General features: G+C 33.8%; 2 protein-coding genes across 2 annotated transcripts; one reads left to right on the top strand and one right to left on the bottom strand.

Moving 5' to 3' along the window:
• Positions 1–23,760: 23,760 nt before the first annotated feature.
• LOC142610502 (TMV resistance protein N-like) lies at positions 23,761–50,374 on the bottom strand. The gene is made up of 16 exons (XM_075782315.1): positions 49,852–50,374; positions 47,896–49,000; positions 47,420–47,692; positions 46,952–47,325; positions 45,769–46,330; positions 44,732–45,635; positions 44,399–44,579; positions 44,240–44,263; positions 42,334–42,406; positions 40,625–40,715; positions 31,363–31,439; positions 29,254–29,358; positions 28,306–28,408; positions 25,029–25,105; positions 24,250–24,493; positions 23,761–24,168 (listed from the first exon to the last, which is right to left on the bottom strand). Exons 1-7 carry the CDS (start codon positions 50,340–50,342, stop codon positions 44,449–44,451), a joined length of 3,840 nt encoding a protein of 1,279 aa, XP_075638430.1. The 5' UTR covers positions 50,343–50,374; the 3' UTR covers positions 23,761–24,168; positions 24,250–24,493; positions 25,029–25,105; positions 28,306–28,408; positions 29,254–29,358; positions 31,363–31,439; positions 40,625–40,715; positions 42,334–42,406; positions 44,240–44,263; positions 44,399–44,448.
• Positions 50,375–53,508: 3,134 nt separating this feature from the next.
• Positions 53,509–54,219, top strand: LOC142610514 (uncharacterized protein At4g02000-like). The gene has a single exon (XM_075782325.1). It carries the CDS (start codon positions 53,509–53,511, stop codon positions 54,217–54,219), a length of 711 nt encoding a protein of 236 aa, XP_075638440.1.
• The last annotated feature ends 17,870 nt before the right edge of the window (positions 54,220–72,089 follow it).

Here is a 72,089-nt window from a genome sequence, read left to right as displayed (position 1 = left end):
ATTTTTCAACTCAGCCCAAGCTCGTTTGATGTGTAGGGTTTTATGTTTTATGTCTCATATAAATAGAAAAACCCTAGCCACATTTTAGAGGTTATTGATATGCTGTGTGTTTGAATCTGTTGTAAGATCTAGAGGTGTTTACCTTCATACACACTTAAGGTTATCAAGATCGTGATGCCAAGAGCTTGGTAATTGATTCAGTTGCTGCACAAAGAATATTCAAGAAGATCAAGATTCACAAGTAGTAGAATTTGTGGTTGCAGTGGATCTAAGAAAGAAGTAGTCCGTGGACTCAGGGCTGTCACGTGGTTGTAGTAGTAAGTTTTCTACTCAGAGCTGTCATGTGGTTGTAAAACTTCAATTATTTCATAGTGGATCTTGTTTTACCTTGAGGATAGCTAGGTTAAATCCTCCCCAGGTTTTTTACTAGTTTGGTTTTCTTAGGTTATCATATCGTGTGTTATTTACTTTTCCGCACAGCTTTACATGATATGATTTATTTGTGTTAACCTAGATCTGATAATTTATCTAAGTAATCACTTGGCTAAATAACTAGGTTAAACAACTTGTATTTTAAGGGGTCTAAAAATGTACACCTTAATAAGGACATGATAAGGACACATGTTACTTTATTAGAGCATGTTTAGAGCCAAACTTTGTCCTAATCTTTTTCTCTCAATCTCTTGACTTTCACAATTTCAAACACTAGATTTTAGCTGTAAACTCTAAGTTTTTAGCAATGAATATTGTTAAAAATAAATAAGATATCAATAGATGAATGATTGCTTAGTCTGTTGAAAACTATTGATAATAAAGAAATCATAAATTGGTTTTAAAGGAATATATAAAATTACTAGGAATAAAAAAGAAAACTCAGCAAGGGTAACTTAGTAATTATCCTAGGCGTGAAAAGTAAATTACAATTTACATTTATACTACATTTTGTATGGCAAGCACACTATTATATATTTTTTATTTCTTTAACAAAGATTTTTTAAGTTTTATTTTGCTTCCTATCTTGTCTTTTAAGATTTCCCCGAATTTGAACTGAAATCTTTGGTCCACACTCGGTGTAGTATGAGACATAGAAACTAAGAATTTTCAGTATTATGGGGTGAAAGAGGGGCAAGTGTCATTAGTTTGGATTACCGTAAATAAATGTTAAAAACTATTATTTAAAAAAAATAATTAGTTGGTGGGTTCAACACCGTTGGGTGCATGTCTAACTTATCATTTTTATAAATTAAAAATTAAAACCTTATATTTGTCTACTACTGCATATGCACAATTATTGTCAAATCTCTTTATATAATAAATTATACTTACTCAAATAAGATATGATCATATGAGCAAAACTTTTGAATAAATGTCCTAACTTCTTTGCTTGTAGAATCGATCAAAATTGCTTTTTTTTTTTTTATGATGGGTAGATCAAAATTATTTGATGATAAAGATATAATTTTCACAACTATAAAAGTGAATTCAAAGTTACGATATAGATTTGTCTACGTTCATTGTAACCCAATTTTTTTTTTACTGCTGTCCTCCTCACTTTTCTTCCATATTTTCCACATGTAAAAAACTTTTTTAAAGCTTTTAATTATATATATAATCTCTAAGTTTCGAATCTTTTGATATCTTTTGGATACCGCATCCTTCTGTCATTTGACGCGTTGTCATTTGCTTTTATAAAAGGCTAGCTTAACAAACTTTACTCTCAAGTCTCAACCCACTCTCACAGTCTCAGTATCACTACAAACAAACAATTAAACCTCCAAATAAAGGTTCTCAAACTATCTAATCCTTTCCCTAAATCTAGCTTCTCCAGCAAAGAAAGAACTATCATCGTGTTCATCTTCATTACCAGGGTCTCTTAAATTTTTGGGACTTTTGGTCTTTGGCTTATTAGCAGGACAAAGCAATTCTCTTACTACAATGGCAAAAGAGATTAGAAATTTGAGTTCTTGGATTGAGGTTGCACCAGCCCTTCTCATCTCTCCAACTAAAGTTCCCATTTTTCCTGTATTGGAGACAATTACTGAAGATGAGGCTGAGGAATGCAACGAAGACTCATAAAAATTTTGAGTGTGCTTTTTATTTTTTTTATTTTTTTATTCCCTGTATTTATGAAATTCAGTGGATTTGTGTAGTGCAGATCTATGTGTTATAAGTTATAATGGTAACAAATGGTCCTATACGATCAGAATTGTATTTGTACCAATGTATTCTCTCATCCTCTGCAGTTAAAATCATTGTCAATTCTTTCTTCTGGGCCAGTTTCCCTAATAAAAGAACTTAGAATATCTCAAGTGGAATAGTTTTATGTAATCATGGAAAATAGGGATCATTTACTAATTAAATTTCTATTGAATCTATTCACCAAAAAAAAAAATAAAAGTTCCTCGCTTAAGAGACCAATATAACTTCTAGTTTGAATTATGGTAGATTGGGAGAGAAAAATGAAATCAAAGGTTTACACATCACCATGTTTGATAAAAGGAACGAGATGGGGAAGAGAAGAGGAAAAGGATGAGGTTATTTTTTTCAACACATTACATGACAATTTATAAATTATTCATGTGTTTTATTTAGAAAAATCAATTAATTGAGTATTATTTACACATGACTAGTATCTTCAATTGCCACATTATAGGTTAAATCAAAATACTTAAAACAAGCTTGTAGCCAAGTTTTTTCCATTATTTTTGGACATTGAAACCAATCAAAATCTATATGGTTGTTTACTTGTTTAAACCAACACCCACAATGTGGGACGTCCTCCAATCCCCATTTATGGCATTAATATCACGTGCGTACGTGTGCGCATGCGCAAGAAAGACAAAGAGAGAACTTGGATTTGAGTTTGACAATGATAAATAAGCTTTATGACAAACTCACAAACAAGGTTGTCAAAATTACAATTTAAATCGTACGATCCCACTATTCAAAATGATCAAAATTGTTTGTAGTTTAAGATGGTTGATAGGATCATGTTGGATTGTACACTCCAACAATCTTACACGATTCCACTTCAAAACCCAAATTTTCTTTGGAACATAAAAAATCTAGTTAGCTCTCACCAAAAGCGATGACCCAATAGACCCTTCTAAGATTAAGAGTGTCAAAACTACCCCTTTGTGAAATGAAAATATAAAAAAATACCTTAATTAAAAATAAAAACCATAATGAAAATATCAATATTTGTAATCCCTCTCTTTTCCTCCTCTCCTCATCGCCAAATCAAAGCCTATGTCATTGGAGTTCATAGTCATCATGGCTAAGAAGGTTACCTTCACAGCTCGTCGTTGTTCAATAAATTGTAAGCAAATATCAAATTCTAGATTCTGACTTATTTGCTTTTTTTTTTGTTTTTTTTTTTTTTTTCAGTTGACGTAAATTTGAAGCTTGGTGAATCACTGAATCGTACTAGTGAACAACGTGTTTTTGAGTTAATGTTGTTTATTAGGAGAAATGAAGAACATTTACGCTTAGTTTTTGCTTAAACTTAGGGCTATATGATTGGGAATTATTTTTCTTGTATTTTTGCTTTGGCTTGGGTCTTACTTGGGAGGAGGGAATAGAAAAGAATAGAAAGGAATGAAAAGAATAATTTTAGAATATTCTTCCCTTCTCTTATTTGGGAGTTTTAATGAAGGGAATGGAAAGGAATATGAGAGAATGAATTAGATTTAATGAATCTTTTACTAAAACTCCCAAAATACCCCTATATATTCAACTCTTTATTTTAAAATAGAGGTTTAATAGTAATATTATCATAAAATGATTTCATTCCGTTCTCTCTATGTTACTCCCAACCAAGATTATATTCCATTTATTTTCATTCATTTCTATTCTTTTATTTTAAAACATCCAATCAAGGTTATTTAATTCTATTCCATTCCTTTTCATTCCCTTATGATTATTCAATTTCATTCCATAAAATTAGTGTTTTGGTTTTATAATTTTATCATATTTGCTTCTTTTATGATTGCATAGGTTGCTTCTTTTGAGCATGCCTTTGGCTCTTTGTAATTTTATTCAATGTTTCTCACCATTGCTGATTGGGGTATGGTTGGTCTGATTGCAGCTTTGGTACTTTTTTTTTTTTTTTAACTAAATATTTATTGAACTTTTTCAATAAATCGTGTTAAAAATTAAGTGTGTGTATATATATATATATATATATATATATATATATATATATATATATATATATATTTAAGTATAAAACTAGTGTGTAGTTCTGTGCATATGCATAGATACAATTAAAAACAATCACAATTATATGATTCAAACAATACATTTTCTTGAGAAGATGTTTAAATTATATGTGGTATTAACTTACACTTTTTTTAAACCATACCTTTCTAAAATATCTAATGGTTATATATATATATATATATATAATTAGAATTTGTTTGGTTTTAGTTTCTTCATTTTTTGCATCCAATAATGCATTTGCCAGAAAAATTAAAAATTTAGATGGACACGTGGCGGAAAATTGGACTCCAACTAAAATCCAATTTAGAATCTAATTGGATTTGGACTCTTCAATTTTTACTCTCAATAATTCATTCAGCACAAAAATTGAAAATTAAGTAAGACACGTGACACAAAATTAAAAATTCAATAAAATCTAATTAGATTTTCTATGAGTTTTGGTTATTAATATATATATATATATATATATATATATATATTACATTATAATGATGCAATATTTTTATGAATAAATTTATAATTTATATGGTTATTCAACATATAAAGTCACTACTTTTTTTTTTTGCTAAAAAAAAAAGATCTTATGATCCTCAGCATGCTTTTACAATCTAATCCAACCCCCAACAATATTACGTAAGATCCTAACTTTAGAAACTTTACTCACCTACTTTGATGACCCACTCACATATTTGAGTTTGGTAATTTACAATCTCGACTCTATCATTCAACACCAACCATGAACCAACTCAATACCCATTGGCGCAGCTTGGTGACCATCCTTGCTCACTCGACTTTGCTTTTTCTATCTCCACAACCACCGCAATAAATTTGGTTCTATGTGGATTTTCCCCCTACCGAAATTGGTCAAGCTCAACCCCAGCATGATTTTAGCTCTACCATACCGTTGGTAGCAACAGCCAATGGGCAACAATAATCTCGAACAAACCATAAGGATTCAATAGGGCAGGCCAAAAATATTGCAAAATTGATCCTCTATACTGATTGCTTACTTGGCACGGATTAAAACAATCCAATAATAAAGATCCATCAAAAGAAATATGTAAGTAAGTAGCTTACCTAAGTCATGATTGATTTGGCACTTTGCATTCATATGGAACAAAAATATAAGAAAAGTACGTTATTTTATGACAGTTCCTTTTTATCTTTTGGTCAAAATATTAATTAATTTTTTGTATGAACGAGATTTAAAGTTTCAAACTCCTGTCCCTTATTCATCTACCATGAATTTTACCAATTAAGGTAACTTGAAATTACAAATTATTTTTTAAATTAATAAAGGAAATTTCAATCTAAAGTGTGTATAACATCACATCATTTCCTTCCGTTCGGTGCCATCAGACGAAAAAGTTCCTTAGCAAATCACGGTGAATTTTAAAGCGGATTAGAACTGGGTGCAATACCAACCTAGTGTCATTACCCCTCCATTTACACATTTTTTTTTTTTTTACCATCTTCATTTTTTAACTTTTTTCTTCAATAGTTAAAATTAAAAATTATTTTTTCCAACTAACAACCCCGACGGTTATAGCTATTGAATCAGCAATCTCAATCCTTTTAAAGCAATATGTTTTTTGTCAACAAATAATTACAGCCCATATTTTCCCTAGTGTCCTCCACTGCTCCACCACGCTTCAGAGTCTTTCCACATTTCCCAAGTGTACAACTTTTTAAGACTTTTTAGCTTTTTACTTATTTATTTCGATAGCCCTTTTCTTTTTGTACCGCGTCCTTCTGTTATTTTTCATGTTTTCCACTTTTTATTTATTTATTTAATTATTTTAATAGAACACGTTATCGTTTTAACGCTTATAAAATGACATCCGCCAACTTTACTTTTCAACCCACTCTCACAGTCTCACTGCAATTGCAAACAAGAATCTGAAGAAAGCCACCAAAAACAGGTTCTGATTTCTGAAACCATCTTCTTCTCTTCCACCTTCTATCTCACTTCTCAGTAAAGAAAGAACTACTCCCTTTTCCTCATCATCATTGTCATCTTCATAACCAGGGTCTCCACTCTTTGTTCCTTGGCGTGATTGAAATATTTTTTGGATTCTCTTACTAAAATGGCAAAGGGTGTCAAATTTTTGAGTTTTTGGATTGAGGTTGCACCTGCCCTTCTCATTTCTCCCAATAAGCTTCCTATTTTTCCTGTATTGGAGACAATTACTGAAGAGGAAGCTGAAGAATGCAACGAAGACTCCTAAAATATTGGAGTGTTTTTGTGTGTTTTTTTTTCTTATTAAATTTTGTGGATTTGTTCATACCCTTCAATTATAAATTTTAAAGGTAGCGAATGTGCATGTAAGTTTTGAAGTTCATCCTATCCAAAAAAAAAAAAAAAAATTGTATGTCTTGCAGCAATTCTTTCCTCTGCGATTTCCAATTTTTCTTCCTTACAGCTTTCCTTAATAAAAGAACTTAGAATATCTCTTAGCCCTTAAAAATAAAAATTATAATCACGGGAAATATGTGCTTCTACTTCAAAAAAGAAAAAGTCATGGGAAACATCAAATATGGGCCAATTGCGAATTAAATTACTCTTGAAAGTTGGGAAGAGAAATAGCCAAGAAGATGAGTTAATTGTATCTATTAATTCTATCCCCTAAACTTTCATGTGCAGTTTTTTATTTATATTTTAATTTTATGTGCGGAAGTGCTACCAACATTTTTCTAGCTAGGATTATAATTTAAAAAAAAATTTTAATTGCATGTTAAACACTATATTTTAAGGTTGTATGAAATTAAACCTTATAATTTTAAAGGCTTTAAATTGAACCATAAAGTATAGAACAATTACAGAATTTTAAAAATTTTAAAATTGTAACCATTTAAACCTTCTTTTTTTTTTTTTTTTGTTGGTATTCTGAGTCAATGATTCAATTTGATTCTAAAAAAAATTATATGGTTTCATTTGTAGTAATCTTAAACCTCACAAATTAATTTGAAACTCTTGAAAGTATAAAGTCCTATTTGAAACGAAAGATAACAAAAATGTCTTGCCCAACTTCGATAACCTACTCACTCACTATCGATGAACTTCGATAACCTACTCACAACTTTGCTTCAACAGGCCATGTTCGATCTACATTGAAAACCTATTCACAATTCTACTTGGCAAGTTTCAATCTTGAATTCGCTTTTTGACACCAATCAACCTAATTCACTTTGGGATGAATTGGAGACCGTTATTGCTTACTTTGTTTTATTATTGTCATCTCCACCACGATCAGTTTGATTTGATGGGGATTTCCTTCACACCTTGACCAAAATTGATCGAGTCTAGTTCAAGCAAAATTGACCAAATTTAAATTCAACACTATATTACAAACCATATAAAAATAACTTATGACCATTTAGCAACTCAACTTTGATTGAATGTGAGCATAAACTATAGACTTAATAGGACATGTCAAAGTAAGTCATGACAACTATACGTAATTCAATTGACAATTCCTAATATTTTAAATCGAGACATCCATGATTCAAATCCTCTCACTCTTAATTATATATATATATCATTTGAGAGAGAGAGAGAGCATTTTTTTTTCTTTAAAAACATTTGTAATCATGGTTGGCATCGATTAAGCTATCTATTTATAGAGATTCTACAAAAGAAGGGTATTTATGAAGGCCATAACTTTAGTTATACCTCTAAAATTTTAAGTTTCATTTATCATTAAATTTTATTAATTATTTATTTAGGCAAAATTGTACTTCTTTTAAAGATGTAAAATAAGGTAATGGAAATAAGTTCATTCTAGGAAAGCACATCAACTAACTCATTTCTTAAGACGTGTTTATCGCTTTATATATTGTGTTCACTTTATGATTATTGTTCTCTATTATTATGCTAATATATCAATTAACTTTTTGTATAGATGAAAAACCTCGAACATTTTATTTAAAGACAACAAATTTTACCATCTAAGCTAATTAGAACCTATTATTTATTTATTTATTAAATTGATAAAAAAAAGAAAAAGAAAAATATATGCTTACATCTAAAAATGCATATGACAACCCACCTTAAATTTGTTAAAATCAAATCTTTTTTTTTTTTTTTGGGTGCTAAATTGTTGAAATGAAATCTTACCTATAAGAATTGTTCATATACATGATAACGTCTGAAAATAACCCATTGGAGTTGGCCAAATGGTTGGGCACTTGGTCTCAAAGTGGCTGTTTTGGGTTTGACTAGGAGCTCCTTAGTTCAAATCCAGGCACCAGTCCTTTGAAAAAACTTCATGGGCCAACGATTTATCCCATTATGGACCCATCCGTCGCGAACAGTGATTAGTCGTTAGTCGAAAGTTGGAGAAAATACTGTAAAAAAAAAAAAAATAACGTCTGAAAATTTGTCAGAATAATATCTTAGCTTAGAAGGTCACGGGAAATGTTTAAAGCAACATGTTTTTTGGCTTCTTGTGCCACCAATAATTAAAACCCATATTTCCCCACGTGTAAAAACTTTTTGATGGGTTTTTGGCTTTTAGCTTTTTAATTATTGATTTATTTCGATGGCCCATATGGTGCCGCGTCAACTCACTGTTCACATCGTCGCTTTAAGACTTATAAAATGACACACCCACCACCTACTTTACAATCAACCCACTAGTCTCAGTTTCTCACTCTCTCACCATAGCCAACAAGAAAAACAACTCCAAGAAAGGTTCTGAAACTTTCATATTCTCCATCTTCAATCTCACTTCTCCAGCAAAGGAAGAGCTACTCTCTTTTCATAATCGTGCTCATTTTCACAACCAAGGTTTCTCTGTTTCCTTGACTCGATTGAAAACTTTTGTGTTTGCGGCTTATTAATCAACAAGACAAAGCTATTTTCTTAGTTACTACAATGGCAAAGGGTGTTAGATGTTTGAGTTCTTGGATTGAGGTTGCACCAACCCTTCTTATTATTTCTCCCAAAAAGGTTTCTATTTCTCCTGTTTTGGAGACTATTACTGAAGAGGAAGCTGAAGAATGCAACGACGACTCCTAATTAATGGAGTTTTATTTTTTATTTTTTTGTGTTCTTCTTTAAATTTTGTGGATTTGTTCGCAGACCCTTCAATTATAAATTGGGTAGCGAATGGGACTGTAAAAAGTTTTGTAGTTCATCCTAACAATCAGATTTGTCTTTGTACCAATATCTTCCTCTGCAATTCCAATTTTCCTCTGATTAGTGGGGCAGTTTAATAGTCTCTTTAGCAAAAACCAAAAAGGAATTTAATCACAAAAAATATGACCCATTGGCTAATTCAACTATGGTCCCACCAACTTGTAAATATCTTCTCTCATATTTTTCTTTTAATTTGGGAGGAAAGAAATATGAATATGGAGGAAAAATAATCCCTCCCCTTTCTCTTGGTCTTGGCTCACTTCGTCTCTCCAATCAAACGTCAACCTCTCTTTTCTCTTTCATTTTTCACTGTCTTACTCTTACCGCAAATAAAAAAAAAGAAAAAGAAAAAAAAAGTATGGTAACTGTTTTTTTCCAGTTATCTTCTATTTCTAAAAATAATTTTTTATTTTTAAAACTAAAAAACCTTAATTGGCATCTTAAAATAGACAGAAAATAAAAACGGTTCTCAAACCTCAATTTGTGAAGGAAAAACATGCAAAAGACTGTTTTCAGCTTTTAATGTTCAAAAGTCAATGAAAATACGCATTTAATTTAATAAATCTGCCTTATTTAATGAGTTAGCGTTAGAATTTAAATCCTAATAACAACATATTTTAATATTTTTTATTTTTTTCTTCATAAAACTATTTTTTTAATTTCAACTAACCAAGCGTATTTTTTATTTCAAAAATACAAAAAAAAAATTGTTTTTTCATTATATTCCCAGAAAAAAAAAATTTTGAAAATAAAAAACAAAAATTGTTACCAAACATAACCTAAGCGAAAATAAATGGTTGTGACAAATTAGTGGTGTCTCCTGTTTTAAGCAAGTAAAAATCCTCTTAAGTCCATAAAAAACAAAGAATTTCCAATGATGAATCGGTTATCATCTCAATACAGTATGGATGTAGATTTCATAAAATTGACAAGACAAATATCCTTGATGAGTGCTTCTAGAATTTTGTTTTTCCTAAATAGGCAAATATAAAAGTGATTACTTTAAACTTACAACAACTAAAAATTGTTCACGAGTTAAATTTTAGAGATCAATAATGTGCTTAAGCCTATACACCAAAAAGTCAATCCGTTTGAAATTTACGTTTAGTGCCCATTTACTATAGTCTTTGTTCCTAAGAATTCTCAAGTTTTGGGCAAGATTAACCTTGAGATTTACATTGCAACCAATAAAAAGTTAAATGGTTTTTTAGACCATCACCCACGACGTCTTCTACAACTCAAATATATATATATATATATATATATATATATATATATATAGAGAGAGAGATAGAGAGAGAGAGAGAGAGAGAGAGAGAGAGAGAGAGAGAGAGAGAGAGAGAGAGGACTCATATTTGGGCTTAGCAAGTCATGCGTAACATACGTATTGGCCATACCGACCATGTACCACCCATATCGGCTAATTTCAAGCAATACTGACAGGTACCAAAAAAAAAAAAAAAAAGCTTTTTTTTTTTTTTTTTAGTTTTGTAATTTTTGAATTTTTGTAAGGATAGAATAGTAACTTACTTGCATTAACTTATTAGTATTATTTGTTTTCTTAATATGCAATAAATAATTAAGTTTTCTATCTTTTATATAGTGTTTTTTTTCTTTAATTGATGCTAAAGTCTAAAATCAGGAATACTTTGTTCTGAATTGAGGTAACGTTTTATGGTAAACTTTTATATTTATTATAATATATATTTATTTATAAATATAAAAAATAACGGTAAACCCGAAACGGTACACCGGTATTGACTGGTACCGAAATATATCGTTCCACTGGTCTAATCGATACAGCCTCCAGTACGAGATTGACTCCCTTCGTCAAATACCCACTCATAGACATGCTTGGAAAGTTGCACTCCTAACTCTTCTATTCGACACCAACCAACCTAGTACACATTGGTACAATTAGGGGGTTGTTATCGTCTACTCTACTTTGTAAATGCCATCTCCACCATGACAAGTTTGGTTTGGTGGAGATTTTTTCGGGAAAATTTGCCTTTTAGCATTATTTTTAGCAACTATTTCGTTAGTTGGCATGTTTTGCAAACATTTTAGCAAACTAACATCTCGAGCATTAGAGGGTCGAGATTGGTGGCGAAAATCGAGTCCTTAAGACTCAAGTTCTAGTTTGGTGTGGAAGAAAAAAGCCACAAGGAAATTGAATCTGTAAGACTTGAGTTCCATAAAGAGAAGAAGAAGAACAAAGAAGGAGAAGAAACCTAGAACGTCACAAACCCACATGATTTTTTTTTTCAAAAACCAAAAAAAAAAAAAAAAACAACCTTAACGATGAAGTTGTGGATTGATTTAGTCTAGGATTGGCTAGTCGTTGCATGAACTGATTGAAAATCAAACAACAAGAGATTCTTTAATGAGAGAGAGAGAGAGAGAGAGAGAGAGAGAGAGAGGACTCATATTTGGGCTTAGCAAATCATGCGTGACATATGTCAAATGACTCAAATACCCACTCATAGACATGCTTGGAAAGTTGCATTCCTAACTCTTCTATTCGACACCAACCAACCTAGTACACATTGGTACAATTAAGGGGTTGCTATCGTCTACTCTACTTTGTAAATGCCATCTCCACCATGACAAGAAAAGCATCTCCAAAAAGAAAAAGAAAAAAAAAACCAACCTTAACGATGAAGTTGTGGATTGATTTGGTCTAGGATTGGCTAGCCCTTGCACGAACTAATTGAAAATCAAACAACAAGGGCCTTGAAGAAATGGGTCCCAAAACGAAGAAGAAGAAGAAGTAGAAGAAATCCAGTAGAAGTAAAGGAACTCGAACGTGAATTTTTTCTTTCACATCAAATTGCCAAAGCCTTGCAACCCTCGAGATACTAGTTTGCTAAATAGTTTTGCAAACTTGATAACTAACTAAAATGTTTCAAAATTAATGTTAAATGCAAAAAAAAAAATTCTGATTCCTCCCCGCACCTCGACCAATATTGATGAAATTTAGTTCTATCATTATTTTAACTTGACTAGAATCGTAGTAACATCAAGTAGTGGGCAACAATAATCTTACACAATCCAAGTATCCTCTAGTAATGGGCAACAATAATCTTGCACAGTCCAAATTCATGTCCCCAAAGGATTCAAATCTAAAATCTACCATATAGCAAACCATATAAAAGTAAGTCATGATCAAAGTTCAAGTGATAACCTAATTACAATAGTTTTGTAGTTTAAGTGACATCTCTAAAATTTTTATATATATATATATATATATATATATATATATATTTTTGCAGTGATGGAGTGAAAAAAAAAGTATTAACATTAAATCTTTTTTTTTTAGCTGAAAAAAATTAAATCTATTATGCATTTTTAAAAAAGTGTTAAAAATGAAATCTTAACTATAAGAATTGATCATATACATGACCATGCCTAATATTTGTCAGAACTATATCTTTAACATAAAAGGTCACGGGAAATTTCAAAGCAATATGTATGTTGTCTTCTTGCCACCAACAACAACAGCTATGAATTTTTTACTCCTTAACACTAGTACACTACATCACCACCCATATTTCCCACGCGAAAAACTTTCTGGTGAGTTTTACTTTAGCTTTTAAATTTTAATTATTTATTTCGATGGCCCTTTCGGCTTTTGGCTTTGACCCGCGTCCTCTCATTGTTCACGTTGTCGTATTAATGCTTATAAAAATGACTTGTCCACCCACTTTACCCTCAACCCATACAACTCTCAATTTTCCAGTATCAACTCTCAAGAACATCTCTCTTTATACTCCATCTTCGATCTCACTTCTCCAGCAAAGGAAGAATACTCCCTTCTCATTATCTTGTTCATCTTCATAACCAGGGTCTCTCTGTTTCCTTGGCTTGGTTGAAAATTTTTGTGTATTAGCCGGACAAAGCGATTCTCTTGATTACTACAATGGCAAAGGGTGTCAGATATTTGAGTTCTTGGATTGAGGTTGCACCAGCCCTCCTTATTTGTCCAAATAAGCTTCCTGTCTCTCCTGTATTGGAGACAATTATTGAAGAGGAAGCTGAAGAATGCAACGAAGATTCCTAATATTTATTATTATGTTTTTTAATGAAATTCTGTGGATTTGTTAATACCCTTCAATTATAAGTTTTAAGAATGGACCTGTAAGTTTTGTAGTTCATCTTAGCAATCAGAATTGTCTTTGTACCTATGTCTTCCTCCTCAATTCTAATTTTTGTCTTATAAATAATCTTTTTAACATAAACAAATAGAGGATTACAATCCCGGAAATCTGGACCATTTGCTAATTAAATTTATCTTCAATCATGGACAAGAAACGATCAAAGAAGAAATTAAATTTTTATTACATCAATTGAACTCCATTAATGTTGCAGGTGAGTAAAAATCCACTCAAGCCCATCAAAAAACCAAGAATTTATGAACTAGTAGTCTACCATCAATACCAATACCATATGGATCTTGCTGGGTTTCCCCAAGATTGACAACTGGGACAGATTTTATTGATGTTTGCTTATAGGATCTATTTAGCTGAACTTAAGCACAATCAATGAACCCAATATGAATCTTGTTGGTGAAAAAGAAAAATTGAGTTAATTTCACTTGAGAGCTTTGGGGGTTAAGGAAGATGGGGTGGTGGGGCTAGTGGGTAGGGTAGGTGGAACTGAGACGGAAGAGGATCTCTGAAGCAATTTGTTTCTATGAAACCATATCTGATTACATATAACAACTGCAAGTAGAGTAAAGGAAAGGGCCACTTGCAATTGGAGAGGTTTAATTATTTCTCAGGATTGAGAATAAATTTGACCCAATTAGTGGGCAGCTTAGAGGGATCTTATCTATATGGATTGGCCATGGGGAAGATCGCCACACTAATTGAGCTATGGGGCACATTGAGTGAAGATGTGTAGAGTTGTTTCCCATACTATTTTCCATGTCGAGTTTGTGGCAGGGGCTGATTTTGGCTTTTCATTTTGAATTACCAATCAGATTTTGATAAGGGACCATAGGATTCAAATATTTGTTTTTGGTCTGTAAGTTATGCCGATTTTACCAAGAGGAGGATGCCATTGCTCTGGTGAGCCCAACAAAATTTAGCTTGCTGCTATTATGAGCCCAAATGGATATTTAAAATTTCTCCAATAGTTTTGAGTCTTTGTGAATCAAAAAGTGTATAGAGCTTACACATATCCCATTTAAAAGTGTTTAGATTAATAGGATTAGATACTCCGTAGATGTTTGGTAGTTCTTGGATTGGAGTGAGAGGGATAGAGTTTTTCATATTGGGGATCTAGGGGGAATCCCAAATCTAGTTACTATCAATCTAAAATTTTATATGACATTGCATCTTAATTTTGTTAAACTCAAATCTTAACTATAAGAATTGATCACATACATGATCATGTCTGAAATTTGTCAAAATGATATCTAAACACAAAAAGTCACGGGAATCTAAAGCAATCTTGGCTTCTTGTCACCAATAATTACAGCCATGAATTATTTATTATTTTATTTATATTTATTTTTTTACTTTGAGTCCTCCACATTTCCCTCGTGTAAAAACTTTTGGATGGGTTTTTGGCTTTTAATTAATTATTTATTTTGATGGCTCTTTTGGTACCACCACGTCGTCTCATTTTTCACGTTGTGGTTTTAAGTTTTAAGAGCAATCACATCAGTTCGGTTAAAAATTCCGTCTATTTTACACAAAAAACCTCCTTCTAAAATTTTACACATTCATTTTTACAAATCACCCACATCAGTTCATTTATTCTACTCCATCTATTAATTAAATAATCAATTTTTTCACATTTTTTATTATTTATCTCAACGGCCTAATCTTATACCCGCGCACTACTGCTCCTTCTGTTCATTTCTGATTCATCTTTCTCTCTCTCTCTCTCTCTCTCTCTACCCATTTCAGATCAATCGTCCATCTCGATCAACTCTCCGATCCACGAGCGCCGTCCTCCATTTCTCGACCCAATCCAGCTCCGATCCAGCTCTGTCCTCTGTTTCTCGACCCAATCCAGCTCCGATCCAGCTCCGTCCTCTGTTTCGCGACCCGATCCAGCTCCGATCCATCCCCGTCCTCTGTTTCGCGACCCGATCCAGCTCCGATCCAGCTCCGTCCTCTATTTCTCGACCCGATCCAGCTCCGTCCTCTATTTCTCGACCCGATCCAGCTCCGATCCATCTCCGTCCTCTGTTTCTCGATCCGATCCAGCTCCGCTCCGATCCGATCCGAGCTCCGTCCTCTGTTTCTGGGTTGAGGCCAACCGGGTATTCCGGCTTTCTTTGAATTAGGTGACTGATTTTGGTTATTTTGGGTTGAATTTTTTGTTGATTTTAGTTTTTTTGTTGAGGCAAAGCTCCGTCCTCTGTTTCTGTTTTTTTGTTGTTTTTTTTATTATTTTGGGTTGAGGCAAAGCGGGTCCGTTCAGAGGAAGAGGGAGAGGGAGAGAGGCAGAGAGAGAGAGAATAGATGGAGAAAGAAGAGGGGTGAGAGAAAAAAATATAAAATAATATTTTACACCGCTACAGTAACCGTGTATATTTACACGGTACTGTAGCGATTTTGAACGAAATGTAAAATATAGACAGTTATGAAAGGACTGATGTGGGGTGTTTTTGATAAAAAAAATGTGTAAATTTAAGCATTTTTTTTATTATACACACTTATACACCAACTGATGCAATTGCTCTAATGCTTATAAGATGACATGTTCACCTAGTTTTAACTCTCAACCCACAACTCTGAATTTCTCATCAGACTCTCAATTTCTCATCAGTCTCTCGTGTCTCTCACCACTGTGATCAAGAAGTCAAGAACACGTCCAAAATTTCAGGTTTTGAAACTGTCTTATATTCACATCTTCAATCTCACTTCTCCAGCAAAGGAAGAACTACTTCGTTCTCATAATTAGCAGGATAAAGCGATTCTCCAATGGCAAAGATTGTCCAATATTTGAGTTCTTGGATTGAGGTTGCACCAGCCTTCTCATTTCTCCCAATAAGCTTCCTATTTTTCCTGTGTTGGAGACAATTACTGAAGAGGAGGCTGAAGAATGCAACGAAGACTCCTAAAATATTGGAGTGTGCTTTCTTTTTTTTTTTTTTTTTTTTTTTTTTTTCTAATTATTGAATTTTGTGGATTTGTTCATACCCTTCAATTATAAATTTTTAAGGGTAGCGAATGGGCATGTAAGTTTTGTAGTTCATCCTAACAAATCAGAATTGTCTGGTAGCAAATTCCTTCCTCTACAATTTCCAATTTTTCTTCCTTCCCGCTTGGATACAAAGTCTACGTTTTGAGTTTGCGTTTTCAGCCTTTTTTTTTTTGGCAGCTTTTCAACTTTTAAGGATACATTAGATATTGTTAATCCACTAAAACACTGTTCACGGTTTGCGTACTTTATTAAAAATGGGTCTCCGTAGCACTATTCATATATTTAAAAATTATTTTGCTACAGTGTTTTCAGTTTTCAATTTTCAGCAATAAGTTCTATCTAAAACGGACCCTTAAAATATCTCCTCTGGTGGTGGAAGAACTTTATATTCTCTTTAGCCCTTAAAAATAAAAATTATAATCATGGGAAATATGTGTTTCTACTTCAAAAAAGAAAAAGTCACGGGAATTAAAAATATCAAATATGGGTCATTTGCTAATTAAATTACTTTCAAATTTTTGAAGAGAATTAGCCAAGAAGAACAGGTTGATTGTATCTATTCTATTCCCTAAACATTCATGTGCAGTTTATTTGTTTTGTTTTGTTTTGTTTTGTTTTTTTTAAATGTCTGGGAGTGTTACCAACATTGTTCTTTCTAGGATTATAATTTTTTTAAAAGTTGATTACATATTAAACACTATATTTTAAGGTTGAATGAAATTATACCTTACAATTTTAAAAGCTTTAAATTGAATCCTAAAGTCTAGAACAATGACAAACTCAAAATTATAGTTTCATAGTTTCAAATCGAATTTTGAAATCGTAACAATGTAAACCCTATTTTTATTTATTTTATTTTATTTTTTTTAGTTTAAGGTTTTCACCAAATATTAGTTTAGGAAAGAACAATAATATTCTATATTGCATTGAAAATCTTCTTTAGTTTGTTATTTTAGGATGGTTGGGCTATGCACTTATGGTTAATAGTTTTTCCAGATTTAATATTGTGTTAGATGGGAACTAAAAAAGTGATTGGTATATGTGCTTGTTCCTAATTGGAAAAACTAGATGACTCATTTTAGTTGCTAAAATCAATTCTAAATTATTAGAGCATTTCTGAAGATCAGGCTCTTTATCAGACTGTCCAAAAACTATTTAGCTCTAGGGATTATTATTTTTTTGATAGCTAGTGGATTGAATTAAATTACTAGTTAAATATCTTTTGGTAGGAAAGCTTCAACATGTGTGCATAAGTTTCTTCTTTATCTGAACTTTTCTTTTTTATCCTACAATAATTATACATTAACACATTATACAGTTAAAGCTTAAAGGGCTAGATTTTTCTTTTAGTCAACTCAACTGGCACCTCATGCTCTTACAAGTTTTAGGTGGAGGGTTAGGTTTTGAGATCAAGACCCATCTGCTACGTTCTTACCAATCAAAAGAGAGGGGGGGGGGGAGATAGAGTTTTTGTAAGTCCTAAATCCATAATGATCCCTTCTTTGCTTTCTTCCTTTAAACTTTTCCTTTATTTTATACACTTTTCCCCTGTATCAAGCTTCTTGTCATTGATCACTGATCACATGTGCTTGTTGAGGCAAGCAGATCTGGCCACCCATTAGCAGCCTCTTTTCTTGTATAATGGAGAATGCACTCATGGTCTACCTTCTCCTAAATTTACAACAAAAAATATTAATGTCATAACTTTACCTTTTTTTATCTATACTTTTAGATTGGAGGAACTCTCCTTTTTAGTGTTACCTTTGAGCTAAAGATAAAGGTAATGGAGGCACTTCTGATAAATAATAATAAAATAAAGGAAATTGAGGCATCACCTTTAGATGGCATTAAACCCATATTTCTATAACTTTTCCTCACTCATCTTAACCCCAATGTTCTAATTTGATTGGCCATCCAAATGGAAGTAGTTAAACTGAATCCATTACACATTCAGTGGTTGTCTACTCATCAGTCATAGTTTAATTAGATAAATTCTCTAGCCATAATCCACCCTAGGAACCCCAATACTTGACTAACCCCAGTCTTTGCCATCTTAACAGAATTCTTTTCGCTTTGAATTTCTCTCTTAAGTTTAACACTCCTTAAGCAAGAAACTCAAAATGCTGCAACTCATTTATCATTAGAACTTCTAATGTTATTGAATATATGATCGCTTCCTGCCTTAATTATGTCTGATGCTTGATGTCCATTTGCAATGTCACTTATAAATTAATTACTTTGATATCTGTTGGTGTATATAAATACCATTAATTATACTTTCTGTTTAAGTTTTTACTTTACTGATTGTAATAAACTAATAATATTATCAAAATATGTACAAGACATTTGCTGCATATTGCCATGTTTCCAAGATGATAGTAATTTGTAATAGTAAGGAATGCAATTAAACTTGACTTTGACTTATAGTTCTATCCTGTGGTAAAATCTTGCCTTCTCATATGGCCAGGCATCTGTTGAAGTCACTTGTAGATGTAGTAACATTAGTTACTGAGCATGAGAATCCAAAGATGGATGCCTTCGCAACATTATATATATGTAGTGGGAACTAATCACTTTTGGAACTTCCATAGTTTTCTTATAAAAATTTCCTTATTGTTACGTTTAACTACTGAGTAGATTATCCGAGATCCAAGTAAATGGGAAAAACAGAAGTTGGAACTTCTAGAGGCTGCTTGCATTTTATTTGGTGAGTTATGTATCTTTTGTGCTGATTGTATACTAAGCACGATGTAATGGCCTCCTCTAGGAATATTTTTTAGGAGGTCATTCAAATTTGTATTGAAGAGGTTGACAATGACCTCTAATAATATTTCTTATTTTATCTTGATTATTAGGATGAAAGTGCCATATTTTCTCATAAACCATGATCCGCAAGAAGATTTTTCATTAAACATGAGTTCTCTTAGAATATGAATTTTAGGTAGGTGATGAATCTTGTGGTACATGTGATTTCTTTGTCATAAATTTATTCCTAATATTAGCAAGGGAATAAAGGATAATCTATAAGTTTATTGGGCATATTGTTTCTTTGAAAACATTAATTATTGTTGCTAAGATTAAAGGATTGAGATCAGGTGCAATACCTAATGCAATAACTCTCAATGGCAGAGATTGAGAGTTGAAAAAAAGTAACTTTTAATCTCAATTATTGAATAAATAAAATGAAAGTTAAAAAATAAAAATTGTAAAAAACAATTTGTGAATAAGAATGGGGTAATTGCATCAGGTGCAATACCCTAGCAATTGCACCTGATCCAATTCCAAGATTAAATATTAGAAATCATCTATTGTCTTACTATAATAAAGTTATTAATTAGTTGTTAAGATAAATTATTGTTGTTAAGTGAACTTTAATTAGCATTGCTTAGAATACTTTTATATATTATTTATTAGTTTATGTCTTTACTATTTTCAATTCTTTTATTTAACAATTCAACACAACTTTGACAACTTATTGGTTTTTGTAATTCATTAAGAAATATTTTTTTTGTACTTTTTGCGTTACTCACTTAAGAATTTAACACAACAATGCAATTATTAAAAAACAAAATGTATTTTCATTCCCTATTGTTTCATGCCTCATTTCCACAACCTCAAACTTAATTGTCTTTTAGTGTTTACACTTTACTACCCACTTAATTGTCTTTTTGTAAGATTTAAGATCATTAAATTACTAATTTTTGTTGTTTGGCTTGCTATTTTTTTTTGGATTTTAAATCAAATTGGTTTGTTGTTAGTTTTTTTTTTAATTCCAAAATAAATGTCGGTGTTTAATTGGTTTGTTGTTTGGTTTTATTTTAGGATGCTCAAAACAAAAACAAAAAAATTATAAAAATATATATATAAACAAAATAACAAAAAAAAAATTCCCCAAAACCTAGATTCATTCGAACCACCTAGAGATAATGTGGTGCCGCCCCTAGCATGATGATTATTTTACACTAGTAAGTTTTCCGTGCGATGCACGGATACTGTTGTAATGTTTTATATAAATTTGTTTTTGAAAAATATTAGACATATATTATAGCATATTTATTATAAAACTTTGTTAGTAATGAGTTCATCATAAAAAGTAACAATTATAAATTGCTCACATATATCTATTATAATTATTTTGTTCAAGTAATGAGTAATAATTAAAACAACTTGGAGTAATATTGTATAATAAAAGTTGATAAAAGCATATTAATTCATTATATATTATTGATTTTTATTATATGATGTAATAAAAAGCTTCATTACGAAATCTTTTTTTTTTTTTGTTTCTTCAATCTTTGTTATTAAGGTATGGTGATACTTGTTATTATCATCAATTTCTCTATCTTTAACATTTGAAGTTTAGTCCGTCCATATTTGTTCAATTTTTGAGATTTCATCATTTTTTTTCCTTTTGTTGCATCATTTGTGTTAATCACTAATGAATTGGCATCGAGAGATTCTTAATTGGATCTTTCAAAGTTTGGGCTTTGTTGCTAAAATTTTTCATAGTATTTGCATTTATATTAAATTTCAATGATGTTACAACTTTTTGTAAATATTTTTATTTTTTATTTTTCTTAATTTTGGAATAGTGCAACAAAAAGAATTAGTATAGCATATTAAATTGTGCATTTTTTCTTCCATACCTTTTTATCATTTAAAGGTGCATCAAAAATCTTAGCAACTATGTAATTTTCAAAACCATCCTTTAGATTAAATTCATTCAAATGAAGTAGAGAAATCCATTTTTTTCCTAATTTTTTTTTCAAATCACGTGGAATTCGTTTTCCAATATCAATATTTTTACTATAATTTAAATAAGTAGTACCTCAGTTTATTTTTCAGTAAAATATCTTGTAGATTCAATTAGGATTTTCTTGGCATCTTAATCAAATATCATAATTTTTTTTTGATAGTTGCTTCAAAAACTTCAATTTGACTCATGTATCTGAAGTAGTTTGTAATTATATATATATAGTAGTTATAGTGAGATAAATATATTATAAATATTTGGAGAGTATGTAGTTAATGTGAGTGCCTCTAACTTTGGGATAGAAAGATTTATTTTTGTTTCACATTTTGCATACCAAAATGATTTTGCTTGTGGTTTGACATTCATTTCACGAAGTACGCATAAAATGTAATACCAACCTATTTTTGTATCAATATTACTTATTATTGCAATACCCTAGCAGTTCACATCTTACAATGAACTTTAAAATTAATATGTATTATTTTTTTAATGTAAATAATTTGATGTATGATTATTTTTTTACATAAATGATGAGTATAAATTGAAATGATTAACAAACCTATTTCATAGGATCTCATTCAATGCATTTTATCTTTACTATTGTCTTCATAATATTTAAAGATAAATCCTCCTATAAAAATATTTTTGCATGTATTTTTGGTATTTCTTATATAGTATCATGTTTTTTACCATTCCTATCATTGAATTTTTTTTAAAGAAAATATTAAGTTAATGGCATTTTGTGAGATAGTATATGATATTTATTAGACTTTTTTTGTTATTATAAATTTTAGAAATATGCACTTGTCATTTATTTCAGCAACCTCAAGGATCTTAAGATTTATATATATTTTTGTTGCACTGGTCGATAACAGAGAATTAGTCTGCATAAATTGCATAGAACATTATTAATAGACAAAAGCATATTGAATTGAAATTGGGGAAAAATGAAGACATGATTTCATGAGTATGAGATTTTCTAGAAGTATCACCTATACGTGGAGGAGGAAGAAGAGAGTTTATAAGAGGGTAAGAGTTTTTGCTTTGATTTATACGTGGGAAGGGTCAAACTTGGGTCATAATATGTAAGGTAAGAACTGGCTTGAGTTTCTCATAAGGTTTGATCTACTATGAAAAAGTTTTTCATAGTGAATTAATTTTGGTCTAACAGGTCTAATTGTCAAGAATAACCCATATTTTTATATAATAGTAAAAAGAAGTTATTATAATCTATGGGTAACAGTAAAAAAAATTAATAAAAAGAGGTAAAAAATGCTAAATTAATATAATAGTAAAAATAAGTTACTATGATCTATTGAGTAATAGTTAAAAAAAACTTAATGAAAGAAGATAAAAAAAAGTTAAATGCAATGTTAGAGTGCCATGTGGCAGGACAGTAAAAAGAAGTTACTATGATCTATTAGGTAACAGTAAAAAAAGCTTAATAAAAAGAGATAAAAATTGCTAAATTTATATAATAGTAAAAATAAGTTATTATGATCTATTGGGTAACGGTTAAAAAAACTTAATGAAAAAGGGAAAAAATGTTAAATGCAATATTAGAGTGCCACGTGGCAAGACCTCATGCACTCTCACGTGAGGTCTCTGCTTTTATATATATATTGATTTGGATTGCATGTTTAACCTGCTTTCATTAATCTTTCACGGAATTGCTGATACATACATGCATTTACAATTGGCACAACAAATTCTCTTATGGTTAGCAAGTCTCCTCCCAAAAGGGCCTCTTAACTGCTTCTTCTAATCTAAAACAAACTCTCCATGTCAACAACTAACAGAAATTTTTATTGCTTCATGATTTTATAAATTAAGAGAGACTAATTCTTTAATTACTTCCTTGATTAGCTCGCTGAGCTCCATTTTAGGCATTTATGCTTTCAAAATCAAGATACTTGGTGTAGTCAATTAACCTGATTTCTATTGATGGGAAATGTGACAAACCCTTAGTAAGTAATGTCATACAGGCATGTGTGTGTGTGTGTGGGTGTGAGAGTAGGTGGGATATAACTTGTCTCTCGATTCCATTTTGTTTTCGGCCTAAATAAAAACATTACTGGTAGACGCATAGCCATCAAGGTCAGGTCAAGTTAAGGAGTAATTTTTAGGTACTATTGAAGTACAGTAAATGATGCTCATTCCTCTCAAATTTATAGGAAGGTTCACTTATTAAATTCATAGCAAGCCCACTGAGAGGAGGCAATACCATTTCACTATTCTCTAGAAGTACCTAAAAATATTCCTTTGGTGAGGGTGTATTATTTGTGGGCTCCCATGTGAAGTCCCAACAAATTTCTCACACATTTAACGTTGTCTTTTTTGTGGTGAATATTCAGGGGCTTATTCTATTATGATAGGAACTTTCCTCTGTTCCAAGCCATTTTCATTTTTTTCAACATTGTCCACATGGAACTGAGTACTACCATCAATTAACTATGACTCAGAACTTTCTTTGTTTCTTCCTTCTAAATTTATTTTTCCTATTTTTTTTTTCACTTCTTCTTCCTATATTAGTAAGTTCCCCCAAGTTTATATTCATCACAGTCAATTTCTTGTGCTTTGCGTTATTCAAAGCCTCCTAGAACAATTCTAAGGGAATCCCATCTCTCTCATCTTTCTTTAGATACAAGGAAGAGAACAAAAAATCATCTACAGAATTTGTTTCTCTTTATATCAACCTTCAATGGCTAAGGAGATCATAAACTTGAATTATTGGGTTGAGGTAGCCCCTGCTCCCATTATTTACCCTCAGAAGAAGCCTTCCATTTCACCAAGGCTTGAGTCTATTGCTGAAGAGGGTGCCGAGGAATACGATGTTGATTCATAATCTGGATTGTTTTCTTTTCATCTTCTTCAGTCTTGGATACTTGAAGAGCTGCTTGCATTTCAAAGGCTACCAGAATTCAGATTTATGTTGAGCTGAAGTTTATATTATTTATCCAAAAAGGAGAGGAACCATTTTAATGCTTCAGACTATAGGTGGCTCTGATCTGGAGCCCTTAGCTGTTGTAGTAGGATCAATTCAGGAACATATTATTGTAAACAACAATTTGCATCAGAAAAATGCTTCTATTCTACCCAATCAAGTGCAACCAAAATCAAGGTTGTTGCCATTGAGGCTCTCTTGCTTACCATTACCAGCAATCCCACTTGTGTTCAATTGTAAGTCTATTTTCCATCCATGTCTTCTTGCCTAAAAACTGAATCAAGGTATGATAAATCAATGTCATTTCACAAAGGCCTTGATGTTATAGCTAGATTCTGAAAGGAGAAGAAAAATAAATCAAATATAGATTTAAGAAACTCACAACACCCAAGCCAATCCGCTTTAACTCAAATGACACTTTTTCCTTCCCACAAGATGAGTGGAGAACCCACTAGGTGTGTGTATAACTTACCAATAAAAAAATTACATCAATAAAATATAATTCATGAAAGGTTTGAATGTCATATGGATTCATAATCGCTAAATAGTGTTTTACAAAGCAGTAATGCTCACACAACTCCAAATCACTTATGAATGAAAAGAGAAAAAGCACATCAATTAGAAAACTAAATCGGTATTATTGTCTTAGAAAAATTGAAGAGAGAAGCACACAAGACCATCCAATATTCCAGTTTGGCTATTTCCAAAAACTATACCAACCCACACTTCAGTTTCCATATATTTGTAAAATCAATCAATTGATCATATTCTCTAGTGACATGTTCATAAACATCCCAAAACTGACTTACCTCATATACGGGTGATCCAAACTTCTTTTGCCCCAAATACCCATTAAATCACTAGGTACCACCAATCATCACTTTAGCTGCAACAAGATAAATTCCCCATAATGCAGCTCCAAATTAAAGACTTTCAGCATTACGTTCACAAAATATTTCTAGAAATCCTGGCTGTTAATAGGGTTGTACATAAATTTATGTTTAAAGATTCAACAAGAGATAAATGATCCATATTTATATCATTTTAAAAGACAAGCTAGTAAAGATCATATGAAAGACGATGAAAAAATCGGTAATTTATAAGGTTTAGTTACATTGTCTGCAATCTGAAGAAACATTACAAAAAATTTGACTGCTAGCTAGATGCAATGAATAACACAATAACTTGAAATCCTTATTATAAAGCATGTGTTGCATACAACTTCTATTTCAGAATCAAATGCAAATTCCTAGGGAGTACTATTGGTTTTCTTTTAAAGCAATCACAAATGCATTTGTACTATGTAATACACGGGAAAAAAAAAAGGATTTAAAAGGAGGGGTATTTAAGTAAATATTTTTGTGGGTCCAATTTTATAATTTATAATTATAATGGAGTTTTTAGAAAATAAGGTTGAAACCCTAGTTATATATAAGTTATTTAAGTCAACGTATATGGAGAGATATTTTGAAAGAGGAGACTACTCAAATTACTCCAGTAGAGAAAGTTTGACTGCACAATTGAGGTAAGAGCTTAAGAATTTCTTTCTTGTCAAATCTAAGTTTTATTTAGAATTAGAGGTTTTTTTTGTTGTTGTTGTTGTTGTTGTTGTTGTTGTTATGTGCGTATTTTGGCTAGTAGTGAAACTATTTAATTATTCAAGAGTTTTAATGATGGAAACGAAGAAAAGTATGGATTTATTTTCGGTAAACTAGACATTGTTACTGCGTATTTTTCTTATGTTCAGTAACTTAATCTTATCTATGCCTTTTGTTGCGTTAAATGGAGATAGAATATGCAGAATTTTAGGCTTGGTGGGACAAGTTTCTACGCAACCGGAATAGTACCGATTTGATGAGTTGAGGTCTGACAAGTTAAAAAAAAAAAAAAAAAAACACACACACACACACACACACACGTATACAACCTATATGGCTATAAGTATAGGTTTTATTCCTAGGGAACTATTTGTGGCAGAAAGTAAAGAAACAAAAATATTATGACTATGTGAGTTTGGTGTAAGAAACAGGGGATTATTGTTAGGCTTAGTAAGGAGACAGAATTTAATTATATAGATGAATTAATGATAGTTAAGAAATATATAAGATTGATATTTTTAGCAGTTTCTCTTCTGGCCGGATACCGCTATAAGTCATTCTTAAATTATTTAATTATTGAGTAAATGGTACCTGCAAATTGTTTTAGGTGATATCTAAGGATTTTAGAAGAAGTGTTAGGGGGAAGTTCCTTTTGGTATGGCTTTTGGAGGTAAGTAATCTTATCCTAATTGGTTTTATTTTGCGTATTTTAACTACTGAAAATTGTTTACAGTTGTTACAATTTTATTTCTATTGTATTACTGATTTCAAGTAAAGAATTATCACAAATATATCTAATTACTAAATATATGATATATTTTATGTAATTGTTTTTAGCTATACTAATTCAAAGTAAAGAATAAAGAATTTTCACAAATATATATATGAGCATTGAATATAAGATTTATTTTATTTAATTGTTTTTTTAGCTATATTAATTTAAAGTAAAGAATATAGGAATATCACAAATATATTTGAATATTGAATATATGATTATATATATATATATATATGTATTTGAATAAGATATTTTTTTGTTAGAACTATGATTATGGACAATTTGACTATGAATTGATTCTGATACCCAGGCCAATGGGGGTTATTCATTGGCACTTTGATACCCAGCCAATGGGGGTTATTCATTGGTATTCTGATACCCAAACCAATGAGGGTTATTCATTGGTACTCTGATACCCAGCCAATGGGGGTCATTCATTGGTATTTTGATACCCAAACCAATGGAGGTTTATTCATTGGTACTCCGATACTCAGCCAATGTGGGTTATTCATTGGTATTCTGATGCCCAGTCACGGGGATATAGTGTGACCATAGTCATAAGATTGTTAAGAATATGAGTTACGTTTGAATATTTGAACTATTTCGAGTCCTTAAAACTACATATGTGGTTTTGGAAATGTTTGAGTATTTGAACTATGTTGAGTCATTTAAACTGCTTATGTATTTTTGGAACCTATGGTAAGTTAAAACTTTTGATGTATGTAATCTATTCGTAACTTATTATTTTAAGACTATGAAATTTCTTTAGTTATTTTTTTTTAAAACCCATAGTATATTATAACTTTTGGAAACTTATATTACATCTTATTACTTTACAAATCTATTGCTTGATAGAACTTATTAGGACTTTAGTTACTTATTGAGTTGTCACTCACAACCCCTTTTTCCCCTCCAGTTTCAGATTGGGAAGAATAGCAAGTTTTGGGAGTTTTGATGTTGTGTTGTGAGCAGGAAAAGAAGCTTAGAGATTTTGGAATTGGATGGTTTTCTAATAGTTTTATATTCATTGGTCAATTGGCATTATGTAGATGAGGTCTGAATTTTGTTCCTATTAAATTATTGGAGATCTATTTATAAAAAAAATTGTTGAGGATAAATTTTAGTTGCTAAGAAGGCCTTGCACACTTGTACGGCGCTTACTTTATAAGCGTGCAGCGGTTGTCACGTGCCTATCTTTATAGTTGGGTTCGGGGCATGACATACTAGGTAGCCTTAAGCACCATATCTCAACCGTAAGAACATCTAAGCTAGCCATATTGATTTAAACAATGCCTAGGAATTTACCTAGCAACCCCTCATCTGGGGATTCATTGAGCACTCTATATAGCTAAAAGAGTACTAGGGTGTAGAAAGCTTTTATTTGCAAGCCTACCCCCCCCCCCCCCCCCCATCCCCCATAAATTGTAATTAGAACAGGATTATTCAAGTCTGTATATATATATATATATATATATATATATATATATTTTTTTTTTTTTCAAAACCAGACAAATAGTTTGTAATATATCTTCAAATGAATTGGTTTATAAGCATACTTATTAAAATAATTTTTAAAGAAGATACTTAAGGATCGATTAAGCAAGATATGTAATAGATGTTTCAGTTTCACTCATCCAATAATATCACTCAATAGATGAAAGATTTCAGGATTATTTTTTCACATAAAATTCTACAAAAGACCAGGTATACCTTTGTTAATCTTTGGACTAATTTTCACATCCATCTCAAAACTATTGTTGTTCCTTGGCAGCTGGACTTGTTCAAGCTTTTCCAGAACCTCGTAATAATTAATCTAAATACCAAAGTTAAATTAAAATAGTGAAATGTTGAGAGCTGATATGATGCTCATAATAAAAAGAAGATACTGTTAATGTGTATCAAACATATATTTATTTATTTATACCCGAATCCAGCGAGTCTTGAAACTACTATCTCAATCTTCACCTTACTTTTTTAAATGTATTTACTTTTTTTTTTTGGTTGATAAGTCATTGAAATTTTATTGCAAATGAAAGGAATTACAATGTGTTCACAATGATGAGCATAAAGCACCTTGAAGAAGTACAAGTAAATAAAAAAGAAGACCAGGGAGAAAATTTAAAATAAAAATAGAAGTACAATTAGTAAAATGCTTGAGATCGTCATTCAAACAAAGTGAGAAGTAGCACGGACTTCAATTTCTCAATAGACCTCATACCCTCCTAAAAAATACAGATGTTACACTCTTCCAACACTAATCGCATCATGCATGCCAACACCAAGTTTCATACATTTGAAGATTACTTTGACATAATATAAACTTATTGTAATTACAAAAAATTAAAACAATTACACGGTTCATGACATCACATTGAATGATGGGGGGCAAATACCAACCCATTCAACCAATTCATTTTAGATAATCTCAAGAAACTGCCTTCTTTTCCCCAAAATACAAACTCAAGAAATTGCCCCCAACATATGAGTTTCCAATTATGAAATATCTAATGGAGCTAAACTGTTATCTTTTCATCTTCATACACGCCACATATAATACATGGAACCGTACGAAGTATCCAACAATAATTTTATTTACCAAATTCTTTTTAGGTTTTACACCATCATATAGACATATCATGATAAGAGAGAGATCTATACCTCCAATATATGATCATGTCAAGTGCTATACTTCTAAGAAAACTGCTGAAAAGTACACCAGATGGTTTAAATGCAGTATCCACTTCCCATGTGTTTGCTGCATCCCTACAAATAGAAGAAAGGTAAGCACTATGATTTAAGACTTTAGAAGCTAGCATTAACAACTATTCCTTCATGCATTACTTTGTTTCTATGTATTAAAATAGCCCAAAGAGTGTTGGCAAAGATGACAGTGATGTGATTGCACTGGTCTTGTGACTGATACACTCTTTCCTTTGGCAGCCCATTCCAAAATTGTAGCTTTTAGAACCTCTAAAATTATTGTTTAGCTGTTTGGATAGTCTTATGACGACTTTATGCCAAACTCTTTTCAAGTGCAAATCACTTTGTATTAAACAAAACCAAAAACTCAACAAACACCTGTTTGTTTTTGTGAACACAACTAACCAAAGATCATAATTTTGATTAACAATCAACTCATTATCTTAATATGTGATCCAAAAACATTAATACATAGAACAGTATGAAGCATGCAACAATAAATCTGTTTACCAAATTCTCTATAGGTTTTACACCATCATATAGACATATCATGGAAAGAGAGAGAGAGATCCTCACCTCCAATATATGATCATGTGCTATACATCCAAGAAAATTGCAGAAAAGTACATCAGGTGGTTTAAATTCAGTGTCCACTTCCCATGTGAAAGCTACATCCCTACGAATAGAAGAAAGCTAAGCACTATGACTAGGGATAGTGATGCAATACTTTGTTTCTATGTATTAAAATATCCCAAAGAGTGTTGGCAAAGATGACAGTGAAGTGATAGCACTGGTCTTGTGACTGACACACTCTTTCCAGCCAAGAAGAAACTTAAGGTTGACTTGACTTTGGCTCTAGGACCTAAGTTCTAATGGTGAGTAGTGATGTGAACCACGTCATGGGCAATAAATAGGTGGTGTAGGCATTCCTCTTTAGTAGCACATAAACGGCTAGGAACATCAATGATGAGTTTGCTAAAGGCTAACTCCCTTCTCACTAGAAAACCATCATTTAATAGTTTCCATTGGAAAAATAATGGCTTTGAAAGGGAGATAAATCTTTCATAGGGAAGCCCACATTTGAGAACTATATCATCTTCCACAAGGCAGCCACATCTGAGAACTATATCTCTGAATTATGCTCCTTCCATCTAAGTATTCATTATGGAGAAGCCAATAGGTTTTCTTGATAGTAAAGAGACCTGACTTATCATGGAGTCAAATTAGTTTACCTGTACTTCCGAATTAGTTATAATGTTGTATTTCAATGGCAACATGACTCAAAACTACTTTGAGAATTTAGTTTGACCTTTAGAGAATGGTCTATCAGATTTGAACGTAGGAACCTAAAAGATAGAAAGATCATTTTTAAAAAAGAAATTAAACTTAAGGGATGAAGAAATTTTATCAACAAGTACAGTTGCAATCCCAACAATGATGAAAACACGTTTTTTTTTTTTTTCTAAAAATAACTCCTCAACCAATCATATATAAATAATATCCTTCCACAAATCCCAACCAAAGGTTTTTGGACAGCATATATCAAATGATCAATCACTAATCTAAGGGGTTGAAGGGATACTCTAGTGGTTCCAACACCTCCTAAATATTATGATCAGGAAACATGTTCTAATGCATATTAAAGCAAATAAAATAAACTAAATAAATGAATAAGCCAATCTTTGACTCCTTATCCTAATTAAAACTACTTATTTGTTTTGCTACCTGAGAAGTTCCAAATTCTTCTCAACTTCAAATACCCTCCTTTGGCAACCCATTTCAAATTTGCAGCTTTTAGAAAATCTAAAAATATTTTTAGCTGTTTGAATATTCTTATGACAACCTGCCAAACTCTTTTCAAGTACAAGTCATTTAGTATTAAACAAAGCCAAATCTCAACAAACACCTGCTCTTTTTTTGTCACAAAACTAATCAAAGATCGTCATTTTGACTAACAATCAACTCATTATCTTAATACGTCATCCAAAATTTTTATTTTATTTTTAGAACATTAAGAGCAAGGTGCACTTTCAAAGATGCTTTTCCAAAAGTATTCAAATGAATTACCTAGCTCTTTATTTGTAGATAGTACCTCTTGATAACCTTGACATAGGATCTAGTCCTTTAATGACTGCTCCACATTCCTTGACAAAAAGACCCAAATAAAGATTTGAAACAATTAATTTGTATTAAAACTATTTAAATCTCTAAATCATAAGTGATAGCAAATAAAAAATAAAAAAGAGTACATGCCATAGTAGAGGAGTCTACTCTTTACCTCCCATCTTAGCTATAGAAGCTGAATCTAGGCATCAAAAAAAAAAGAAAAAAAGATTATGTATTTTTTAAGCAATTGAATACGTTAATGTGTATAGTGTTATAGGCTGTAGGCCCAACTAGATTACTTGTATAGCACACATTCTTGTACTACACATTTACTTGTACTACACTCCTATGCCTCCTATATAAAGGCACACATGTATATTCTTTAATGGAGAAATACAATACTATTGAATTCAATATTTCTAACATGGTATCAGAGCCATCGCTTAAACTTTCTTGTGTCTTGCAGTCTTGTCTTTGATGGTATTTTCCGTTGCCTCGACTTCTTCGGTCAGTAAACCTTTAATTAGTTGAGAGCTATGTAGATGCAATGTATAACACAATAACCTCAAATCCCAATTATAAAGCATGTGTTGCTTACAACTTCCATTGCAAAATCAAATGCAAATCCTAGGGTGTACTTTTGGTTTGCTTTTAAAGTGATCACAAATGCATATGTACTAGGTAGCCTTAAGCACCATATCTTAACTATAAGAACATTTGAGCTAGCTATATTGATTTAAACAATGCCTAGGAATTTACCTGGCAACCCCTCATTTGGGGATTCATTGAGCATTCTATACACCCAAAAGAATACTAGAGTGTACGCAGCTTTTAACTTCAACCCCACCCCTCAATCTCCCCAAAACAGTAATTAGAACTGGATTATTCAAGAAAATCTTTTTTTTTTCAAAACCAGAACAATAGTTTTAAACATATTAACATATCTTCAAATGAATGGTTTAGAAGCATACTTATTAAAACAATTTTTAAAGAAGATACTTAAGGATCAATTAAGCAAGATATGTAATAGATGTTTCACTCATCCAATAATATAACTCAATAGATGAAAGACTTCAGATATATTTTATTACATAAAACTCTACAGAAGACCAGGTAAACAGTAGACTCCTTTGCTATGGCATGTACCTTTCTTAATAGATCTCATACCCTCCACAAAAATACCGTTATTATGCTCTTTCCACACTAACCACATCATGCATGCCGGCATCAAGTTCCAAACATTTGAAGATTACTTTAACATGATATAAACTTTTAAAATAAAAAATAATATATAAACAACTATGTTAGGACATATGTGATTCATTTTTAGGAACATATGTCACTATTTTATATAATTGGCTAATCCTTTGACAAAACACACTTTACTTGTATTTGGTTTGATCTAGGATGTGTTTAATATTTCAAGAAACCTTGTTTCAAGTCCAAGTATTGAAGCCATGAAAGTTTGTCCAAGATTCAAGTGTGAAAAGTGTTGTTCATTAAAGCTCGATAGCTAGCTCGACAGCTAGTATCTATCGAGGTTTAAAAGAGTTGTTTCAGCCCGAGGCTTGACAGCTAGGGTATCTGTCGAGGTTTATGAAACTCAGAATTTCTGGTCTGTTTTTCATCCAGTCTGTGATTGTATGTTTAGGCTTTATTTTCTTACAACCCTAGACATATAAAAGAATTATTTTAAGGGCCATCAAAGGTGGCACAACCAAGACACAAGTTGCACAAGTTTTGAGCAAAGTTTATTTATGCAAATTGTGACCGGAGACATAATTTGCCCTAGTTCATCTTTCTTGTGAAGAAGCTTTTGTGTTTATACACCGTAGGGTTTTGTGACCAAGGAGCTTCTCGATCTTCATCATATGATGAACTGAAAAACTTTACAACCAACAATCTTCTCTAGTTGGTGATTGAAGTCGCATACTAGGATCTGCGTAATTGGTTAGTCACGTACTAGGAACCGTGCATTGAAAAGAGAGATTGTCACTACAGAACAAGTCCAATTGTGTATTGGGGTAATGGTTCAAGTAAAGGTTGGTATAAGGTACTGTGATTCCTTTACTTGTAACCGCTTTTGTGATAATAGTGAATTCTCGGAGTTGTGACCTTAAAATCACCTAATGGGGTTTTTGCCGTATAGGTTTTCTCCATTCGTAAACAAATCACCATGTCAATTTATTTTCCGTTGCATACTTTAGTTAATTGGTGATTTTTTTGTGCTACCACGCGTATGCATGTTAATTTGATTAATTAATATACTTGGCTAATTAATCAATTAATTCATCACAAGGGGTCAATATATTCTTGGCCTATCAAGTGGTATCAGAGTGGGCACACTCTGATTAGGGTTAATCTTTGTGTGTGATCCATTGACCCCTGTTTGTCATGGATAGAGGACAATTTCTTATTATACCTCCATTGTTTGATGGTACTAACTATGCATACTGGAAAGTATGCATGAGAGCTTTCTTGCAGTCTCTAGATGAGAAGGTGTGGCAAGCTATAGAGATTGGCTGGACAAAGCCAAAAGAAGCGCCGGTCGATTGGGATGATGCTAAGATCAAGGCGGCAAACTTCAACATCAGGGCATTGAATGCTTTATTCAATGCAGTCACTAATGAGGAGTTCAAGAAGATATCCTCTACTAAAATTGCTAAGGAAGCATGGACCATCTTTTAGACAACCTATGAGGGAACCAAGGCTGTCAAGGATTCGAAACTTCAGAGACTCACTACAAGCTTCGAAGAGATTAAGATGGAGGAGGATGAGTCATTTGATGAGTTCTATGCAAGCTCAAGGACATAGTGAATTCAGCTTTTAATCTTAGAGAACCCATTCCTGAACCCAAGATTGTGAGAAAAGTGCTCAGATCTCTAACCGAGAGATTCCATGCCAAGATCACTACCATTGAGGAATCAAAGGATGTTGATAAAATTCCTTTGACAGAACTTGTTGGTAATTTGCAGACCCATGAGTTGGGTTTGACAAGGATCGGGAAATCGAGCAAGAGTAAGAGCATGGCACTGAAGGTCAAGAGCAGTGACATTGATGATTCTTCCGATGATGAAGATTAAAAAATGAAGTCTTACATCACCCGGCAATTCAAGAAGTGCATGAAGAATGCCAATGCAAAGGGTTTCGACAAGGACCGTAAGCAATCCAGTTCTTCTCAATTTAAGAGCCAAGACAAAGGGAAGAAGGATGAGAGGGATGGCGGTCAGTACATTATTCCCTCAAGACCTAAGTGCTTTAGGTGTCAAGGCTTTGGACACATGAAACAGGAGTGCCCCACATATCTCAAGACCATTGGGAAGAGCAAGGCACTTGCTGCTATATAAAACGACACCGAATTTGAGGATGATTCTAAAAATGAGGATGAAGGAATCTTGAATGCCTTCATCGCCACTGTCAATCCTACTAAAGAGATTGTAGAAGATGTGGAAGAAGAAGAAAACTTGGTGGAGTCAAAATTTGAGAAGATGGATGAGCAAGATGACATCTACACTGCCTATACAAAACAATACAAGGTCTTGGAGAAACATGAAAAGTTGTATAGGTTGACCACCAAGAAGTTTAGTGATGTGGAGCTTGAACATGAAGAACTCTCCATAAAGTTTGATGAACCCAATCAGACTATAGGAGCACTAAAGTTTGAGAACAACTTCCTAGCTAAGAAGACCAAGAAGCTTGAGGCAGAACTGTTCCACGTCAGAGGTCAGCTGGAAAAGACTTCAAGCGCTAAGCTCAATGAGATGCTTAGTCATCAAAAATCTGCTTCCAATTGAATCAGTTTAGGGTATGATTTCTCTTCCTCTAATATTGCTTCTACTAGTAGTACTGTTTTTGTTCCTCCTAGTAATAATGTTGATATTAAGAACACTAATGTCAAAAATGATGTAGCTAGTGAGAACATAGATAAGGGTAAATCTATCTTAGGAGCACCCCCTAAGCAAGATAAGAAAGAAGCTAAAAACCCTAGGGCTAAGAAGGCTAACTCTCAAAAGCCAAAACAGAAGAAGCAGCATCTCTGTCATCACTGTGGAGCAACTGGTCATACTCGACCTAATTGCTATAAGTGGTTAGCCACTCAACAGAGCAACGACATGATCACATCAGGAAACCAGAATTAGTTGCCATCCTTTTTTTCTCCTCTTGGAGATCTTTTCAAAGCCCTTATGTTCCTTTTGAACTTGAACGGTTTTTAATTCTTCCCCCTCACCACCGGTTCAAGGCTTTGCTAAACGGAAAGGTTCTTCCAAGGTGTGGAAGGAAAAGGGCTCCAAGTGATTCTGTCACTTTTTCTCTCTCTTCCCCTTCTTGTTTTTGGTTATGCATTACTTATGTGTTTTGCTTTACTGTTTTGAGTCAGTCTAGTTTTATGCATTGCTTTATTTTGTTTAATATGTTTTTGTTTGCTTATTTTTGTTTTGCTATATTTTTTTTTCATAAAAAAAAATTGAAAAATACGAAAATAGTGTGTGTTTGCGTACATTGGTATTTGTGTACCTTGAATGGTCAATGAAACAAATTTTTTTAAACTTTGTATCTCTGGTAGCTTAGATGAGCATCTCTATGCACAACTAAGCAAGTGAGCTTTGTGGCTCTTGTTTGTGATGTGTAAGATTAAGTTATCTCTTGTATTTAACACTTGTATCACTCTTTTTGACGGAAAGGACTAGAAAATCCTAAGAGAAAGGCATAAATAACCATCTCACTACTGTTGCCTGCCAATCATGAAATGACATTTGTATGCTTCAGCATAGCAAAAGTGCAATGTCAAATACTTAATATAATTGGGTATTTCTTTACTATCTCTTATATGCCCATGCATGGTTTGCTTAAAAGAAAAATATGCAAAGAAAATAAAAGAAAAAAGATCAAAATGTTTTATATATGATCGCAAGCGTGTATTCTAAGAGATGTAGGAGTTATAGGATGTACCTCGAAGGTGATAGTCCCTATCAATCAGTTTTGATTGTGTATGAGTTAAAGTGATTTTTCCATATCTCAAATCGTCATAACATGTATACACATATGCAATCTTGCGATGTTTTTCACACACAACATGCAATATTCTTTGCTACTTTTGATACATGTGCAGGTACAATGTGATTTGGCCATCACAAGGTTTATATGTGTTGATGTATATTCACTAAACTGTCTTAACATGTTTTTGAAATATAAAATTGGTTGGACTTGTTTAGTGTGTGTGTGTGTGTGTGTTTTGGGATCTATGTGCTTACATTTTTCTTGTTGAGAGATTAAAATGTTGTTTGGATCCTTGGTTAAGTTGCATGTTTGATTGCATTCATATCTATATTTTTCTCTTCTTGAAAAACTGTTTTTAAGCAATCTCGACAGCTCCTCGATACCTCTTGACACCTGGCTTATCTATCGAGCTCCTCAGCTTTTTCTTATCGCAATCTCGATAGCTCTTCAATCCACTAAGAAAGTTCCTATCTCCTCAATAGTTGCTCGATAGCTCCTATATCCATCGAGCTTGTTTTGCTGTGGACACCTCCTGACACTTACTCGATAGCTGCATCTGTCGACCCTTTTAAAGCTTGACACCTCTCGATCTGTTGAGAATTACAGAGCTTCTATATATAGGGTTAGCGCGATTCAGGTCTCACTTCTCTCTATCTCTCTCGATTCCTTTCGCCTCTTCACCTCCCTAAACCTCTCTTTCTCACCCCAAACCTCTTCCTCAAGGATTCTTCGACCTTAATCAAGTTTTCTTCACTTGGTAAGTGTCTAAATCCCTCATATTCATGCATCTCATGATTTTTAACCTAAGTTTTTGGGATTATTGAAAATTTTGGGGTTTTTCAAAATCAAAGAGGTTTTTGCAAAAAAATTTTGTATGGGTTTCGAAGATCTGATCTTAAAAACTTCATACCTTGCATCTCATGTGCATTATAACTATATTTTCATGCATTTGGATCTGTGTTATATATGTTATCTGTTTGTGTGCTGGTAGGATTGGATTGGGTTGAGCCCATGATGCTTTCTCTATTGCATGTCACATGTTCATACATTCCTATGCATACGTTCTTTCTTTTCAATATATTTGGATATATTTGAACTTCTTAGGACTTTCTTGATTGTCTCTTTCTCCTTCTCTCTCTTCTGTTTGCGTTAGTCTGCTTCTATGGCACCTAAACGTAAATCTGTTTCGTCCCGGAACCCTCTACATTCCGGGGCATCCACCTTTTCTAACCCTACCCCTTCTCATATTCAATTCAATGATGATAAAGCCTGCAAGGACTTTTCAGAGAACTTTCTAGACGAGGCAATCATTCAGAACGCTAAGTCATTCTGTCAGACTTCTTCGACACTAACCTACCACTATCATTCACAGTAGGGGTTGGGAGTCACTGTGTGACGTCCCTATCACATGTCCATCTGTGCTGATCCAGGAGTTCTACTTCAACATGCATGGATTCGATTATCTAGTACCTTAGTTTTCCACTCGCGTTCGAGGTACGCGCATCGTGGACACCCCAGATATTGTATCCGACGTGCTCCATGTCCTTAGGGTAGCGCATCCTGACTACCCTGGTTGTGAGCGTCTTAAGACTGCGTCTAAAGACGAGCTTATATCAGCTTTTTGTGAGCGTCCTTTTGTCTAGGGAGAGCATCAGTTCACTTATTGTTCAGGCTTGTCTAAAGGCCCTCGGTATTTGAACATGGTTATGACTTTTGTTCTTCATCCCCTATCTCACTATAACTCTATCACAGAGCCGCGTGCTCGGTTTTTGCTTTCCCTTCTTGAGCATCTTACTATAGACTTCCCTTTTCACTTCATTCTTTCTATCATAAATGTATATAGGGATACGACGACCTTTGATTAGCTCATCTTTCCTTCAGCTATCACGAGGATTTTATGCCATTTCTTTGTTCCCTTTCCCATGTCTGACCACTTCCATGTTATATGTGACATAGACGCCACTACCGTTGAACGGAGCGAGGTGTAGCTATGTTCAAGGCAGTCCAGATTGACAGTTCCTCCAGCTCCTTCAGCTCCATCTACATCTGCTCCCTCTTCTTCTTTGAGCGGTGTGACTCTTGAAGACATCGATATCATGGCGCAGCTTCAGCGCATGGATGCTCGCCTCGACACTCTCAGTGATGAGTTGTGTCAGGTGAACACCAATGTTGGTCGTATTGCACGACAGCAGGCGGTCATGGGTGGCTTCGTTGCATCTCCTCCACCTACTCTAGAGGCTTCTGAGGATGAGGATGATGTTGATGATGCTACTGCTTCCGATGATGAGGATGATGGCGATGCTAGCTCTTCTAGTGCTGACAAGATGTCTACTTGATACTTTTACCCTTTGTCACTCATGACAAAAAGGGAGAGTAGTTTTGGATATGAGAGTAGTCATTTTTAGGTTTTTAGGAGGAGAGTTAGTATAGGAGATTTTTGTTAAGGGGAGTGTTGATTTTGAGGGATGTAGTGAGGATTTCATGTATCTTTTTCTTTCTCTCTATTTTTAGATACATTGTTCATGTACCTTGGATCTTGTGATCATATTGTGATAGCAAACCTTGTACTTGTTGATATATATACTTTGTGAGGTTGTTATTACAGTTCTTTCACCTATCTCTCTATGTGTTTTTTTTCTCTCTTTATGCACATGCTTCTTATTTATTGTATGTAATCTTTTATTTTTATTTCACACAAAGATGCCTTGATGAGTTTTGCTTAAGTGTTTCAGAAATACAGGTTGTCAAAGTCTTCCTTGCCATAAACTTTCTTCTTGCAAAGTTTTTCAAGAGTTTGTGTTAGGATAGATTTTATTGTACTTAACAAGTGAGTATGAGTTGAGTGATTTATGACTTCTCTCATATGTTCATTTGTTTGTTGTGGTTTTGTCACGGATTTTCAAAGGGGGAGATTGTTAGGACATATGTGATTCATTGTTAAGAACATATGTCACTATTTTATGTAATTGGCTAATCCTTTGATAAAATGCACTTTACTTGTATTTGGGTAGATCTAGGATGTGTTTAATACTTCAAGACACCTTGTTTCAAGTCCAAATATTGAAGCCATGCAAGTCTGTCCAAGATTCAAGTGTGAAAAGTGTTGTTCATTAAAGCTCGATAGCTAGTATCTATCGAGGTTCAAAAGAGCCATTTCAGCCCGAGGCTCGATAGCTAGGGTATCTGTCGAGGTTTATAAAATTCAGAATTTCTGGTTTGTTTTTCATCCAATCAATGATTGTATGTTTAGGCCTTCTTTTCTGACAATCCTAGACATAGAAAAGGATTATTTTAAGGGCCATCAAAGGTGGCACAGCCAAGACACAAGTTGAACAAGTTTTGAGCAAAGTTTGTTCATGCAAATTGTGACCGGAGACAGAATTTGCCCTATTTCATCTTTCTTGTGAAGAAGTTGCTGTGTTTATACACCGTAGGGTTTTGTGATCAATGAGCTTCTCGATCTTCATCGTGTGATGAACTGAAGAACTTTGCAACCAACAATCTTCTCTAGTTGGTGATTGAAGTCGCGTACTGGGAGCCATGCATTGAAAGGAGAGATTGTCATTATAGAATAAGTCCAATTGGGTATTGGGGTAAATGTTCAACTGTAGGTTGGTATAAGGTACTGGGATTCCTTTACTTGTAACCGCTTGTTGTGATAATAGTGAATTCTCGGGAGTGGTATCCTTAAAATCACCCGGTGGGGTTTTTGTAGTGTAGGTTTTCCCCATTCGTAAAAAAATCACCGTGTCAATTTATTTTCCGCTGCATACTTTAGTTAATTGGTGATTTGTTTGTGCTACCATGCGTTTGCATGTTAATTTGATTAATTGATTAAATTGGCTAATTAATCAATTAATTCATCACAAGGGGTCAATACATTCTTGACCTATCAAACTACACGGTTCATGACATCACATTGAAATATGGGGCAAATATAAACCCATTCAACCAATGCACTTAGATAATCTCAAAAAATTGCCCTCTTTTCCCCGAAATACTAACTCAAGAAATTGCCTCCATCATATGAGTTTCCAATTATGAAATATCTAATAGAGCTAAAGAGCTTTTTTTTTTTTTTTTTTTTTAAAAAAAAAAATTTATCTTCATACGCGACACATATAATACATAGAACCGTATGAAGCATCCAACAATAATTTTATTTATCAAATTCTTTATAGGTTTTGCACTATCATATAAATCATGAAAAGAGAGAGATCCATACCTCCAATATACATTCATGTCATGTGTTGCTGCTGAAAAGTACATCAAGTAGTTTAAATGCAGTGTCCACTTCCCATGTGTTTGCTGCATCCCTACAAATAGAAGAAAGGTAAGCACTATGACTTAAGACTTTAGAAGCAAGCATTAACAGTTATTTCTTAGTGTATTTCTTTGTTTCTATGTATTAAAATAGCCCAACGAATGATGGCAAAGATGACAATGAAGTGATTGCACTAGTCATGTGACTGATACCCTCTTTCCAGCCAAGAAGAAACCTAATTTTGACTTGACTTTGGCTCTAGGACCTAAGTTCAAATGGTGAGCGATGATGTGAGCCACATTGCACTAGCTAAGTCATAGGCAATAAATAGGTGGTCTAGGCATTCCTCTTCTGTAGCACATAAAGGGCAAGAAACATCCATGACGAGATTCCTAATTGCTAACTCCCTTCTCACTATAAAACCATCATATAATAGTTCCCATCGGAAAAATGATGGCTTTGAAAGAGAGTTAAATCTTTCACAGGGAGGCCCACACATCTGAGAACTATATCATTCTCCACAGGGCAGCCCACATTTGAGAACTATATCTCTGAATTATGCTCCTTCCATCTAAGTATTCATTATGGATAAGCCAATAGGCTATCTTGATCATAAAGAGACTTGACTAATCATGGAGCCAAATTAGTTTCCCCTTACTTTTGAATCAATTATAATTTTGTATTCCAATGGGCAATGGCAACATGACTTGGAACTACTTTGAGAATTTAGTTTGAGCTTTAGAGAATGGTCTATCAAATGTGAACAAAGTAACCTAATAGATAGAAAGATCTTTAAGCATGCAAATGAAAATATCATTTTTAAGCATGTAAATGAACTTAAGGGATGAAAATTTTTTATCATCAAGTACAATTGCGAATTGCGATCCCAACAATGATGAAGTTGTGGCCCTGTTCATCCTTATTAATTAAAATATTTCTAATTATCAAAAGATTAACTAGTAAATAAAAACAAACGAATTTATATTATGTTTCTAAAAATAATTCCTCAACCAATCATACATAAATAATATTCTTCCACAGATCCCAACCAAATATATTAAATGATCAATCACGAATATGAGGGGTTAAAGGGATACTATAGTGGGTCAATCACCTCTTACGATCTCTAGTATTGGGGTTCCACCCCCTCCCCAATTTACCTAGGTAAAAAACCTTAAATATTATGATCAAGAAACATGTTCTAATACATATTAAATCAAATCAAATAAACTAAATAAAAAAAAAAAGCCAATCTTTGAGTCCTTATCCTAATTAAACATGCCTTATTGGTTTTGCTACATGAGTAGTCTTATGAACAGATTCCGTAATCCCAATTCTTCTCAACTACAAATACCTTCCTTTGGCACTCAATTCCAAATTTGCAGCTTTTGGAACCTCTAAAATTATTGTTTAGCTGTTTGAATAGTCTTCTGATAACATTATGCCAAACTCTTTTCAAGTGCAAATGACTTAGAATTAAACAAAACAAAAATCTTAACAAACACTTGTTTTTTTTTTGTCAATAAAACTAACCAAAGATCTCCATGTTGATTAACAATCAACTCATTATCTTAATATGTGATCCAAAAATTTATTTAATTTTTTGAACATTAAGAACAAGGTGCACTTTCGAAGATGCCTTTCCAAAAGTATTTAAATAAATTACCTACCTTTTTAACTGTAGAGAGTACCTCTTTATGACATTGACATAGGATCTAGTCCTTTAATGAGTGCTCCACATTCCTAGACAAAAAGACCCAAAAAGATTTAAAAAATAAATTTTTATAAAACTATTTAAATCTCTAAATCACAAGTGATAGCAAATAAAAAAAAATTAGTACATGCCACAGCATAGGAGTCTACTCTTTACCTCTCATCTTAGCTCTCGAAGCTGAATCTAGGGAACCAAAAAAACAGATTATGTATTTTTTAAGCATTTAATGAAGGAGGAAATTGGTTTAAGATATTTTCAATGAAAACAAGAGAGTTCAATACCACTGAACTATTATGAAAAGGTTGAAATTGAACTCAACGACCTAGTACCATCCTCCCATCCAAAAATATTCACCAAAACATTGATCACTAAAGTAAGGGGTCCACAAAATAACATTTCCATGGTCATACCTCAGAGGTTTTTAGTTCCTGCAGACACTTCAAACCTAAAAAGTAGAAAGAAACAACAAGGATAAACGTTTAGACTAATAGGACCTTTCAAAATTTTAGCACACTGACCATTACATGATTCAGCTTGGCTGGATAGATCTAAAGCATTTTTTCTCCGAGAGTTAAACTTCTAACACCTAATCTGTTTTATAATAAATTTAATATCTTAACAATAAGCAGAAAGAAAATATACAAATTGATCCCTAATTAGGGGGAAAAAGAGAGGATGGGATTGCATAGTGCATAGAGACTTCTCAAACGTTGCCTATTCTTATGTTTTCCATCCAAATCAAGAAGTTCTCAATAGTTAAACCACATTAAAGAAAGAAAGAAAAAGGCAGTAATTGGAAAAACACAGTAACCATATGAGCAATGCAATCAATAATAAAAAAGTTACTTTAGTTAACGTTTGGCTGCAATGGAATTCCGTTTTGAATTCACACTTTCTTTGTAGTTTGTTCTTTTTTTGGCAATGTAGAATAAGTATGTGAAAATGGTCAATGTCCTCAAGTAAAATTATAGATTATTTTATTTATTTGTTTGATGAACAAATGAATTTATTAATGAAACAAACTATACAAAAGCAAACATCAGTATCTAAAAGTTGTAACACCTAACAACAAAAACAGAGCAAGCAAGAAACTGAATAAAAGCTGCAACTAAACTTACAAAGAATCAAACTAAAACCCTTAATTATGGCAAACTCAACTGAGGCCTTAATGGCTTATTGCCTCCTCATACTTGACATTGCTACAAAATACATAAGCATTTCTTTCAAGCCAAACATAATAAACCACTGCAGACCTAGCCATATTTCTTATGGTGCTTTTCAAACTTTTGGCCTTCAACTTATCTTTACCCCCAAACGACTACTTGGTACCAACTATGTGCCTAGGATTTTGAGTCCATAGATTAGTGCAAAATTGATTTTTATTTCTCTTGGTAATATGTTTGATGCATTCTTGTTCAGTTGTCACTTACCTCTAAATAAAGTAATGAAAAATCTTAGTAATAGTATTCAGTGAATCAATAAAAGTAAAGAAACATCTATGACAATTAATAATAACAAAATTTAAACCCCACAAGAAAAGCAAAAGTAATGAAACAAAATTAGTTTTTAGAAATTAACAATAAAACATTAACAATTGGCTCGATGAATTGCATAGGTCAGAAATATCTAAGCAGACAGGTTCAATATCGGGAAAAAGCATTTCATTGAACAGTTTGTGTGCTCGACTTAAATTTCAATTTCAAACAAACAAAAAGCAAACTCCTTATTTAATAAAATTGAAGTTTAGAAAATTTTTGTAAGAGGAAATTATGCACTAGATGCAGAAAAATAAAATGAATAAAATACAAATACTACAATAAATGAAAATTAAATTGCAAGGTGGAAATGAATCTTGGACCTACCAATTACTTCAACAGCAACAGCAACTGCATTAAAATAAAATAAATAAAATACTTATTTTATAACTATTAAATACGAAGCCTAGCAGCCTAATTTCCTATAAATACTTGAGCAGAAATCCAACAATGTGAATCCAATAATGCAACTAAAAGCAGGCATACCTTGGCATCGAGGTTGCTTTCAGGTGGAAGCATAGTTCTTTGAAGTTTGATCAAGATGTTCTTGCGTTCTTTGATGGTGGAAACATATTAAAGTCAGAATTATTGTTGTCAAAGGCATGGGCCACTGAAGAGGAACCCTGATCAAACCCATCACTAAATCTTAAATCTTGCCGACCCAAGCCTAATTCGGACCCACTTGTGGTATTCACTGGAAGCACTGGCAGAGAATGGAGAATGGTGGTGCCTTCAGGAACCGAAGGAGCCAATGTTCTCCTACATTTGAGCCATTATATCCAATGCTCGCAAATGAATCCAAATCTTGCTGACCCAAGCCTAATTCGGACCCATTTGTGGTATCTATTGGAAGCGCATCAGATGGCAAACAATGGTGCTCAATGTCATCAAGGACTAAGGGAGGGCAACCATCTCTACTAGCGGATAAGTCCAAATCGTGCACATCATCATGAAATGATGATTCAAAGTTTGGGTCGATCAAAAGCCCTGAAACCCCTCCAATGTTGGAAACCCCATGATCTAAATCTGAACCATAAGGAGTGGAGAAAATAGCTGGTAAAGGCGGTAGCTCAGTGTTGTCACAAATTTGGGCAATTGAAGATGAATCTAGATCATCCAACCCATAAGTAAATCCCAAACCAGAGTGACCCATGAGTAAGTCAAGCCCATTTGTGGTGTCCATTTGAAGCCGCACATCAGATGGGAAAGAATGGTGATTGATGTCATCAGGGACTGAGGAAGACCCACAACCATGCCTAGCATTCGGATGCATATAACAGATGCAGTTTACATGGACTCCCAACCATGTGATTATGGGGTCATCAGAAGAAGAAAGGATTATTCCAAGATAACGCTTGATTTCAACTGTAATCGTAACGTGATTCTGTTCATATGGATTTGATTCATTCCATCCCCAAAGATATACAGGTGTTACACATAAATGCTCAGAATCTCCTTTTGTAAAGTAAAATTCTAATTCTTCTTCTTTTGAAAAACCGTTGGCGGAAACAACAAAACAAGTTGCTACCATAACTTCCGCCTCTGCCGATCGAAAAGCAAAACAGACCATTAATTTTTGAAATTCACGGCCAACCACGAATGATACAGAATTTCCAGCACTCTGATTGATCAATTTGAACCACTTCGGAATTTGAATTCTTGGTAGTACAAGTTCACGACCATCGTGATCAGAAAACGAGGGATCCATGAATATTTCTTGAAACTGCTTGCATTTAGAAAATACAAGAAACTGAAATTTAGAGATTCTCGTAATATATATATATATATATATATATATATATATATATATATATCACTTAAACTTACATATATAGAGAGAAGGGGAAAGAGCTCACCTGATTCAATAATCTGCATGATGATGGTAGATCCAACGACATGCAGTCTAATGCGTACACTATTCTTATAGACTGTGGAAGCCTTGGAATTTCTCGCAGGTTCTTGCAATCACGCATGGTAAGTTTCCATAATCTAGTAAATTTAATAATGCTTTCCGGGATTGTAACAATATTAGAGCCATCTATTCCTAGATATTCTAATGAGGGGAAGAAATCGGGCTTCATCAAAATATGTGATTCAATTATATGTCCGTCACAATCATAGACTGTCAGCTCTCTCAAGTTCGTAAACTTACATCCCGAAATGCTAACAAGAAAATCCCCAACGTTTTGACAATTATCTAGGCTTAAGTGAGTAAGCCCACTAATTAGATACTTCAATGACAAAGGCCATTCTTTAATATTACTATCAACAAAAAATAACCTGCCACATTTCATTTCTGGGTGAATATTGGGAAACTTTTCAAGACTTACGCAGCCGTATAGAATAATAAATTCTAGAGATTTCAACCTAAGGGTGTTGGGAAGAATTTGAAGTTTTTTGCAATCCTCGAGCGTCCACCTCTTAAGCTTATCAAGAGATCCAAAGGTCTCATGAATCTCAATTAAATTTTCACAACCACAAATGTCCAATTCCATTAAGTTTGGGGCGCACAAGTCTGGTAATTTTTCAAGACTTACGCAGCCATGTAGTTTAATATATTCTAGAGATTTCAACCTAAAGCTACTAGGGAGAATTTGAAGTTTTTTGCAACTGCTGATGAGATACCAACTTTTGAGCTTATCAAGAGATCCAAAGGCCTCATGAACCTCAATTAAATTTTCACAATCGTAAATGACCAATTTCTCTAAGTTTGGGGCACCCAAGTCAGGTAATTTTTCAAGACTTACGCAACCATCTAGATCAATATCTTCAAGAGATTTCAACCTAAAGCTGCTAGGAAGAATTTGAAGTTTTTTGCATTCCCTGAGATCCCACGTTTTGAGCTTCTCAAGAGATCCAATGGCCTCATGAACCTCAATTAAATTTTCACAACCACTAATGTTTAATGACTCTAAGTTTGGGGCACCCAAGTTAGGTAATTTTTCAAGACTTACGCAACCATCTAGACAAATAAGTTCAAGAGATTTCAACCTAAAGCTGGTAGGAAGAATTTGAAGTTTTTTGCATCTACTGAGACACCAAATTTTGAGCTTATCAAGAGATCCAATGGCCTCATGAACCTCAATTAAATTTTCACAATCATTAATGATCAATAACTCTAAGTTTGGGGCACCCAAGTCAGGTAATTTTTCAAGACTTACACAGTCATCTAGATAAATAATTTCAAGAGATTTCAATCTAAAGTTGCTAGGAAGAATTTGAAGTTTTTTGCAATTGCCAAGATTCCACCTTTTGAGCTTATCAAGAGATCCAATGGCCTCATGAACCTCAATTAAATTTTCACAATGACTAATGTTCAATATCTCTAAGTTTGGGGTGCACAAGTCATGTAATTTTCTAATTGATATACACCTTTCCAAATTGATACTTTTCAAATTATTGTACTGGCCCCCCTACAAGGAAAAAAACCCCCAAAAATTGTTCATCAACAAAATTTTAGAAATAACATTCAAAGAAATCAAAATTCATTAATACTAATACTCATACCTGCTTGAATAGCTTCTCCAATCTAATGCAACTACGCGGCATCTCGAGTACAACAAGTTGTTGAGGACAATAATTGGATGGCAAAGAAAAAGGATATTCATGCCATTCAAGTAACTTTAACCCATTGGGAAGATATTTAAGTTCTTTAGAAACGAGTACATTACGAACCATAAGAAATTTGAGATTTTCCATCTTTTTGAAAGCTTTAGCATGTAAATGCACTGTTATTGGATAAGGCAAATGCCACATTATACCTCGAATTTTGTCTGACCCCTGATTGGATAAAGAATTAAGTGAAACATAGAACACAATAGAATTTGCCAAATCTAAAATAATCATGAAATTTAAAGCAAAAATGATATTAAAGACTTATATTTGATATAATATTAAAAAGAAAAAATTATCAAAGAAGATAAAAATTATCACTTCTACTTGATGAAAAAAGAAGTTAAAATCTAAAGAAAAAGAAGTTATACCTTACTTCCAGTTAGTACTTCAAGTGCATCCTCATAATGCCATAACCTGCTACGTGCTTTGAGGACTTTTGGTGATTCTTGCCGAACAATTTCCCTACCCATTTGTTGTACCAAGTCATGCATCCACAATATGCCGTGACTAATTGTTATGAGACATTTATTAACAAGGTTTGGAATACCAAATGTTGGATATAAATTGCAAGCATCTAATATATTTACAACATTATCCTTGTTCCTTCCCTTGAAGAAACATGCAATATCAAGGAAAATATTCTTTTCTGTTGGTCTCAATCCATCATAACTTACTTTAAGTATTTCATGAATATCTCTTTCAAGAATTTTTCTATATTGATGAATTGCATTTTCCCATTCAGATTTTGTTCTTCCACACAAATCAGAACCAATTATTGTTAGAGCTAATGGTAGGCCTCTGGCATATTGTATAACTTGGTTTGCAAGTTCAAAATAATCTTCCTCAAGTTCTTTTCCTTGGAAGGCATGTTGATTAAAGAGTTCAAGAGCTTCATGTTTGTCCAATTCCATCACCTTGTAAGTTGTATAAACTTTTCCAAGATTATCGAGCAAGTGACTGTCTCTTGTTGTTATAAGGACTCTACTTCCTGAAGTAAACCAATCAAAATTTCCAAACAAATTTTCTATTTGTTTTGATTTATCCACGTCATCAAGAATTACGAGAATTCTTTTACCATGAAGCATTTCTTTTATCATATTTATTCCACGGGCTACACTCCCCACCTTCAATTGTTTGCCCCTTAAGATATTAAAAAGGAGTTTCTCTTGTAGTTGGATCATGCCAAAATCTGTTTCAGAATTTTCTCTAACATTTTCTAGAAAGCAAATTCCTTCAAAATGCTCAAAAATCCTGTTATAAACAGCTTTTGCAATAGTTGTCTTACCTATTCCCCCAAGACCATAAATCCCTACCATCCGAACATCATTTACCTTAAGATCTAAAAGCAATTCTATGGCCTTGGCACGAGAATTTACTCCAATAGGGTATTTAGCAACAAATAAATGGCTGCCACTTAATTTGGTATCCGATATATCTTTAATAATTTGTTCGATGAATTTATATTTAGGGCTGCTGCGAATCACAAAGCATACAAGACATTAAATGAGTTGGACTAGTTGAAAATACGAATATAAAAATAAAAGAATCGAGATGTCTAGTTTTGTGCATTACATCCTACACTTGACATATTATCAATTGAATTAAAGGACATAATTCAAGTATTTGAGAAGTATCATTTATTTTATTTTATTTTTTAATTGTTGGGAAAAAGATTTTGGCTTTCCATACTTGACCAAAATAATCAAGAAATTTTGGATTTAAAAAATAATGGTGGGAGAAACTATAACATTATCAAGTCTTCAAAAGATATATTTTGTTTCTTTGCCAAACCGAATGACATTCTATACTTTATTCACAACTTTGATTCTGATTCATTCTATTTTTTTCCCTAGTAAGAAATTGTTGTAGGCTTTTGGCAAGTAGTTGCAAGGAAACTTCACCTTAGGTGAGATAAAAGCCTATTGGAAACCCATCTATAACACTTTGAACAAAATGATTAAGAAAATTAGAGAAATGTTTTTGAAAGGATCATGTGGGTGAGCCTTGATTCAAATAACACTTCCTCCTCTCACAAGTGTGTGAAAGGTGAGGTCATGGGATTAAACCTCATTGGATGTGTTTGCAACTTACTAATAGGGGGAGAAAAACTCAAAAATACGTTAGACAAACTCTTTAATTGGTATGATTAAATTCTTTTGTTTCTATTAACCTAACTAACTTAGTAATTGAAGAGATAATCATAATATATATATATATATATATATATATATATATATTTTCATATTTGGCATTTGTGGTTGTAACAAAACCACTAGAAATCTAAAAGTTATAAAAGCACATAACATTAGTTATTAGATACATACCCATCCTCATAATGCCATCCTGATAAACTAGCCACTTCATATAGAGCTGCCCTCCACCTCTGCACCTTTTCTATATTATTCTTGAACTTGTTTTCTTGTTCAGCCAATGCTACTTTAAAATTACCTTCTTGCTTACGTACTTCAGATGGACTCACTTTGTAAAAAACAGGTAGAACCAATTGTCCATTTTGCTTGCAGTTAAGAATCTCAACAAGTTCATCCAAGCACCAAGCCGAAAATGCATAATTTTGAGAGAATATGATTATTGAAATCCTTGACGATCTAATAGCTTTGAGAAGTTCCCCTGAAATTTCTTCTCCTCTTTGGAGATCATTATCAATGAAGGTCTTACCGTTGTCACACAAATCTCGATATAAATGGCCAGTAAAACTATTGCGGGTATCTTCACCTCTAAAGCTCAAGAAAACATCGTAGTCCCATTGGCGAGTGGAAGAAGAAAAGGAGTCTCCTTGATTGATTGGGAAAGCCATAAGAATCTACAGGCAGAATATTGAGAAGAAGAAAGATGTGATGAAATGAAAATTACGAGAGATGAGGAGTAAAGCTTCAAGTTAAAGTAGGGAAGTCCCTCTTCCATGAAGATTCCATGGTGCGAACTTTTGAACAGAGGCTCTTTCATTTGTCAAAAAGTGAGTGAGAAAACAATGAATAAAATGACTTTATTGACAAAGCAGAATTGACTAAATCATTGTGTTTACTCACACATAGATTCACTCCAATCAACAAATTAACCAAAAAACGAAGGAAAACATACCATACATTCTCTCACGCACAAATGAAAGAAAAAGAAGGGGAAGGAAAAGTAAAAAAAAAAAAAAAAAGTAGAAATAACGACAGGGAATCACGTGGGAGGGTAGGCTTTTCAATTTTTGAGTTGAAATGAAACTTCTTGAAAGGTGTCTTATTGACAAATACCATTCCTTGCGTATTTATTTACAGAAGTACCATTTTTTTCCTTGTATCACCAATCAGTGTTGACTGTGGCATGCGGTGGAATACGAGAAATTATTCCGTCTTTATAGAGACCACCCTCGTCACACGCGTTTTGTGCATGAGATGAGCCTTTGTTTCCTTTTAGTGATAGTAACAAAAAAAAATTTATGTTTTTTATTATATATATATAATTTTTATTTTGAAAATCTAATTTATAAGTAGATTCATAAATTTGAAAATCAATGGGAAAGTGACCATATTTTTTAAGCAATATTTTAGTGGAAATTAGGGTTGTATTTTTACTGAATTGTCCTTTAATTTTGTCTCTACTTAAACATAGGAATGTAATGGTATTTTAGAACAAAAAAATTTGGATTGTCCTTTAGTTTTTTTTTTTTACATATTTAAATTTGTTTTTGGATAAACGTGGGGTGTTTAACTTATTTTTCTATTTTAAAAAAAAAAACTTATAGTTACTTTAAAGAAGGGGTTAGTAGAAGAATGTTCCTATTTTGTAGGTAATATTTTATTGCAAGTTAGACATGTATTTACTAAACTATCATTTAGTTTTGTCTCTACTTAAACCTAGGGGTATAGGGGTATTTTGGAACAAAAACAAATCGGTCCAAACAGGAGAAGCCCCTTAAATAGTAGTATAGATAACATCAGTAATACATAATGGTTCTCCACTATAATAATATAATGCCATGTGTCCAATTTAAATGAGTCATTATCATACTCACACTCTTTCAAAAAAAAAAAAAAAATATATATATATATATATAATAAAATAAAAACACATCTCAGTTCCAACATCAGCAGCACAACAACGACAATCCTCTGCCCACTTCGATACCATTAGGACTGTGAGCTCTGTGGCCCAGAACAGCATGCCGTTATTTTTGTCCTTAAACACCATGTCGTTCTCCTCGTCCCCAAATGCTTACAACCAGATCTGGAATGGGTTTTGCAAGGGTTTTTGGCTTGAAAGCAAATACTCTAGAATAGAGGAAAAATACCGGGCATGGGTTTTACAGAGCATTGTGGAGCCCAACGCTTGAATTTCCTTTAACTAAAATATATGAAAAAGCTAATAATGTGATCATGTGGAATTTGTTGAAATAGGTATTTATCTAATTGGAATTAGTTTCATCAGCGCTTCAATCGAAGTTTCCAATATTACTTCTGCATCCCAACGCCGAGAGCCAAAGATATTAAATTTTAAAGTCTGGTATTTCAATTTGTTGATAGAGGCATGGGATTACATATATTGAAGTTTAAAGTTTTGACATTTTTATTTTCAAATCAATGTGTTTCAGTTTAATTTTAGGTATTTGTGGATAGAGGCATGAGATTGCTTAGATTGTTGGGTGGTTGTTCTGAATTACTTTTCCACAGAGATATTGTTAGCACCGAAGATGGGAACCGACAAGATTCTTGTTTTCAATTTTCATTTTTAATTCTGGAGGGCATGATTAGGATAATGACTCATTTAAATTAGTCACATGGCATTATATATTTATATTACTGGAGTGGAGGGCCATTTGGCATTGCAGATGTGGTCCTCCATAAGTATTGCATAATTTCTCATTGAATACAATATGTAAGAACAAATGTATGATATGTGAGTTTATCCACACAAAAAAAAAAAAAATATGATTTGTGCAATTAACCAATTTTTACATTTTAAAAAAAAAAAACCATATCCACCAATTCAGTTCATTAGAATTTTTGTTTATTCTATTATCAATTTAAATTTTAGATCAATAGTAATAGGTATTAATATTTTTATTATATATTTATATAATTGTATATTGCACTAATTCTGAAATAGTAAACCGATATCTACTAGTATGAAAATATTCCGTTCTTGTTACTAAAACCAACAACAACAGGCAGCGAATGGAGCTAAACATTTATTGCCCCCCAAATTTTTTTAACAAAACATTAGTATTTGACTTCTCTATCTAAACTTAAGTTTATTATCTAAACTTAAGAGCTTTTTGTGCATAAGTTTGTTCTTTGTCTAAACTTCTCTTTCTTATCCTACAATACTTATACATTAACACATTATACAATTAAAGTGCTAGATTATTCTTTTTGTCAACTAGCACCTTGTGCTTTTACAAGTTCTAGGGGGAGGGTAAGGTTGTGGGTTCAAAGACCTATTTGGTGCGTGCTTACCAATAATAATAAATAAATAAAAAATCTTCTCCTCATTGACTGATTGCAACTACAGGGTGCTTGCTAAGCAGATCTAGCCACCCATTAGCAGCCACTTTTATAGTATAATGGAAAATACATTTATGGTGTCCAGTCTTGGTGATCAATTGGATCAAACTTGCACAAGACCATGTCAAAACTAGTAAAACCCAATGGGATTTAAGCAAACCATGTGACCTAGTTGGGTTTGTGAATTGTGTAAAATTACACTAATAGGTCCACTTCAATGACTTTTTTACTGTTTAATGTGTGATAAAATGATAATTTAAATAAGAGAAAATATACTCAACAAAGTGCACTCGTGCCTTTGCGCGTAGTAGCAGTAGCGTGTCTTGCAACTTTTGCAAGAGGTGGGGTGACCTCCGTTGAGTGAGGTAGTGGTAGTGGGGAGTGCCTTTTTTCCCCTTGTTGCTCCTGCTAGTGGTGAAAGCTAGGCTCTTGTTTCGATACCTGAGAAGTATCTAGGAGGAAGAATTAATTATGGCAGAGGAACTTGAAGAGTTATGGAAAAAGCTAAAGTTCACGGAGGAGGAAGATGTTAGGATAGATCTAGACAGTAGCAGTACGAAGGCAGCAAGAGATGTGAGAAAATGTTGTGCTATCTTGAAGGTGTTGACCCAGAGAAGTGTATACCTGGAGGCTCTGAGGAAAAATTTACGAATGCTATGGAAAACCAACAAAGGGGTCCAAATATCCGAGTTGGATGAGGAACTATTTCTGGTAGAATTTGGAGATGAGAAAGACAAAAAGAAGGTGATGGATATGAGCCCTTGGAGCTATGAGAAGCAACTAGTTATAATCCAAGAGTTTGAAAGGGAGTTAAACCCAAAGGAGATAGACCTAAAATGGGTCCCCTTTTGGATTCAGATTTATAATCTACCATTGAAAAGCAGAACGAAAGAAACTGGAAGGACTATTGGTTCAAGCCTAGGTAAGGTGCTAGATGTGGATGTGCCAGATTCAGGGGTGCAATGGGGTAAATGTTTGCGCGTACGAGTGCGAATTGATGTAACAAGGAGGCTGGTGCGTGGGAGGAAGATTACCATTGAAGGTGGTGAATCAAAATGGGTTAACTTCAAATATGAGAGGTTACCCAATTTCTGTTACAGGTGTGGGTTCCTCAATCATGCCCTTAGGGACTGCAATGAAGGCCAAGGCCACAACGAGATGACAGAAGACAACCAGCTCTAATATGGTGCTTGGCTAAGGGGCGATCCAGTCCGGCGTGGTGGAAAAGAGTTTAATAAACAAGGAAATGGTGGAGCGACGACGCAGCGCTCAAGTCCCATGGTGGGTGATACGTTGAAGTCGCCGGAAATGGTTCAATCGGTGTTCTCGGGGTCTGGTGGGAGTCGCGTGCTTGAGACGCCATGTCAGGGTGACAGCAACTTTTCAGGAAGTATGATGGGAGTAGCTCACCCTATGCCCATGTCAGAAGTTTTTCAGGAGTTGGGAAATGTCAAAAAGGTGATGGGAAATGTTGAGAAGAAGGAAACAAAGCTGGGGAAGTCAAACCTTGATAAGCCTGTGACCAAGGCTGATTTAATGGAAGACACGCAAGTAGGGTCAGTTTCAAACCACGAAGCCCAGAAGGAGAGGGATTCGATTCAGGCGCCAACACAAGGAGTCAACGTAAAGGATGATGGGCCAAATTTAGAGAGTCCTAAGTTGGGCCCAATAGCCATGTGTTTTGACTAAAAGAAGGGCTGGACTTCAGAGCTATTGAACCCACAGAGTAGGCACTGGAAAAGGCTTGCAAGGGAAGTACATGTTAAGGCAGCCCAGGATGGAGGTAAGTCAATAAGTGGTAAACGTGAAGGCCCAATTCCTCTTCAAGAATTAGACCCTAATATATACGACCTGAAACGCAGAAAAGGCAGCAAAAAACAAGATCAAAATAAGAATGGAGAGGAGCAAATGGTTGGCGGTGTGGCGGTGGCTGCTGAGCAGCACCGCCGAGCCAAATGAGTGTCATAGCCTGGAATTGCCGGGGAATGGGGTCCTCCCTGGCGGTTCGGACACTCACTGATGAGGTGAGAATAAAAAAACCCCTGCTGGTCTTCTTGTCAGAAACGAAGGCTGGTACGAATAGGATCAAAGGTATTCAAAATAAATTGGATTACACACAGGGCATCTCGGTTCCAAGCGATGGGCGTAGCGGTGGGCTGGCAATGTTGTGGAGGGAGGGTACGAATGTGAGGCTTAAGAGCTGTTCCAATTCGCACATTGACGTCGAGGTTCACGGTTGTTCTTCATCGGATTCTTGGCGTGCCACCGGTTTTTATGGGCAACCCGATACAGCCAAACGATTTATTTCATGGCAACTGTTGGAAATTCTGAAAGAGCAAAGTCAATTGCCGTGGGTGGTGTTTAGGGATTTTAATGAAATTTCCCGATGTGATGAAAAGCTTGGTGGTCCGGAGAGGGATGCTGATCAAATGAAGAATTTTAGAGAGTGCTTGAGCAGATGTGGCCTGCATGATCTGGGTTTTGTGGGGCAGAGATTTACTTGGTGCAATGGAAGGGCAGGGGATCAAAGAACAAAACTCCGACTAGATAGGATGGTGGTTAGTGAGAGCTGGATTGAAAAATTCCCTGAGGCTAGAGTGCATCATTCTTCTATGTCTATCTCTGACCACTTTCTGCTAACATTGTTTCTACATCGGAATCTTCCTCGCAAACCGGTAAGAAAGCGATTTTTCTTTGAGGAGATGTGGACTAGGGAGCCAGGGTGCAGAGAGGTTATTGAGGACGCGTGGGAGCCCCTGCGATGTGATCCGGAGTTTAAAATAACGGACCGGTTGAAATGCTGTCAAGACCAACTCCAAAGGTGGAATTGGAAGGTCTTTGGTAATGTGAATAACATTTTGAAGCATAAGAGAAATCAACTCCAACACCTGGAAGCCATTGATGGTATTATTGACAAAGCTGAGGATATCAAGGGACTGAAGAAGGAAATTAATGAGGTACTAATAGGGGAGGAAATTATGTGGAAGCAAAGGTCTAGAGCATCGTGGCTGAAGTGGGGCAACTGAAATACGAAATTTTTTCATGCCTTAGCTAGTCAAAGGAGAAGGAAAAACCGCATTGAGGGATTGCAAAACCTGAATGGGGTATGGACTGAGGATCAAGAATGCATTGACACCAAAATCTTAGAATACTTTGCCAAAATATTTAAGTCGGACAACCTTCCCAACGGTGGCACAAGTTTGGACGCGATATCTCCCAGGATTACCGCAGATAGGAACAAAGAACTCTTAGCTGAATTTAAGGCAGAGGAGGTGTGGAAAGCCTTGAAACAGATGCATCCTACAAAGGCCCCAGGCCCTGACGGTATGTCACCCATCTTCTTTCATCAGTATTGGGATATTGTTGGGCCTAATGTTATTAGTTTTGTGTTGGAAGTCTTAAATTCTACTGTGCTACCTTGTGAACTTAATGAAACCTATATATGTCTTATTCCGAAAGTTGCTTCCCCCCAGAAAATGACTGAGTTCAGGCCTATAAGCTTATGTAATGTGGTGTATAAAACTATCTCCAAAGTTTTGGCGAATAGGCTAAAGCGGATCCTAAGGGAGGTGATAGATGAATCTCAAAGTGCTTTCGTGCCGGGTAGATCAATAACAGATAATGTGCTTGTGGCATTCGAAACAATGCATTGTATTGATCAGAGGAAAAAAGGCAAGGAAGCGCTAATGGCAGTGAAACTTGACATGAGCAAGGCCTACGATAGGGTTGAATGGTCATACCTTGAAGCTGTAATGAGGAGAATGGGGTTCCATGAGAAATGGATTGCACTAATGATGATGTGTGTTAGTACGGTGACATATTCAGTGTTAATCAACGGGGAGCCAAAAGGAAAAATTGTCCCATCGAGAGGCTTGAGGCAAGGCGACCCAATTTCGCCGTATTTATTCCTACTGTGTGCGGAGGGGCTGTCGGCAATGCTAAAAAAAGAGGAGAAAGATGGGCATATCAAAGGGGTGGCAGTGAGTAGAGGGGCACCGAGTATCTCACACTTGTTATTTGCGGATGATAGCATCATTTTTTGTAGAGCTTCGGTGACGGAGTGTGGCTGGGTGCTGAAGGTTTTGGAGGATTATGAGCGTGATTCGGGGCAAAAGCTTAATAAGGAAAAAACCTCCTTATATTTCAGCAAGAATACGGGTAGGGAGGTGCAAGACCACATTAAGCAAGTGTTCGGGGCGGAGATTGTTATGCATCATGAGAAGTACCTTGGGCTGCCTCCACTAGTAGGTAGGGGGAAAAGGAAAGCTTTTAACCGGATTAAAGACCAAGTTGGACGAAAAATTGCTGGGTGGAAAGGCAAATTGTTGTCCAGTGCAGGCCGAGAAGTCCTTATCAAAGCCGTTGCACAAGCCACGCCCACATACACAATGAGTGTGTTCAAGTTGCCCGAGTCACTATGTAAGGACCTAAACTCGTTGATGGGCAATTTTTGGTGGGGCCAGAAGGAGAAGGAGAGGAAAATGGCTTGGGTTTCTTGGGAGAAATTATGTACGACAAAGGCTGAGGGGGGCTTGGGCTTTAGGGATCTAAAGGCCTTCAACTTAGCGCTCTTAGCTAAACAAGGATGGAGAATCTTGAAAAATCCAAATTCTTTGGTGCATAGAGTGTACAAGGCAAAATACTTTGCAAAGGCTTCTTTCCTACATGCTCAGCTGGGTCGAAGACCATCCTATGCTTGGCGGAGCATAATGGCAGCAAAAGATATTATTGTAAAGGGATCTCGGTGGAATATTGGGAATGGACAACAGGTAAATATCTGGGATGATAAGTGGATCCCAAGACCAGAATCATTCAAAGTATTTAGCCCAAGGCAGCCCCATCAAGAAGTAGTGCTCGTCTCGGATCTGATTGATGCTGATAGAAGATGTTGGGATATTGCTAAGGTCAGGCGCTCTTTTCTCCCTCATGAAGCAGAAGTTGTGTTGGGAATCCCGGTAAGCTCTCGCTTGCCTGATGATTCTTTCATATGGGCATGGACCAAACACGAAATGTTTACAGTAAAGAGTGCTTATGTGGTCGCGCAAAAATGGTTGAAAGAAAGGAACTCCCGACCTGCCATTGGTGGTAGCTCAGATAGTTCAAAGATGAGGTCCATCTGGAAGGTTATTTGGCAGCTGAGTTGTCCAAATAAAATAAAGCATTTTATGTGGAGAGCTTGCAAAAATATCCTCCCCACAAAGAATCGGCTTATGTATAGGGGAGTAGGGTGTGAAGATCAATGTGCTCTGTGTGGTCAAAGCGAGACTTCCGGCCATGTCCTGTGGGGCTGCCAGTTTGCAAAAGATGTATGGAATGGAACTAAAATTAAACTCCCATGGTTACAAGGCCCACAAGGCGAGTTCATCGACATTGTATGGGAGATAATGGAATCCCACCCGATGGTTGATTGGACTAAATTCGCTGTGACTGCGTGGAGCTTATGGAGTAATAGAAACTTGGTTTCTCATGAGGGGAAATGTAAAAATAAAGAGGACTTGATCAGGTCTGTGGCTGACTATGTAGAAGAAATTAAGCAGGAGGAGCAACCACAGTTGAGGCTCCCTTCGAAGTCCATCCGTCCATGGCTCCCTCCTAGGCAAGAATGGTATAAAATTAACACAGATGGTGCTGTTTTCAGTGAGGTTGGAAGCTGTGGCTGTGGTGTGGTGATAAGGAATGAAGATGGTCTAATTATGGGAGCAATGAGTAAAAAATGGGAGCTGCCCCTGGGTGCATTAGAGATTGAAGCTAAAGCGGTAGAAGAGGGGGTTCGGCTTGCTTGGGATCTCGGCCTTAAACAAATTATCATTGAGAGTGACTCTCAAATAGTGGTTAATTCAATCCGGGACCATCACTTAGCACCGAGTAGCATCCAAAAGGTCATAGAGGGCTTAATTGTGGATCTTCGAAGTTTTGAAGAGTGGAAAGTTTCTCATATCTGCAGAAGGTCAAATTCTGCAGCTCACATTATGGCAAGGCATGCCAAATTTGTAATAGATAGGGCCATATGGGTGGAGGATACCCCACCTATAATTGCTGCACAAGTGCAGCATGATGTTCTCTGTTTGTCTTCTTCTAGTATTAATTGAAATCTTAAGTTGAGAATCAAAAAAAAAAAAAAAAAAAGAGAAAATATAAAGAAATTTAAAAAAAAAAACATTTTTCTCTCACTTCTTTGCCAATTCATGCAACTATACCCATCACTTTTCACTGTTTCAATTCTCCAAACCTAGGGCTATGCATCAATTTTTTCTGCTCTGAACATATCACTTTTCGGCTTCACATAGCCAGTTAGTAGGTAGGTATGAATATATCAATATATGTTATATAATTTATTGCTTAAACCTTGTTTTTCTTATTTTGTTTATATTTTTTATGCTTTATTTGTTTACTTCTTTAAGTTTTAGCCTTTAACCCTTTTTTTTTCTCCTTTTGTTTACTTAGTTTGAGATTTGTCTTTTTTTTTCCTTTGTTTAATATACATAATTTTAAAACATGTAACAAGATTTTATTTAGCAAAGACTTAGTTGCAATGTTATAACATTCGTTTATTTTGCTTGTGAATTTTATAGAATTTCTAATGCTATTACTTGTGAAACCTTGATTTTGAATTATAATGGCAAGTTTAATTTAGACATATGCCTACTTTTTTTTTTTTTTTTAAAATTACATATTCATGTTATGATTTCTCATACTTACTTTTATTAGTTTATATATACTTAATTTAAAAAAATTATTTGATCATGCGAATCGACAAATGAGCCAGTGGCTCATAGACCGGGCCAATGTCCAGTCTGACTTTTATAACTATTGTCTTACCATAGATTGGTGATTCACATTTTTATTTATAGAAGAAATTGATAATTCACATTTTTTTGAGAAAGTTTCAATCTATGACGTCCACCTTTAATCATAGCTCTTTATCATCAAACCAAGATACCAATCGGTTTTTTGTGTAGGTAAGGATTGAACCACAGATTTCTTATTCAACTATCAAAAAATTTACCAGTTGAATTAATTATAACCCACAAATTGGTAATTCACTTGGACGAGAAGAAATTAATGAAATAAATGTAAGTGAACTTATTTGTATATTAATTGGGAGTAATTTAAACACATCTTAAATAAGTGATAATAAAATGATTATTTTTACAAAAATCCCCAGAAAGATTAAGATTGACAATGGTGAGGGTCAGGGAGTGTATTATTTGTGGGCTCCCATGTCCCATCAAATTTCTCACACTTTAAAAGTTGTGTCTATTCTGTGAAGATTGTACAGTAATTCTATCATGATACGAATTTTCCTCTGTTCCAAGCCATTTTCATTTTCGGCATTCTCCACATGGACTCGTGTACAACCGTCAGTTAACTCCATGACTGAGAACTTTCTTTGTTTCTTCCTTCTAAGTATTTTTTTCCAATTTGTCTACTTCCTTCTTTTCCTATATTAATATCTGCCTCCACTTTCACACTCATCATAGTCAATTTCTTATCCTCTGCATTATACAAAGCCTCCCCTATAGAACAATTCTAAGGAAAATCCCATCCCTCTCATTTTTCTTTAGATAGTAGGAAGAGAAAAACTCATCTACATAATTTGATTTTCTATATATCAAAGCTTCAGTGGCTAAGGAGTTCATAAACTTGATTTCTTGGATTGAGGTTGCCCCAGCTCCTATTATTAGCCCTAGTTCATAATACGATCATTTCATGAACATTCTATTTTGCAGTGTCCCTTTTGCTTTTATTAAAATGATGGGTAAACTACGCATTTGCTTTTATATACCATATTTCAATTTAGTCCCTAACGTTTTAATTATGTCAATTTGGTCCCTAATATTTCAGTGTTTTGTCAATTTAGTCCGTGTCATTATATCTTAGATGAAGATTGATGACATGGAAAAATGCCAAAATAAAATTTTTGTGTATTATCACATCAACGAAAACTAATTTTTTTATTTTGGCCATTAGACCCGTCATCAATTTTCATCCAAAAAAATAATGGCAATGACTAAATTGACACAACATTGAAAGGATAGAGACCAAATTGACACAACTGAAAGTGTAAGGTTAAATTTAATCAACCATGTGTTGGCTTTATTCCATGTCAAATTTGCTTGTAATTCAGCATGTAAAAACCCTGTATTTAGGTGGGAATTATGTAAGAGTAGTGTGTGTGAAAGTGTGAAGAAACCTCAAATGTGTGCACTCAAGAAGAGCCTCGTGACTGGATCTCACGACTGGCAAGTCGCCAAAGGTGACACACGTGTGGAGCATGCAAAGGAGCTGAAGGTCGCGACAGTTGGAACACTACAAGACAAAACTTCCAGTCTAGCCAGGCAGTTAGCTCGCAACTCAAAACTCACGACTTGTTCCAATCGTGAGGTCGAGTCGCCAGAATGCCCAGTTTGGATGGAAACTGACTTTTCACATTCCATCTCATACCCTACTATAAATACCCTTATACCCACGAAATGTATGTGTGGCTATTTAGAGAGAAAAACCCTAGATAGGTTTTCTATAACACACCCACCCTATTAGAGAGAGCGCTACTCATTCTTAGAGAGAAATCTTTGTAGTCTCTTCTCATTCCCTCTCCCATTGTTATACCCATTGAGAGGAGATTTGTATCCAAATACTACCCACACCCATTTAGAGTGTCAAGTGTTTTTGGAGCTTTGGGAAGCATTGAAAGATGCCAAGAATGGTAGATGCAATGGGCGATTACGGGATCCGGTAAGCTAGAGAAGACAAGATTCGGCGTAACCCTGTTGGAGTAAGAAGCTTGGAGGGTTTAGATGCATTGGGTAGATTAGACTTGGAGGGTCTTCTACTATTCATGTATCCCAACTTTATTCTCTAGTGGATTATTGACTGCTTGGGGGGCAGCGGAGAGATTTTTCGCCGAGTTCTTCGATTTTCTTTTCGATAACACATCGACGTGTTATCTTTGTGTTTGCATCCTTCTTCCCTTTCTCTTTACCTTTTAATTGCTACTATGTTTGTTATTAAATATGGTTTAGAGTGTGTTACCAATTTGGTTATAGCTTATATTTCATTTTTCGCACATATATTGTTTGATTATAAGCTTGTATTGGTAATTTTAAATTTGGGGGTCTAAACGTTCATAGGTGTTTTACACACTATTTGAACTTTCAAAAAGGTTAGGAACCAAATTGAAATATTGAAAGCTCAGATTTGTGTAAAACAAAAGAGCTTGTTTAGACCCCCAATTAAAAGTTACGGCTAGATTGCTTTTACTCTAACTTATCTAAGTGCGGAACAAGAGTAAATAAAACGCAATAAACCGATAACTACTCTAGCGTATAAACATGAAAAAAAAACAATAAAAGTAAAGTACAAGAGTAAGGGAAGAGAGATGCAAACACAAGATAACACCGAGACGTGTTATCGAAGAGAAAACCGAAGAACTCAGCGAAAAACCTCTCCGCCGCCCTCCAAGCAGTAAATCAATCCACTAGACAATAAGTTGGGATACACGAATAGTAAAAGACCCTCCAAGCATAATCTACCCAATGTACCTAAGCCCTTCAAGCTCCTACTCCAACAAGGCTTCTCGAAACCGTGTCTTATCTAGCTTCCGGATCTCGCAATATGCCTGATTGCATCTGCCAAGCCTCACCGGCTTTTTTTGGCAAATCCCCAAAGCTTCCCAAGCTCTAAAACACTCACTACACTCTAATAAGGTGTGGGTTGTGTTTGGGTACAAATCTCCTCTCAATTTATGACAATGGGAGAGGGAAGGGGAAGAGGCTACAATGATTTCTCACTAAGGATAGGTAGCTTTCTCTCAAAAAGATGGGTGTGTGTGTTGTAGAAAACCTATCTAGGGTTTTTCTCTCTCAATGGTCTCTTTTACTTTTGTGGGTAATGAGGGTATATATAGTATGAGTGAAGGGTAAGAAAGTCACACTTAAATATCCTCCAAGCAGAGAGTTTCGCGGGTATCTCGCGAGAAGGCCTTACCCGTGAGACACTCGCGAAATCCTCCAAGCTGGCACAACTCTTTAGCTTCCAGCATGTGCTTCTCACATGGCTCTTTCACAGGTTAGCTTCTAGCGAGACACTGACGAAATCCACTAATTTTTCATTTTATGCTTAATTCTTCACCAACTTAATACTAAACCCAATACAATAAAATCCCACAAAATATAAGGAACAAAATTAAAGCAATTACAACACTTTTTGTCATGGAATAAAGCCAACATAAAACATAGTTGTAAATCACAACTTTACAATAGTGTATAGGATACGGTGTTTACCCTAAAGTGATTTACAGCTGTTTTTTATTTTTTGGGTAAATTTGTGCAAAAAGTGAAGATTCAAGCAAGTTTTTCCATTTTGATTAATTAAACTGGTGTATGTTTTTTTTTTTTTTTGGTTATTGAATAAGAGATTATGGAGTAAATTTAATTAATATAAAAAAACAAAAAAAAATTTGATATTTTAATTTAATGATAAATAGCAATTATTATAAATTGAATACTAAGTTTAAATCTTATTATATCAATTAAAAAAAATACACCTATAGAAGGGCAAGTGTCATAAGTTTTGATTGCTATGAATGTAGGACAAAGTTTGGTTCCAAACTAGTTTGGAGCTATATTTCTAACCCATTACATGGTGAATCATATAATTATTCATGTTTATTATTTAAAAAAACCGCATGACTCATTTCAAAAGTACAATTTCTTTAACTGTCATATAGTAGACTAAAACAAAATAACTCTAAAATAGTTTGAAATTAAACTTTTTCCATAAATAAATATTAGGAATTTGGGCTTAGAACTTCAAAATTTAAAAACATATTTGAAACTAAACCTAAAATCATATTGGCAGAAGTAATTAAGCTTATAAATTCATATGGAGAATCGTTTTCCTAACATTACTCACGTAATAAAATTTTGGTACAAAAAGGATCTTAATTTGTAATCCTACTTGTTGGCAAGAGCTATAGAAACATTCAACAGATCTTGATAAACTTATTGTACTTATTGATAAATTCAACGGATTTTAATTTTGTCAACTTTAATTCCAATTTTCCACTTCTTCCCATGCTCTATCAATAACTTGGTTAAGATATGATTATATGAGGAAAAAAACTACTCGATAAAAGTCCTGATTTCTTATTCTTTTAAAAGTGTATTCAAAATTACAATTTCAATTGACCCTAAAAAAAAATTTACAATTTAGATTTGTCACCAATAATTGCAATTTAATTTTTTTTCCTTCAATTCTTCTATATATCCCACATGTAAAAAGACATTTTGAAAGCTTTTAATTATTTATTATTACCTCTATAGCTTTGATATCATTTGGATACAGCTTCCTTTCATTTTACTCTCAACTCTCACTCTCACTGCAAAGAAGAAAACCTCCATAGAATTAAGGTTCCTTAGCTATCGAATCTTTTAGCTTCAAACTTGCTTCTCTTGCAAAGAAATAACTATCATGTTCTATGTTTATCTTTATTACAAGGGTCTCTACCTGTTTGCTCCTCGGTTGAATTTTTGGATCTTTGGCTTATTAGCAGGATAAAGTGATTCTCTTACTATAATGGCAAAAGAGATCGTAGATTTGAGTTCTTAGACTGATATTGCACCAGCCCTTCTCATTTCTCCTAGTAAAGTTACCATTTTTCCTGCATTGGAGATAATTACTGAAGAGAAGGCTGAAGAACGTAACGAAGACTCCTAAGATATTGCAGTGCTTTTTCTTTTTCTTTTTTTGGACCGTGTGACTAATTGTATTCTACCACATCTATTTTTTCGTTTTTTCTTTTTCTTGTGTTTTATTTTCTTTATATTTAAGTAAGAAATTTAATTGTATTCTTTAAGCACCAAATTCAAGATGCTTATAATGAATCTTTTTTCACTCTTGGACATTATCTTGACATTTTTTTTAAACTTCTTAGTTTTGTTTGCCCTTTAATGATGCCTAATTTTGGTTAAAGTACTAATTGAGTAATTGTAATAGATTTTGGTGCTCCTTAACCTAATAAGATACCACTAGTGACTATCTGATTTTAGGTACTAATAGTCTAATACTACCCATGCTTTTTACTTCGGTGAGAAGAAATTAATGAAATAAATATGTTTTTATTTAAAAATAAATTTAGAGCAACAACAAAATTCATGACAAATTTTACAATTGTTTGAGGTGACAAGTTATTTGTGGGAGGACGAGAATCTAAGAATATGGACAGATGGGCCAAGGACAATGTCAGGAGTATGGACCTCGGAAAGCACTGACAGTAAATCCTTAGAAAAATATGAGCAGCCCTCTGCAGGTACAGGGACACTATAACGCCTGAGGACCCCAAGGCTATCGACATGCCCTCGGAGGGCCGAGGACCAGTGCTAAGGGCCGTTGGGCACAAACCGAGGATGAGAAGAAAGATTTGTCATCAAGCTAAGAAGGGAAGAAGACAGATAAAGCATCCATCACCTCCGCATTCAATACTCTGCATCCACTTAGTTAGCCACATTAATGAGGAAATGACCTCTGAATAGTGTCAGCATAGCTCATATCCTAATGTGTAAGCCTTTTAGTAAGACCTTGATGAGACAAGTATCAAGGGAATTGAACCCTGACCCTCCAAAAGTAGAGTTAAAATACACCCTAGTTGATTATATAAGGCAAAGAAGCCCCTAGAGGAAAGGGATTCACTTTTTGTAGCGTCAAATCAATTGTAATTACTACCTCAGACTAAACCCAAGGAGCTCAACACAAGCCCTCTAAGGCAATTTCTCATCCATACTCGTATAATTACACTTAATTTTATCAACTCCAGTTAATCATTTCCATCTAATTAAGGGTATTCAAGGTTGATTAAGCATCCCATCTCTTCAAATTAATTGTGTGAGTAAAAGTAGCAAGTTTTGATAGGTTGTTGACTTGCCCTATTTTTTCCCGCCACATTATTAATGGTAAATAATAAAGTAGTGTTAATGGTAGGACTATATGAAAATCAATAATAATCTATCAACTCAACAATTGCTTTGTACTGAGGTCTCTTGGTGAAGTGACTTTTACAAGCTTTGTTGTTAAAATGAAGGGTGCGTTTGGTTAGTGACTTTCACATTTGCGTTTCACATTTCACGTTTTGAAGTTTTTCAGCTTTTTTTTTTTTTTTTTACCAGTGCCTAGTGCACTGTTCATGGGACATGAACAATGCACCAAGGAAAATGAATAGTGCACTGTTCATGTGAACAGTAACCGAAATATATTTTTTATTATTTTCAGTTTTAGGCAAAATATGCGGTATTCAAATGCACACAAGGAGAATATATGCATAGTAGTTACGAACTGAAGGCATAAAATAGGAAACGATGCTCTGTAAATGTCCTAATTGTACAAGAAAAGGGGAATAATTGTGAAAGGTTTATGAGCTATTGCCTATTGCACTGTACAATAGTTTTTAAGAGATTAAAAATTAAAAGGTTTACTTTTAATCTCAGTCCTAAGATTAGAAATTTCGTAATCTTTTAACTTTTTACCTTTTAAGTTGAATAAAATTTTCTATCATTTCTTTAAAAGAAAATTAATTATACCATTTTATAAAAATAAAAAAAAAAGTAATTTAAACACGTCTTATATAATAAGTGATTAATAAAGTGATAATTACTTTTACAAATACATCAAGAAAGATTAGATTGACAAAATTTACTCCAAAAGAAAAAAAAAAAAAAAAAAAGAAGATTAGATTGATAATTTTGGTGAGGGTGCATTATTTGTGGGCTCCCAAGTCTCATCAAATTTCTCACACATTTAACATTTTTGTCTTTTCTATGGCAATTTCGGTTGCTTACTCTATCATGTTATGAACTTTCCTCTGTTCCAAGCTATTATCAACATTGTCCACATGGAATTGCGTACTACCATCAATTAACAATGACTCAGAACTTTCTTTGTTTCTTCCTTCTAGATATTCTTTTCCATTTTTGTTTTGCACTTTCCTTCTCTTCCTATATTAATATGAGCCTCCACATTCATATTCATTACAGTCAATTTCTTGTGCTTTATACAAAGCCTCCTAGAACGATTCTAAGGAAATCCCATCTCTCTCATCTTTCTTTAGATACAAGGAAGAGAAATATTCATCTACAGAAAATTTACCCCTAGAATTTGTTTCTCTTTATATCAAGCTTCAATGGCTAAGGCGATCATAAACTTGAATTCTTGGACTGAGGTAGCCCCAGCTCCTATTATGTACCCTCGGAAGAAGCCTTCCAATTCACCGAGGCTTGAGCCTATTGCTGAAGAGGGTGCTGAGGAATACGATGATAATTCATAATCTGTGTTGTTTTCTTTTCATCTTCTTCTGTCTTGGATTCTTGAAAAGCTGCTTGCATTTCAAATTTTGCTACCTGAGTTCAGATCTATATAAAGTGTTTTGTTGAGCTGAATTGTGGAACCATTTTAGTGTTTCAGACTATAGGTGGCTCTGATCCGGAGCCCTTAGCTGTTGTACGTAATAGGGTCATTTCATGAACATATTATTGTAAAGAACAATTTGCATCAGAACAATGATTTCAATTTGCAAATTAGTTTCCTTTAATGTAAATTTTATCTCCCTCTATGAAAAGTGTTCTAATTTGTTTTAGACTACTGAACAGTATTTGTGATGCATTAGATTACAAAGAATCATCTTTATTAGTTTGCCCAAGAATTTAGAGCTAATTAAAATGCTAAAATTTTCAGCCCACTTTTAATAGTGAGGTCAGAAACTCCATCCAACTCATGAAGACCATCACAGCAACAAATTCTTAACCCAAAATTTTGGGATCACTCAAATTACTTCCAGCTCATATAGCATATTAACATGAATTTTTTAAGTCAAATTACTTCCTTAATTGTTGTATCATTTTTTTATTGATGTTATTTTTGGTTTTCTTCTACTTCTTTTCATTCCTTCAGCTTGGATTTCCTCTTAATTAGTGCATTAATCACACTTTTCTAAATATGCTACATTCAACTCATAATCAGTGAAAAACACTACTAAAGCCATTTAGCAAAAATGCAATTCAGGAGTGTAATTCTATTTTGCAGTGTCCATTTTGCTTGTATTAAAATGATTTGCAGCATTTTTTTGTAAATTTGTGAAAAAGGTGAAGATTCAAATAGAAAACCTATGTTGGGTTTTGGTTAGCTCAACTGATATTAAATAAAGGATTTTGGTTTAAATTCGACCTACACCAAAAATTAGTTGAGGTCTTTGATCAGTTGCTAAAAAAGTAGTTTCCATAAAGTGGATGTTTAGGTTTAAATCCTATTGTATCAATTAACCTCCCCTAAAAGCTCCTTTATTGTAGGAAAAATTTAGTTTCCCCCCTATAATTTTTGACAAGTCTCACCTAGTAACACCATCCACGTAATACAGCTTCTACTTGCAACTGTCACTACACAAGTTTTTTTTTTTTTTTTAAGAAAGTGTCACTATACAAGTTGATTGTGACTTTTGCATACTAGGGGAAGTATGTGCGGAATTTTTATAGAGCCGAATTATTAATGTTGGAAATAATTTCCCCCAAAGAGACAAGTATAACTTTTAAAATAACATAACAAAACAAATAGATAACATAAAAATTGCCCCAATTTCCCCATACCACCATACATATAGTTGAAATCAATTTCATCTTCCAAAATAATTAAACACACATCAATTGGTCCATATTTTAAACTTATGATTACTTTAAAAAACTAAAAAAAAAAACAAAAACAAAAAACAAAACAAGACTACTTATGTTTTATTTTCTCATGATACTTGATCCCTAATGCCTTCATTTGTTGTGGGGGTAAGAGGCCCAAAAGGTGCTTTCGGTCCATGGGCTTTGTCTGAGAATCATTACCTATCTGAGGATGGATTTGTAATGATAAGGATGTCAGATTTGGAGACCCAAGGGTAAATTGTGGCAGAAGAGGCTAATGGAAGCAATTTGAGGAGGGATATCTCCTCGGTTAGTCGAGATGGGGGTCAGATGGTACGTCATGTTTGACCAGAATGATCTTATAGGAGGTTTTGAAGATGAAGATATGTTTCATGGGGGCACGGAGAGCAAGAATAGTTGAGAAATATCTTAGAGAAAGCGGCTACCACTGCATTGAAGACTCTGTACCTAAGTCTCTGGCCGCATTAATAAGGAAATGATATCTGAACAATGAATTTCAGTCTTACAGCTATTACCCAAAGACTTTCGGAAGGGGTTGATGGGAAAAGTATCAACGTTAGCAATCTGGACCTACATGTGGAGAGCAAAAATGAGAGGCAAGTGGGAGTATAAGAAGAAAAGAGGTCCCAGGGACAGAGGAGGTCGAGAGATAGAAAGAAAAACACTATAGACTGGATATTTGTAATTAATCTTTAACTGAGGAGAAATATAAGCATCTAGTCCTCAGCTTAAGTCCGAGTATAAGTTTTATCATATAAACTCGTTCATCCTTGTTGTTTTGTAGCCTTAGGCCATTGTTGTTACCATTTAAGCTCATTAGAAACAAGAGTTTTGATTCACACTCTATAAATTTATTGTATTGGGTTCCTTGGGCCTATACCCTCCTTCTTGTTAGGCTTAGGTACAAATTGCAACCTTACATTTTCTATATTAATTTATTGGATAAAATTTGACTTCAAACATGTTTAAAGCCTAAGGCTACAACATACCATAATAGAGACATGATAAGGACACATGTTAGTTTATTAGAGCTTGTTGGTTGAAGCTATAAGCTCCAAACATGTTTGGAGCCAAACTTGGCCACAATGGCCAAATACCACAATTTTCAAAAATTTCTAACAAAAAAACATTGTTTCGGAACTAAATAGGGAAATATACCACTTTTATGGTACTCGAGTTTGGTAAACTCGAGTACCATTTGGAACTCGAGTTTAAGACACTCGAGTTCCTAGAAGTTTTGCCACAGTGGCACTGCTGAGGTGGAAATTTGGTGAATAAAAAAAATAATGTGGTACTCGAGCTTGGTATACTCGAGTACCATGCAACACAATACTCAAGTATAACATGCTCGAGTACCTTTTATAAATAAAATGCTATTTATTTTATTTCTACAGTTTTCGAGCTCACCAAGCTCGAGTACCTTGTAACTTTTTTTTTTTTTGGGAATTATCGACAAATAAACATAAACATAAAATGTTGTTTATTTTATTTCTACAGTACTCGAGCTCACCAAGCTCGAGTACTTTGTAACTTTATTTCTTCTTTTTTTTTTTTGGGATTATCGACAAATAAACATAAACATAAAATGTTATTTATTTTATTTCTACAGTACTCCAGCTCACTAAGCTCGAGTACGTTGTAACTTTTCTTTTCTTTTCTTTTTTTGGGATTATCGACAAATAAACATAAACATAAAAATAAGTAGCTTTTTTATGTTTTTATTTATTTAAATAGAAGCATTGTAAAATACAGAGATTTTAATTTCAAAATATGAATTTAATTTCTACATTAAGTAAAACTGTTCACTGTTTTCTCATAAAAATTGTTCACTCTCTTTTTTGCGTAAATTATTTTATGTTCACTATTTAAAAAATTGTTCACTGTTTTCTCATAAAACACCTAGTTAAATCGTGTTTTCTAAATTTAAACCCCAAATCTGAATGCGTTTTCATGTTTGAATTTCACAATAATTGAATCTATTTTTCTGCATTGATAAATCTGCTTCTACATTAATAAAATTTTCTCTCTGCACATCGTGTTTACTGTATATTCGAATCTGCTTACTACATTCATAAAATTTGTTTTTTGCATTAAGTAAAACTGTTCACTGTTTCCTCATAAAAATTGTTCACTGTTTTCTGCATAAACTATTTCTAGCATTCCGCATAAAATTATTTTCTGTTCACTATTTAAAAAATTGTTCGCTGTTTTCTCATAAAACACTTAGTGAAATCGTGTTTTCTAAATTTAAACGCCAAATCTAAATGCTTTTTCATGTTTGAATTTCACAATAATCGAATCTATTTTTTTGCATTGATAAAATCTGTTTCTACATTAGTAAAATTTGCTCTCTGCACATCATGTTTACTGTATATTTGAATCTACTAACTGCATTCATAAAATCTGTTTTTTGCCTTAGGTAAAATTGTTCACTGTTTTCTCAAAAAAAAATTCACTGTTTTCTGCATAAACTATTTCTAGCATTCTGCTTAAAATTATTTTTTGTTCAGCATTATTTAAAAAATTGTTCACTCACTTTTCTGCGTAAATTATTTTTTGTTCACTATTTAAAATATTGTTCGTTGTTTTCTCATAAAACACCTAGTGAAATCGTGTTTTCTAAATTTAAACGTCAAATCTAAATGCTTTTTCATTTTTGAATTTCACAATAATCGAATCTATTTTTCTGCATTTATAAAATCTGTTTCTACATTAATAAAATTTTCTCTTTGCACATCAAGTTTACTGTATATTCAAATCTGCTTACTGCATTCATAAAATCTTTTTTTTTGCATTAAGTAAAACTGTTCGCTATTTTCTCATAAAAATTGTTCACTGTTTCTGCATAAACTGTTTTTAGCTTTAGCGTGGTTATTGCTCTTAAATGGTTTTTGTGTTTTTTTAAATATGTAACCATATGAATAATGGACAAACTCCATGAATGAAAAATGAGTGATTCATATAAATCACCTAATGGTAAGTGCCTCGAATAATTCGAATTTGTAAAAAAGTTCGAATTAGTTGAATGTAGAAATTTGGGAAAAATCGATGGAAAATCAATGAACGTACCAAATCGTGAAGGTGTACATAAGATGTACAAATAGTCTAGACTTGTTGAGAAAGTACAAATCTACTTTTACAGGGATGCATACACCTCCCATTGTAGTCTTTTAAAGCTGGCTAGCTTGCAGATTGTGCTGCAACTTCTTTCATACTCATGGCTTGGGTACCTAATCATTAGTATCGAACAACTGCATTGTACAAACACTAGGAATTGCACATTTTTAAATACATTATTATGCCATTCTCATAATATTTTTAAAGTATTTTTCATGTGTATTATTTTCAAACTAAGCTACA

The sequence above is a fragment of the Castanea sativa genome, chromosome 9, assembly GCF_040712315.1.
Source record: "Castanea sativa cultivar Marrone di Chiusa Pesio chromosome 9, ASM4071231v1".
NCBI lineage: Eukaryota > Viridiplantae > Streptophyta > Magnoliopsida > Fagales > Fagaceae > Castanea > Castanea sativa.
The sequence above is the reverse complement of the archived record's forward strand: the minus strand, read 5'-3'. Positions and strand labels throughout refer to the sequence as shown.

Excerpts from the sequence above, each read along its gene's own strand:
- LOC142610502 (XM_075782315.1), bottom strand. The coding sequence starts at position 50,342 with ATGGCTTTCCCAATCAATCAAGGAGACTCCTTTTCTTCTTCCACTCGC. Across the intron at positions 47,326-47,419 it reads TGGAGAAGCTATTCAAGCAG|GGGGGCCAGTACAATAATTT; the intron begins GTATGAGTATTA and ends TTTTCCTTGTAG. Across the intron at positions 46,331-46,951 it reads CTTGATAAGCTCAAAATTTG|GTGGACGCTCGAGGATTGCA; the intron begins GTGTCTCAGTAG and ends TAAGCTTAAGAG.
- LOC142610514 (XM_075782325.1), top strand. The coding sequence starts at position 53,509 with ATGGCAGAGGAACTTGAAGAGTTATGGAAAAAGCTAAAGTTCACGGAG.